General features: G+C 39.2%; 3 protein-coding genes across 3 annotated transcripts in view; 1 reads left to right on the top strand and 2 right to left on the bottom strand.

Annotated features, from left to right (window-relative positions):
- Positions 1–3,535: 3,535 nt before the first annotated feature.
- On the bottom strand, positions 3,536–24,094 carry LOC139732440 (coatomer subunit gamma-2-like). The gene is made up of 21 exons (XM_071643299.1): positions 23,970–24,094; positions 22,944–22,990; positions 22,258–22,338; positions 21,267–21,338; positions 20,589–20,744; positions 19,647–19,739; positions 19,016–19,219; positions 17,715–17,755; positions 16,577–16,631; positions 15,978–16,124; positions 14,621–14,905; positions 14,033–14,276; positions 13,198–13,273; positions 12,093–12,196; positions 10,366–10,494; positions 9,627–9,692; positions 8,412–8,554; positions 7,228–7,396; positions 6,595–6,692; positions 6,046–6,181; positions 3,536–4,490 (listed from the first exon to the last, which is right to left on the bottom strand). The coding sequence occupies exons 1-21, from the start codon at positions 24,001–24,003 to the stop codon at positions 4,261–4,263; spliced, it is 2,610 nt and encodes an 869-aa protein (XP_071499400.1). The 5' UTR covers positions 24,004–24,094; the 3' UTR covers positions 3,536–4,260.
- Positions 24,095–43,611: 19,517 nt separating this feature from the next.
- On the bottom strand, positions 43,612–46,512 carry LOC139732439 (EF-hand calcium-binding domain-containing protein 10-like). Its single transcript, XM_071643298.1, has 4 exons — positions 46,350–46,512; positions 44,922–45,086; positions 44,209–44,299; positions 43,612–43,813 (listed from the first exon to the last, which is right to left on the bottom strand). The coding sequence occupies exons 1-4, from the start codon at positions 46,450–46,452 to the stop codon at positions 43,765–43,767; spliced, it is 408 nt and encodes a 135-aa protein (XP_071499399.1). The 5' UTR covers positions 46,453–46,512; the 3' UTR covers positions 43,612–43,764.
- Positions 46,513–49,324: 2,812 nt separating this feature from the next.
- Positions 49,325–61,555, top strand: part of LOC139732438 (probable imidazolonepropionase) — a 17,554-nt gene continuing 5,323 nt past the window's right edge. The window contains exons 1-4 of the mRNA XM_071643297.1: positions 49,325–49,470; positions 51,412–51,593; positions 52,047–52,153; positions 53,348–53,412. Coding sequence (XP_071499398.1) covers positions 51,445–51,593; positions 52,047–52,153; positions 53,348–53,412 — 321 coding nt within the window. The 5' untranslated portion in view covers positions 49,325–49,470; positions 51,412–51,444. The remainder of the gene's footprint in view (positions 49,471–51,411; positions 51,594–52,046; positions 52,154–53,347; positions 53,413–61,555) is intronic.

The following is a 61,555-nucleotide window of genomic DNA, read 5'->3' as shown; positions in this document are numbered from 1 at the left end:
CGTATTCACTCTCCTTGAGTTCAGCTCAGTGCAGTACCTATATCTATCTTGACAACTATGGCACAAAATGTCCTTTCTGTCCTGTGTCTAGGGACCTTCTCTTTGATTATGTAACCTCTTTTTCTTTCTTTTTTTTTCTTAAACCAGTTCTTGAGGTGATCTTTTGTTTGCAAACGTTCAGACTACGCACAATCCTTATGTTTGAATCACTGGAGAGCGAGGTAATCAGCGAGTTGAACGGAAGCGTGAACTTTCCAAGTAAGTCACTGCAACAGCTACTGTCTAGCGTAACTAACACGTATGGTGCCAAGTCCATTTTATATCTTACTTCAACTGTGAAACGATTACCAGTATTCCTTCGTTGATGATGTCGCCACACTGAGGTGATAAATTTTAACAACTTCCCTGAGCCCTCAGTCAATGCCGGCCTGCAGGGTAAATATTTATTGCTAGGCATCAGAAAAACATCGCCATATGGAGCCATGATGTCTATCAACTGGTATTTCACAGATCACTGCCCCTTACCTTTTCCGATGCAACAGGGTGGGGTCACTGTACTACCCAACTTCAAGTGCGTGTGTGTGTGTGTGTGTGTGTGTGTATGTGTGATGAAAACCTGAAATGGCGTTAACATGCTCCATCCTGTCGGGGAAGTGCATGTTTTAAGAGAGAGAGAAAAAAACAAAAGACGCAACAAACAGGTTAGTCTTCGCATTCTTTATCAGCAACCAGGATGCGGTATTGATGTTTATAATAATACACCTTACATGTAGTATGCATACATCAGTTCCTTTATAAATTTTTGTTTGACGTTCTGCGTAACTTTGAGTTAAAGATTATCAAAGATTGAACATGGAGATTTTGTTTATAAGGTCATGTGATGACATGAATGGTCAATGGTAATTCCAAATCGTGTAATTCTTATAAAAACGTGCAGTTTGTGATCAAATGGGAATATTGATGGAGGGTCTGAAATTTCTACGCACTTACACATTATCCTTGTCATTGTGCCTGTCAAATACAAGAAAGATACATGAACAACGAAATCTAATACAAAGGGAAAATACATTATGATGCTTGTAAAGCAAACAAACTTGTGAGCTGCCTTCATTTGATACTCATCTTGTTGTATCTCTTTCTTTGTTCATTTGTTTCGATCTGAATATGATTCCTCCCACACTTTGTGATTCACACTAAACATCACTCCACTATCCTCCCTTGTCCTGTACACAATTTGTAGGCCCCGCCCTCTTTCCTTGAAAAATCTCACGAGTTCTTGTTAAAGCTAGCGGTAAGATTTGTGAAACTAGAAGTACGATAAATGTGAAGCATACTGCTGATTACCATGCTTGCTGCGGTCTGACTGATAACTGGGGGAGGTGGGTTCTCTAGATCTGCACACAATACCAACATGTTCAGCACCACTGTACACACACAGCCTAAGACACACACTACTTTCATATAGGCGTATCATTTGAACAATGTAATAAATACATTGTATCATTCAAGATGTGAAGAACAATCTTTATCCTTCTTCAGGAAAGTTGAGAATACATGTAGTCTTTCCACACAGCAGGAGTTCAACGATGTTCCACGTATTAGTCAAATAAGGAGTACACGTACCTTGTTAAATCACTTGACACCTTGCATCACACTTTCATTCATTCACAGTTAAGCATGGCTGATACAAGCGATAAAGTAAACTGAAAAAAAAGACACTGAAAAAAACAACTTTGCCAGTCATGAAGCTATGTTTCCATGTAGTTTGTCTTTTAATCAGGCCAAATTCTAAAGCAGGACATTTCACTCTTATTTCAAAGACTAATAATATCCATGTGACCGTCTGTATTCTAAACACCACATAAGATTACCTCCTGTAAGCTAACATTATAAAAATGTCACATGGTGAGTTACATCTTTGGCAACTTCTCACATGGTTCGATCAAAACTTGGGAGGACTGTGAAAACTTGAGCTTTATGGCCATGATCATAATCTGATAAAGTACTACATTTCGTTAACCTAATACAGGCTTACAACACATACTAGCATATCTCTTAGTATTTTGAGGCAGAACATGTGGGGCTTCACATAGCATGTAAAATGTTGAGATTTGCTTCAATTCCAAGCAAAAGTTAAGCCCAAATCACTAAAACACTGTACAGCGAGAACTTCCCCTTTGTGAAATTGAAACTTCGTAACTTTAATGATCTACACACATACCGGGTCAAACGGGCAGGCATTATGAGTTAAGGGCTAAAGATGGATATCCATGCTGCAATGTACAGTCTGGACATTTTGAAACAAGAGAGAGAAATGCACCACTGACTTACATGCTGGATAGTACCAGAAGAATCAAATTTTGTATACATCACATGTTGTCTCAAGTAAATGTATCTACTAGTGTATGTGTATGTGTCGGTCTAGCACTGTGCATACTAAAAAGCCGTGGTCTGTACTTACAAGCTATATTCACATTGTGCGATGGATACATGTAACAAAATGTTTGAAGCCCCTTTACATGAATTTTGTATCAAATGATACACATAAAGGAATTTGTTTAACATAGATGTCGTATCTACAGGGATAGCGCCCACTGGAATAGATATATATAAATACAGAAATTCATTCTAATGTTTCCAACCCAACAGCCTTCAACCAGTCTTCCTGCTGAATGCCATGTCGCCATTTTGCAAAGTACCCTCAAATAAGCTACGAGTGATAAAACAGCTAGTACAGACGACCATGAGCAGTGCAAGCAACTTTCACAAATAACAAAATCTTAGTTTTTTTTTTTTTTTAGGGGGGGGGGGGGCTATTTTATTCATCAAATATAAGATAAGATCATCACATATCGTCACCATTCACAATGTCCCATGAAGGAAATGGTCAAACTTCATAACACATGATCCCACTTCTGCTCTAGTGGATACATTTACTGATGAGACTACTGCTTTATGTATATGAAGCTTTGAATGACACAAGTTCTGTTTTGTTATGCAGGCAAGGCGGGCGACCGTATTGTTACAAGGGTATGAAAAGTGAGCTGTTGACCATCATTGGTTTCCAATCACTATTATTAACATCACTTTCTAAGCAGTAAACAGCTAGCATCCCTTTGGAAACAAGGAAGTTGATGGCATCCCACACCAGGAAAAACCTGGCAAAGTGCCAACATCTCTATGAGAAGGCCGGAAGGAATGTAGAAGATTTTACAAATGAGTACATCACGCTAACTTAGGGTCAGTGTTTGAAAAGTCAAGTGTTTTAAGCTCAGCAGAAACACAAATTTGGTGTACCAACTGACTAACAGAATACCCGCTTTTCACTATTTCACTTACAGCAACATAACATACCAGATACAATTTTGTAGCCTGAAAACTCATTGCAATTGACTCCATTTCCAATTGCCACAACAACAGGCAATTATCTGAATCACATGAACATCTCTCATTCATCAAATCAGCTACCGCTGCCGCTGTATTGTCAAAACAACAAAACAAAATGTAATTGAGATTATAGCTAAAAGCCACTTGACAAAGTGAGCAGACTTGGTAATTCAAGGGCGACAAATTTTGCAGGTGATAGATTGCTATGGTTTCCTTTCCTCTCCTTGATAACAGTCTGGTTTCTCTTGGGTTTTTTGACATGGTTACCTCCAGCTGGCATTTTGCTACCAGACCGTTTATAGACCCAGCCTTTTTTTGGTAAACTTACCAGCATGTCTCCTGTGAGTTTGAGATACTAAGGAACACTGACCTGATTGTGACCCCTTTGGTGGAAGGAGCATGCAGAGTCAATGAAAGAACGGTCACAGCAGCAAAGATATGCCAAGGCTACATGAAAGGTCACATTTCTCTTCCCTCACCACTGTGGTGCATGAATACTGGTTGACCAGATACAAGTCTGTCTTGGGATAATTTACCATGTCTTTCCTAGTAGGTGTTAAAAGGTCACACATGGTTCCTGGCAAAGTCTTTAAAAAAATGCTTCAGCCAGTAAAACAAACTAATATAGCAAATATGAGAATTCCCTTACTTAACATGGTACTGCCAACTGTTTGAAGTCAAACATTTCAAATTACTTACTGTCACTACTAATCAGAGAATCAACATAATGAAACTGATAATAGTCTACATAAATGCAGGTACACAGTCATACCTGGAGGAACAATATGATGTGCAAAATACATTTTGTGTACACAGGTATAGATATTTCTTGCTCTCTAGTAGCTTTTCTTATTAATCTCCACCAGTCTCCACCTAGCCCACCGATGAGGCAATCAGTTCGCTGACACCCGCATCCGCGCTTCGCACAGTGATGTGCATGGTAACGGTATCCTGGAGAGCTAGGCGCGCCCGTACCAGTGTGTCGTGGCCGCCTCGGAACACTCCGGCCAGGTAGAGAGTGTGGGAGCTCTTGTTCTCGTTCACCTTGTCCGAGCGTTCACACGGCTGCATGCCGAGGAAGGAAACGATGTCCTTGACAGCTTCTGTGGGCCAACATGGAGGATTGCGAGGGAAACTGAGTGATGACAATATTCAATACTAGATTTGCTGGAGAAATGCTATCCTTCCCTACATCTAATACGATTTAAAGGACAAGTCCACCTTCATATATACGTGGATTGAGTGAATGCAGCAATATTAGAAAGAACACATCAGTGAGAGTTTGAAGAAAACCTGACAATCCGTTCAAAAGTTATGAATTTTTAAAGTATCTGTGCTGTCACTGCTAGATTAGAGGACTACTACAGTGTATAATGTCACATGCATATAACGATATAAGAAAAATAGAAAGGGAATTTCACAAAACTGTATTTTTTGAAAAAAGTGCACATTTACTTGACTTGTCACTAACGTATATTAAGGGTAATATTATCCCCCCTGCCTTCTGAAAGAGACAAGCTAAGTGTTCTTTTATTATGCAAGAAAAGTGAAAATATGTAGAATTTTCTTCATATTTTCTTTATACTGTTTTACACATGTGACATCACAAGCTGTAGTAGTCTTCTCATCCAGCAGTGTCTGAGCAGAATCTTCAAAAATCATAACTTTTTGAATGGATTGTTCAATTTTTCTCAAACTCTCACTGACGTGTTCTACTCATATTGCTGCAATCACTCAATCCACATGTCTATGAAGGAGAACCTGTCCTTTAACACAAACATTTCATCTCCATCCAACATACTCAGCTTCTATGTTCAGCTAATTTTACCACCCTGCTATTAAAGGGTGTGTACAGTTCTGGTCGAGGTAGAATTTAGGTTTTAACGTTTTGCGAGATATTCAGAAACAACTCTATGAGATGTCAAAGAGCATGCAATTCTAAAGGGTATCAAAAGTTTATTTGATGAAAATCGGTTTTGAAATGGCTGAGATATCCAAAAACAAGGTGAAACAAAGAGATCATAATAAAGTTGTGGCCTGTCGCCTTTTATTATTATCACTGTTTTGGATATCTCAGCCATTTTAAAACCATTTTTCATCAAATAAACGTTGAATCCTTCTTAAAATTACATGCTCTTTCAAATTTCATAAGAGGTTTCTCATTATCTCACTTACAAATGTTCAAAACAGGAATCCCCCATCTCAACCAGTACTGTACAGTCCCTTTAACCTGTTGAGGATGAGTCCTGAGACTGAGTGTACTCGGGCAAGAGTCTGTGGGAAATGCTTGTTGTAGCAAAATCAGCCCATCCTCAATGGGTTAAAATAGTTTTCGTCTGTTCAAATAGGCAATGAGAATCTCCCTGCCGTTAATATCACCTCTATCATTGCCAGGTCTCAATCAGTTACACCACAATCAGGACTGACAATGGAGATAAAACAACTGGTCTAAGGGATGTAAACATGACACAGGAATCCAACTACAGGTCTTGTATGCGCCTAGAATACTCTCCACTAAATCACACCATTCCCATATCACTACTGAAAAATCACATGAATCCATGGTCCAGCTGAATCTTCCTGGCGTACTCGAAAACAAAATCTGTATCTTTTGTGGAAGGAAGGGTTGCCCATGATGACCTAGCGGACACCACCTACCTTCAAGACTCTTGGAGGACAAGCCGTAGGTCTCCTCCATCTCGTTCTCATCTCCTACCTCCTCCCAAGAGGCCAGGAAGTTGGGCTTCAGCACCCTCTGGATGTGGTCAGACAGTGCCACATCTGTGTCCTCAAGCTGCCAAGATAGAATTCACATAAGGGGTCAAAGGTCAACAGAGGTCTCTCACACTTTTCCAGTGCATTAAGTTGTTACATGGTTGCTGTGAGAACACTGCATGCAACACTTTCACTATGTTACTCCGTACAAGTTTACCGAAAAAATATGTGATTTCACTTGACGCTTTCAGAGTGCAAGTCTTATCAAATGCGCAGACTTTCTACTGTTTAGAATTTTCAAATGGCTGGCTCTGCATATTTCATTTCGTCACATGACTCCTGTTTACAAGACCAATCTTTACACACACAAAATGAAACTGTGATTACTATGTTCTCTTTCAACTGCTTGAAAACCATCTGCTGATTTGTATGTGCATAAATTAACATGTCATTGCTATTTATTCTCTGGAAAAGGAAGACACAATTACCCACCACATATTCATCTTCATATCCCTCCTCATCGGGCTCCCCTGTGTTTGGATCACAGTCCTTCACCGTAAACTTGAGGGTGTTGCTGAAAGCTCCAGACACTGTGGCACAAAAAATGAACATAGGAAAGTGCACAATCACTGCAATGGACACCACACAGCAAGAGACAATGAGGAATACACGTTCTGCCCTGCATACTAACAGAAAGGTCCATCATCAGTCATGCCTTTATGATGATCAAAATATACCTGTGAGTGATGACATCTACCTTCATCTAATTTAACATCTCTTCAGAATGTCACTCATCTATCAAAATTATGCCTCTAATCCTATCTCTGAAATATTGTCAAACAATTGTGTACGCATGCCTGTCCCTCTGCAGAGAGGTAAAGAAAATTGTTCCAGGGTAAGGTTACTTCATTGGCATCCATTTTGACAGAAAGTCACATTCCACTCACTCTGAACAACATTTATCACATATCTGTCGTAACTTGTGTTAAGTTCTTGACTGACTAACATGGCAAGGTAAATTTAAGAGAGATTACCAGGCAAGTGAACACTAGGCTGGAAATGCTCAGGCAAATTACAGCTCTGTGCCTGGGCTCACCCTTAAGGGTTACCAGGGCACAAACTCACCATCTGAGGAGTCTTCTGGAAGTTGTACGATGGTGTAGGTGGTGCCAGGTTGGTTGTACTTCAGGATGGGGGCAGGGATGTAGCCAACGACCTCAAAGTCCTCCGACGACTCCATCTGGACCGTCACATTCTCCAGCTGCTGGTCGTTCAAGGTGTTGGTGCAGTCAAACTGAAAAGGAGGGGAGATGAAAAAGTAAAACTTCTATATTAGTTTTGATAAAATTCCAATGATATACAAATTTTATGAAGTTCTTCCGTCGAGATGTTTTCATTGCAACTGATTGACAAATTGCCCTACATCGACATAAATAAGCACTGAATTGATCAGTGTTTTAGTAGTCGCCATGATAAAAAAAGGTCGCCGTGGGTTCGAATCCTGCTCGAGTATGTACGCCCATGATTTTTTATCATGGCGACTACTAAAACACTGATCAATTCAGTGCTTATTTACGTCGATGTAGGGCAATTTGTCAATCAGTTCCAATGATATAGTTTGTTAGTGATCACCTCACATTTAATGTCACTGCTTGTCTGTTTTGCTCTTTTTTTCACTCTCTCTATTTTGTTTAGTTAAGTAAATATATTGTTGATTTCTGTGTTGTAATTGTTTGAGTGCTTTGAATCCATTTTGAAAAGGCACTATATACATACGGATTGTTATTATTATCATCATTATAACTACAGTATCAGATGGAGAGACTGAGTTCTTATCACTTGCAAAACTCTCAAGTCTCTTTCTTTCTTTCTTTTTTCAATTTACTCAAGGACAACAGATACAAGTGCCCAAGATACATTGCATGTAAAATGCATAGGTTTATTCTATTCAGTGTTTGGGATATGAGAGCTTTAGTTTGGGTGGAATATGACAGAAATTTTGTAAGAATAGTCATACGTGCAATGCTTTAACCTGAGATACTTGGTTCAGAGGCACGCACAGTGCTCAAATTACTCTTACTATGTAGAGTTTCACTGACATACATACTGATCAGACCCCTAGGATGGTAGACAGAAACAGAAACCTATAGCATTACCTCAAGATGTAAACAACCAAGAATAGACAAGAGTTTGTGTCATCACAGTCTCGCCAGATTTCCTCGTAATCAATACCTGCCATGGAGACCACACTGACATTTTCAACCAATAAAGGGGGTCGTTGAACACTTAGACATTTCCTGACCACTTACCTGGAACACAATGTGCTCTGGGAATGTGTGTTTGATGCATCTGACCATATACTCTGTCTCTGATTCAGTCAGCTCTGCCGGCTTTGAAGACGACTTGAAGAGCGCCCCCAGAGCTGCTATCTCCGGTATAGCTCGCAGTTGATCTACGAAACACAGCATGCACACACACAGACATACACACACACAAAATGGAGTGATTAGGAAAGACAACATCATGATCATGCCCTTATGGTCTGAGATATTAAAGGTCTTCAAAAGCAAGATGGATGATGGGTGATTACATCTGATTTTCTCTTTCTTGTTGTTTGTTTCACATTTTTTCATAATACCAGAATTTTACTATAGTTTGAAATGTGCAAATGAGGACTTAAACTGTATAATCTAGGTTTGACATTCAAACAGCGTACATGTTATGGTAGTATTAGCCATCTTCTCATAAAAGCATATATCTACTTGAAAAATATAAGTAACCAGAAGCACTCAATTCACTTAAGACGAGGTCAACCTCGACTACAGCTGGTATGAAGAGTATTTGACAGGTAAATACTGAATGGATAACACAACATCGTCATTAATGATTAAAAGATAATCATCTTAATATACAGTGTACTCCCGTGATAACGAACACTATTATAACAAAATTCCGGTTACAATGAAGTAAAAATTTAGGCTCCAACACCATCAGCTCTTAGTTTTCTAATGTTTACTTGTTAGATTATAACAAAATTTTGATATAACGAAGGGAAACTGTCGGTCCCGAACATTTCGTTATAATGGGAATCTACTGTACTATAATGATAATCACACGGATCACGATTGTTTACACCTTGAAGGTATAATTTACCATTTGCAGATGAAACAAAAACCCAGCGTTAGTGCTTCAAAATAGTTCTAAAATGGGAGTTAGGGATAGAAACAACCACTGTAAAAATTTGAATCCAGATAATCAATGTTAAGTATTGTTAAATACAGAAAATGTGAACAACAGCTCTAATAAAAAAATGTTTCCAGACTAAACCGTCTGCAGTTATGGTTTATTGAGAAAAATACTGATATCTCCTTACATTTTAGACTTAAATGCGAAAATCTTATATTGTAGGATGTTTTGTGATACATCGATCAGAACTACACATATGCATCAAATGTGATATCTTGAAAATGTTTTAAATCACAGCTCCCAAAGGTAAACAAGACCTCTAATACCACCCCGCCTACCTGCATAGATATCCTGAGTGGGAGGTGCAAGCTTCTCTTGCTTGGTAGCTGCTGGCGCAATGTCAGCTGCAAGAAACAAAGCCATAGGGATGACAAAAACAGGGTAGAATTCATAAAAATGCAGAAGACCAATATTGAGGCAAATGTAGTGTGTATATCCTTACAATGACTCTACACATGTTTTTCTTATTTTCTTCTAGAGTACATAAAACTACAAAGGTGATCATAGACACTTCAAAGCGTGGAAATGTAATCACCACAAAATATGTAGTGTATAAAATCACAATCTTATCTTCATGAAATAGGCATTCCAAACAATCATCCTTCCTATAAAAAAAGCACAACAAAACAAAGACAAAAAGATAGAAAGTGCTTGTTGGTTTGAGCGTTGCACCTTCTCATGTTTTCTCCTTTGGGTAAGGGAGTACTAATGTGTACGTATCTGTCTTTGTATGGTCCATGTATAATTGATTTTACAGCTTTGTCTATTACATTGAAGTAGATAATGTAATCATTAATTTGTTCCTGTTTCTTTCTTGTGTAAGCTGACATTCAACGAGAGGATTTTGCAACATGCAACATGACAGTGTAAAATGATGTGGTCTCCCATCTGTGACTTTATGTGTGATGACTCATTCATTTATATATAGAGGGTCCTTTTGGGCAAATGGCCCAAGCATGCTACATAGCCCTGTCACACCACGTCATGTGCATTCCCTAGAGCTGGAATGAGACTTACAGACAGCCTTTTGCTCCGTCATTGGTTGGGTCTCAATGGGAACTGTCTTGATGTCAAAGGCCGTCTCTGACGGGGCCAGGGTGTAGTGGTGGAGAGCCTTCTCCAGCCCTGGGATGGACACGCTGAGACCTGGGTGGGAGGGAAACAATGGTCAACAGAATGCTAAGAATGTAAGGAATGCCCGGAATGTCATACACTGTGTATGAAAGACGTACACCCACATACATACATACAGGATAAAGTTTCACACTGTCAAATATATAGTATTTCCAGGAGTTTTGTGAAGGTTTGCTTAGTGAGTGGCTACGGCTCCGTTCGTTTCTGAGCATCCCATACAATATTTCTTGGATCAGTGTTTGACAACTATTCTGGATTTTGTCACGATACGACAAATGGAATAAGTCCTTATCAAGATAGTAAGCCCTAGAAAGTTTTTCTTTCACAGTTCCCATCTATTCTTAAAGTCCCGTAAAGTCTAAGACATTTAAAAAAACAAACAAAACAAAACAAAAAAAAACTTTCTCAATAATTAGTAGTGGAAACATTTAAAATTGAAGGCACAAAGATACCATCAACACTGAATTAATCCATTTGGCTACAATCTCTAACTAAAATTAAATTAATTGTATGAGACAGCTGCAGATATGGGGATGTTTTTAGGGGAATTGCTGGCACATGCATTTATTGTCTTTGCGAAAGCAATGCTATAAAAAGATTTTACTCCTGATATGTTTATTTTAAACTATTTCCAAAACAATTATATGTCTCAGTATATCCAATAATACAAGAAAACCACCTGGTCATATTTTAATCTCGTCCATTGAAGTTACAAGTTTGCATTAGTAATGTCATTGTAGAGATTTATTTAGAAACAACCCAGCCCTCTGCAGCTATCACAACTAATGTATCAGCCCAAATTAATCATATTCACTTGCACGCACACACACACACACTCATATCAACACTCATATCAACAGTCATGAGGCTTCAATGCACTCGACCTATCACATATGGTAAAACTAGACATCTTCTCGTTGCATGAAACTTCTACGAGTTTCACAAGGAGCCACAATTCACAAAAGCAAAATGCATGTGAAAGGTTTTGACTACACAATCCAGTACATATAGTGTACTCGTAATTTTTTTTTCATGCTCGACAATTCACTAAAGTTTAAGGCCACAAAAAAGGCTGATGGCTGCAATTCGCGAAAGTTTCCTGCCACGAATGTTTGTGGTTTTACAGGACACCCTCCACTTATGTTTCTTTAGCTTCATCCCCACTTGACATCACATGACACAGCTTTGCATTTTCCCTTTTTTTCCCCCTCCCCCCTATTGGTCTGCACTATACTGGACATCTACAAAACTCATCCTAGATTATGTAACTATTTGCATAACATAAATATTAAGTGTCAGCCATAATCTTCTTGTTTGCACATAGACCAAATATTTTGTGAGGATTATTCACCACACTAATACCTATTCTTCATAGACTGAATGGGCGTAAGTCCATGCAAAGAAAGCGGTCTCAACGGATCAACTTGTGTGCTGCTCTGTGTTGTGATATAAGTCTATCACAGGACTGAATGAACCCAAGTCCTACATTATCCTTCAAACCAATGCTGGTCTGCATAATAAGGGGAGACACTCGTGCTGTCTCACGGGTACTAGCAATGAGGCGAGTATTAATCCAATGCTGAGGAATCAAAGATGTAATGTGATCTCACCATTCAGGATGTAAGCCGAGTTGAGAGCCTTCTGGCCTTCCTTCAAGACACTCAGGTAGAATGTGGCCCTGTCTCTGACCTCGTCATCGGAGTCAAGCAGGGATCTGAGGAGTCATGGATGAAGTATCAGCTATAAACCTCAACCTAACAGAGCTTTGGAAGGCATTGGATTGGAATTGGTGATACCTGGGATGGTTAAAGGATCTATCCCTAAGTAAATTATTTTACACTCTCATCTACCATAATATAGCCTTAATGTATTGGTGCATGTTGTATACAAGTATCAGATCTTAGTCAAATGCAAAAGTCTTCAGTACAGGTCTGCCAACCTTTGCACAGTCAAATTTACATTTTTGATGCTTTAGAAGATGTCTTGTTTCAAAATTAATGACCTGCAATAGTTGCCGTGCTATATCACACATGGCTGCCAACACTCACACATCAGAGTCAGGGAGATTGTACAGAGCAATCAGGAAGATACTTGTGTATCACATGCAATGCTGTAATAGGCCAAACTTATACCCAAGTCAGTGAGGTTTTTGTATTCTCTTGTGAAGGACATGAGGACAAATTTCACTTTTCAAGGAGCCTCTGGCAGAATCAGGGGGAGATTTGTCAGTACTATAATGTATTTCAGAAAACACATTTTTCTTATTTTGGATAAAGAAAACTATACTAAACATCATTAAAATAATTCCTGTTCACAACTCTGTCAGTAGTTTTAATTATCGGGGATTCCCCACGTTAATGATAAAGGATCATCCTCAGGTGACTCAAGTAAACTACATATTCTTGATTTCACAAAGTATCTTTTGGGTAGTTGCATCCTTCCTTTCGAAGACTGAAAGCAAAAAATAATTCGACTGACAGTGGTATGGAAGCGCACCTGACTTTCAACATCTATTCACTGATGTGTCACAGCACACACGTAAATTCAACATAATTGTAACATTTTTTTTAATGGCCGTGACAGTCAAAATGTGACTTCTCCTAGACAGGAGTTGGGGCAACAGGGGATTGGAGGTAGGGGATACTGTTTTTCAAAAATTAACAATTTAAGGCGGCAAATTCGATCACATCATGATGGCAATATTACAAGGCTCACCTCTCAAGCAGCACTACGATGCTTGGCAGCAGATCCTCACAGTGAGCCCCAAACTTAGCCAGAGAACTCACAGCAGCTGGAGGGAAAATAGAGATTAAAATAATCATCCAATTCACTCTCTACATTACAGGGAACCAATCAGCAGATATAATGATCTCTGATTGAATCAACCTTCATTTGTTGCCTATCATAGTGCTTAAAAAAAAACTGTGACTAGCACAGGCCTGATAAAACAGAATTGCCTATCAGTGAATTATGTGCATCAAAGTTAATTATGGCATGAATCCTACACATAGATTACGAGGATGGCTGAAAGTGTAGCCATCGATATCCTTCTCCGAATGGGGCTGCTCACAAAAGAATGTTGTGTGAGCATTTCCCCGAAGCATTACAGGGATTTCTAAATGTATTCCAACTCAGGCCAACCTTTATGAAGACTCAACCATCCATGTAAATTCAACCATGCAATAATACAAAACAAACAGTCATTGCAAATTTAAAGCATAAGTTTAGTGAAGCAAATGCAGGCAAAATGATATTTGGAGCCAAGACATAGATACATAGCTCCTTTCCCCCATAGTGCCATACTCAGTTTAAAAGCAGAAACACAACTCTCCATGTGAGGATGACGATGTATGGAGTGGTCATATTAGCAAACCCGGGGCACGTTGCATGAGAAAGTTTACAATTAGTGTATGCTGCAATAATTACATCTAGTACTGTATAAGGTACATGATCATAGGTGATTGAGCGTTTCCTAGCAGCTGCTGTAGTAACTGGCACCATTTTCATAAAAACCTGCATGAAATGGGGCCCATAATGGTACACCACTCACCAGCCCTGATGGCAGCATTCTCCAGAATGACTCTGTTGTAGATGAAGCGGATGTACTTGGCGGGTGTGGCAGAGCGGGGCCCCTCCCGTCCCAGCAGGTGGAGGATGCGGGTGGCCAGAGAGGTGTGCTCGCAGTCTTCAATGAACTCACAGAGGTGGGCCAGCCCCGCCTCCTTGCTGTCAGGGTTCTCCTCAATGATGGCGATGAGGCTGTCGACAATGGTTCGCTTGTACTCAAAGCCACCCTGGAATGCACACATGTTAAAAGCAAAAAGTCATAAAATCTGGTATTCGGGGCTTCCTAGCTTTGCAGATTAAACACATATTCACACACATTGTAAGCAGTACTGAATCGCCAAAACAAGTTTACAATACTAGATTAATTGAAAAATAATCCCCAATCAAGTCGCACTTCTCATCTTTTCATCTTTTCTGAGAATATCTTTTATTAATCATTTCATTTCTCACTAGACAGGTATAATACGGAGTTATATTTTCTTTTCCCAAATGTATCACATTTCACTATAAATGCACAGGAATCAACTCTGCCCTAAAAACGCAAAAGTGTAGATTTTTTTTTCTCACACACCTCATCTCGAAGCATCGAGGAGAGGAAGCTCATCATGACGGCATGTTTCCGTGGAAACTTGACGCAGAGTGCGCGGACGGCCGACACCACCACCACCTTGAACTCATCCGAGATGTCGTTCATAAAGGAGCCGATCTGCTTCATGAGGCGGTCCACGCTGCTCTCGCTGCCTGTCTTCAGCAGTGTGGTGATGGCCAGGGTGGCGATGCTGCGGTTCACATCCGTGATCAGGTTCTCCAGGTCCAGGTTGCAGGCAGTGACTGCAGCTGGGTGGGTCATGGCAACCTGTGAAGGGGTGAGGTATTACCATTAACTCTAGTCAGTCCCACAATATAGCAACTTATTTACAGACAATGCAAATGGCTTCTGGAGGTGATGGTCTTGACAGGGTTAAGGGGACTTCAACATCACAACCTCTGCACTCTACATCAACATCTTCTGCATTTGGATATTTCTCCAGCAATCTTTGTAATGTTCTTGATCAATAGGACAGGGCCACATTCATTTCACAAAATCAGAAGGTCAAGTTTCTAGCATGCTGAATACCAGCACGTCAAAACCTCCAAGCTAACAATGAAAAGCCGTAGCTCTCTTCAGACACACTTCTTGATTACATTTACCTGGTAGTCTAAAAAATGGGGGGAAAAAAAAGAGGTTTAACTCATGACTGAATTTATCTGCGTGGTCATTATGAAAATGTAAGTGCTCCCTCAATGTATCACTTTTTCTGCATGATCAAGGTAGTTTTCAAATTGCCTAAATATGACAGAAATTATCAATATATGGCAAATATCAATTAATATTTTAATATGTCCATGACATGAATTGCCATTTACAGCTTTAGAGAGCAAACATCTATGCAAAAAGAAAACAAATACATACAAATGTTTCACAAATGAATGCAAATATGTAGAGGAAATACCAGTATAATGTCAGTACAGCATGCTTTGATGAATAATTCTGATCCACACACAAACATCATCGATGATATGTTTCCAGTCTCCCCTTTTTTTTCTTTTTTTCTTTTCTTTTCTTTGTCTGTTGGGTGTCTGCCTAGACAGATGTTTCCTGAAATTTAACACCAATACCTCTCTATGACCATATGGCAGGTCACACACTCACTAGGGCCACCACTCAATCTCACATCCGTCAACAGACAAGCTCACGACACAGCTCAGGGGGGCATTTCATGAAGGAACTTGTCGGATAAAATATCTGACAAGTCAGTTATATCCGACAAGTTCAGAGAAATCAGCCAATCAGACTAAAGAATTTCTCAAAACTTGTTGGATATAACTGACTTGTCAGATATTTTATCCGACAAGTTCCTTCATGAAATGCCCCCCAGGTTCCATACCTTGTTCAGAGTCTTAGTGGCGGCAAAGCGGAGAGTGGGCTTCGGGGAACTCAAGAAGAGCTGAAGGACCGACACGGCTGGGTTCAGCTCCCTGGATGTGGTGTTTTTCATGTTGACGATAGCATGGGCAGCCTCATAGATCACCATCTGTGTATGAACACCAAGAATGAGTAACTATGATACTTGTACAAAAATAAAGAAAAAAGAACAAAAAAAAAGGAAGAGGACACTCAAATCATTCTTCTAGAGAATAACTAGTACAAAATATAATTGTCAATGGTAATCTGCAGAACAGAGTCTCAACTATACTATTATTCTCTTAACTGAGGTGGCACTTCTTACAACTGTATATCATGTTTATTTGATTCTTGTTAGAGTTTAGCAGTTTCTGTTCACTCTATTGCGTCTATATTCTTTTACGTCAAGATATCTACGCAGCTTGTCAACTCTTTATTGACATGGTTATGTTTATAACCTGATATTTCAAGGGCGATGTGCTGGATCACTTGCTTTAAAATGTCTCAGAAAACACAAATCACATCTCTATGATAAAATACTCCAGATTATATGATACAATAAGTTGAATGGAATTACTGTACCTCACTCTTGTGTCTCAAACAGTTCTCGATGAAGTCAAAGAGTGGACTGTCATGTCTGAAACAAATAGCATACTAGTATTAAAATAAGTGTTTTTGAAAAAAAAAGGTAAGAACCTGATTTTTAAAATCTCTTGCTATTTTTTATTATATTTTGAATAAGCACACTCAACAAATACAATGCAAACATGAAAGGGATGGTACAGTATTGGTGGAGATGAGAATTGGGCTTTGAACTTTGTGCGAGATACCACGAAAACACTTACGAAATAGTACAGAGCATACCAATTTAAGAGGAATTCAAAATTTATATGATGAAAATCGGGTTTGGAATGACTGAAACATCCAAAAACAAAGTAAAACAAAGTGATTGTAATAAAAGGTGGGTCCCACTTTATTAGAATCGCTCTGTTTTGGATATCTCAGCCATTTCAAAACCAATTTTCATCAAATAAATGTTGAATTCCTCATGAAATTACATGCTCTTTCATATTTCATGAGGTTTCTCATTATCTCACCAAAAAATGTTAGAAACCTGAAATTAGGTCTCAACCAAACTATACGATCCCTACATCATAAATAAATCAAATGTTGCCATTGCTTAGGGGCTATATGAGAAACAGTTCTGAAGCATATCAATGTCCATGTTTTAACCAAAAAAAAAAAGTCCCAGAAATCAAATTTCGGTATGTTTGTATTTCACTATGTTTTTCTATCATCATTATCATTAGCATTTCACCAGCATTTACAAGGAAGAATAACAAATAAATAAATACAAACAAACAAACAAACAAACTATTCTTTCATTTGATTCCAATGATCATAAACCATTTCTTGTTTTTGGTTACAGAACGATAAAAAAACACCAAAATGCTAAATCTCTCCCTTATCATTAAACTGGCAATACATTTTAGAGCACAAAAACTAGTGTTTCTGGCCCACAGTTGATATTTTTGAAAGTTTTGTGCCGATGGTTACATTTAACCAGTTTCATTAATCTTTCCTAAATTCAGGATGTGCAGCGAAAATAAGGGAGGCCAAGTTAATGAGGAAAACACAATAATTTCTGCCACAAAACTCTCCCAGAGTTTGATAAGTTGAATAAAGTTACAATACACCCTGAATGGTATATAGTACTTACCCGGAGTCTTCATCCTCGATCAACTTGGCTGCGATGCGAATCTGAAAGGTGACAACAAGTTATTGAATTGCATCAACATGTTATGGGATGACCCACTCATCTTCTTTCTAATCTTCAATTTGACTTGCTATGGTGATTACTCCATTCCCAGTGACAGCAATAACAATACACTCATGTTTAGGAAAGAAATTGTAGCCAAATTACAGTTGCTGTAATGCAGTGTTCTAAAGCAGTAGTTGAGTATAACATTTTCTACATCCATTGATTTGTCTAAAAAAATCCATGCACCTGAGTTTGTGATGGGTACATTTATCAGCTGTTAATGAAAATGCATCTTTATCCCTCACCATTCCTTTGGGTTTGATCCAAGTTCAATACTTCTAAAATCATTGCTCTATGACAATACTGTAAAACGAGGAATGTTCGCACGCATTTTAATTTTGCGAATTTCGCATGCGCCAAAATTCGCGAAATTAAAATGCACGCGAAATTTCTTGTCTACACTATATGCATTGAACGCCAGTGGCAATTCGCGAAAATTTCATGCCACAAAAAAGGCTGTCGGCTCCAATTCACGAAAATTTCGTGCCGCGAATATATCATGTTTTACAGTAACATTTTCATCTTTCAACGTTGGACTTTATATGCATCATACAGAGCTGCCAACAAAATAAAAACATACTAATGGCACTGAAATGTATCCTTGGAAAATAAATTGGTTCACATAATGGGAAATGGTACACACAAAACTATGAAAATTTCAATATTTTTCACTCAAAGAATATGTACAGTCCTTTTCGATGGAGAAAATAAAATAAATCAGACATAACATCCTTGTTGGAAGTTCTAAACATACAACAGAATCAGTTATTTCCTACAAAGTCATAAGGACATATTGTAGTTTCTGTATAATACCTATAAAATGTATCTGTATGGTATTTAGGTATCAAGAAAAAAAAGTACTTCAGAAGGATCTACAGCCAAGAAGTGTAATGTCTTCAGCTTCACAGTTAGACAAAAGACGGAAAACATGACAGCTTTTTTTTTTTTCCAAGATTCTCTATGTAATATGTCACTGTAATTAATGACATATTCCCCTGGACACATCTCAATAATACAGTGCACTTTTCTTCAGTGCATGCCCAAATCACTGACATCAGGAACCAAACATGACTGCACTTAAGCATGCCAATAGACATTTGAATCTTAGAGAAGAGGCCCCTTATATCATGTCAAATCGGAAACCATTTTACTTCTTTCACGTCCTTTGCACACTAAAAGAAGGATGATCTATATCTCACCAGTAGGCAGGTGGCATAGGGGGACTTCAGGCCACCCCGGGTGTACTTGCTGACCATCTTGGAGGCAGCAAGTCGGTCATGCTTGCGCAAGTGGTAGAGGAGGCCCAGGGCATGGTACTGGACCATGATGTTGTCGCTGGACGCAGCCTCCTGAACCTCATTGACCCAGCGCTTGACCACATCTGGACTATGCTTCAGCAAATGCTGCAGGGAAGAAGAGGGTGAATGGTATCTATAATAGCTAGGGGTGAAAGGATGTTTTCCCGATGACTAATAAGTTCAAATGTTATTGAAGCTTGCTATGGCATCAATCTGATTGTAAGTCCATGGTTTTGTCTTAATACTTGCCATCTAACTTTGACAATGACCACAACAACAAAAAAAGAGCATTACTTACTGTAGTCAGACCAAATTGTGTGACAATATAAACAAACACATGCAAAGCATACGATATGAATTATGTACAATTATTATCATCAGCTGCATTAAACCACAAATTACAATTATCTTCTGTACATTTTGTTGACTTTATTACATTCAGTACTTTTCATAAAGAGCAAAATCAAACATTTCATACATGTACTATGCTACCACTACAGTTCACTGGGCAGTGACCAATTGGACCACTTACCAGTGAGGAGCACAGGGCTGCACTGGACACGCTGGACACTTTGTCCACAATGGCCTGCTTCATGTAGCGCTCAATTCCCTGAAGCATGGAGCTCTGTGGAGAGCATACAGATATGGAAAGCATAATCTATAACATCTTTTATGCAAACAAAACAGAGAATAAGAGACTTTGGGATGCTTTTCTTTTCCACTGCATATCTGGCTGACAGCGTGATGGGTAGATGATGTTCATGATGGCAACAATGACTTTGATGACAATGATATAGAGATCATCATCAATGAGAAAAATGGCTACAAGTGATCATGTTGATATCTATGCTTTCCTTGACATTGACAAATTTTGATGGATATTGATATAGATGTTTCTAAAATATTTTAGGAATAGATTGTATAGTATCTATTATTACTAAATAGATGAGTTCAAGAGACAATTATAAATTCCTTTAAGATGGATTTGATGACACTCATGCATGACACAGACTTATCTTGTTATTAGAAAATGATTTCAATTTTATCAAGCACAAGCAAATCAGCCTTTGCACGTGTTAAAAGGGGACAAGCACCCACCATATATAAAACTTTATATAAACCAATTACAATATCATTCATTTTTCACTAAATCTTCAGAATTACACATGGAAGTAATACATCACTCTTCAGCAAAACCTTGCATCTTTGGTCCCACTTCACAGCATGTAGCCAGCTTGTTTGATTACACAACATGAAGCAATGGTCATACTCATGGAAAATAAACTGAATTTTAAGAGAGATACAGAATACATTGATTCACTGAATTCCTCCCTCAATCATGTGACACACAGCTTCCATTATCAATCACTTCACCTCCTATCAAAATACCATTCTCAAAACCTATCTAGCTGCCCTCCCTCTGCCAAGCCAGACAGCACTGAGATGCTGAGAACCGCTAAGAACAAGGACTAACATCGGTTATCTTGCAGAGGGCCCTGATGGCGGCTGCCCTGTAGAGGTCCTCCTTCCCGGTCATGTCCTTGGTCAAGCTGCTGGTCACAATGATGACGTCTTCGGCCAAGTTGGCCATCTCCTTGATGACCAGGTAGACCATACGCCGCAGCATGACCTGTACAGAGAAAACGAAATATCAACAGTGTTTTGAAGATGCCCCTGCCTGAAATGCTGTTTTGTTTCATCTTCAGACAATAAATATCAATATATGAAAGTATGTGAACAATGATGAAATCATTGCTAAAATCAACAAATTAAAACGGGACAAATAAACATTCACGTAGCAGACACAAATCATATTTCCTATAGAGTAAGATAAATCATTCAATTACAATCAAGTGATCAAATACAGGAATTTTCTTTCACTTGTGTTTTCATATTTTTTCTATTTTTATTTTTTATCCCCATCCCCCCCCCCCCCCCCAAAAAAAAGAAAAGAAATTGCTCCACATATTTCTTTTGCACCTTGGTAATAAGACAAGATGCAACATTTATAAAGTTTTCTCCTGTTGAACTTTCAGTGGCAAAATACTCCTGTGTTATGCATCATAAATAAACACAGCTGATCTGAGTGCAGAGTACATGTAAGTACAGTACAGGAATCTTTGGCTAAAAATCACACACAAAGCATACTCACATCATTGGATTGGAATAGCTTTGTCATAGCAAAGAAGGTCTCTGTGGCCTCCATAGTTCCAATAGGCTCTCCCTGAATTGATGGAAAAAACAAACAGACAGTACTCTGATTGAAGGCTCTCACACACACTACTTAGCATGCAAACATGATATGATAAATAGAAGAGATTTGACCTCATATCTGACATCATACATGACAATATCATTATGTGTAAGTAATGAGACATCCAATGCAAAACTGACAGATTTTTTCGCAGAAATGAAAAGAAAGGATGAAGATTGCTGCAAAACAGTCGGTTAACTGTTTGATAAATCTTCATTTTCTGACCTTTAACAGTATTGTAAAGCACTCTGAAGATTTGGAATTCTTTATTGGTCTTTTGCTATTTATATGACATATATATATATATATGGCAATATTGATTTTAGTTTCAAATCCTTGTACATTTTCAAGTGTAAAGGCTTAACTAAAGGACAGACATACATTTATGTGCAAATAAATAAGATTGAGCATCAATAGTATTTATAATTTTTTTTTTCAAGAAACACTGCCGACCATTGCTACATACTTTATGATCTTAGGTTGTGAAGCGTGGTAGAATATAATGTTTGTTTGATTTTTGCTTATTTGACTATACATTGAGTTGATTTACGTACCACATGCTATTGTAATACACTGGCACCCCTCTAGTACCCTTTGTGAATGTACATGTACTTGTAAATACTGTATATATTTCATTTGTTGTTGTTTTTTTGTGTAGGTCACCTATTGTTTGTTTTTATCTGAAAGTTTATGTATGTATTGCATTATTGTATGCAGGGCTTCCTTGAAAAGCAGGTCTGCACGTCTGCTGGCTGTCAGCAGAACTGAATGAAATGTCCCTGTTAAAAAGATGTTGTGAATAAAGAATAAAGAATAAGTAATTTAAAGTTTGGGCATGAATTCTGACCAGTCTCACACTCAGGTATGCATGACTGCAAAGCAAACTTACCTGGATGATGATGTACATGATCTTGGTGAGAATGTGACAGCATTTCCGAGGGTTGATTGGCGTAGCATTGAATGTTCGAGCCTGATAGCAAAGTGATGCGAATTGCATGTGAGTACAATGTAGTTCTTTCTGTGCCGAGATGCTAGCACACTTACATACCTTTATTGCTTCATTAAATGTGTAACGCTTGATATACACACAGAAAAGATTCAACAAAAATAATTCTAACTACAATATCTGTCATTTATATTCAATCACACATATATGGTTTCCAAACAATCCATCAATATGATAAATATGAAATACATGAAAGAATGATGGTCATGGCAGTGCAGTGAGCAATCACTTCACCTTCAAGAAAATTGTCCTGAAAAGTTTTGACCATGGACATGTACACAGTTTTAGTGAATAAAGAAGAGTATTCCCATATCCCTCTCATGCAACTGATGACTACCAGTACCAAAAGTATTCCACCAATTTTGCACAAATCACACAACAAGCAAATTATGCATGTAATAACAATGTCACTGTATGGATACATACAGCCAGCTCCTTTCACAATCATAAGTACATGTTTTAAATATCTTAGTCTGGTGCTACCTGGAACTTCAATATAGACTTGTATAAGCATGACTTTTGGATATTGGTTAAAATCAAAATTATGGATGCATAGTTTTCATACTTACTTCCTGGAGTACCGCACTCCTATCCAAATTTTGGAATGGGTTGGATCCTGTTTGACAAAAACAATAAAGAAATAAAGACATATGAACATGGTCACAGACAGATAATCGTCTCGATTGTGGAACTTAAACATAATTTTGCGTGTTACTAAATCAAATTATCTGACTATCGGCACCCGCACCCGTGCGTGCTCAAGGTCGCTCTGAAAATCTCACAGCTTGTGCGCTGTCCGCGCTGGATGCGGCGGGATGATTGAAGGCAAAGCGCCCAAAGTCTGTGGACATCAGAATTCACAAAGAAGTGAACCTGTATAACACCTAGGTGACCTACAATTAAAGTGATCAGTTTGCTGACAAATTCGAGTACCCACCTTCTCGATCGGTGTGGAATAGTAATTTGAAATACACATGTGCACAAGATCAGGTTAGTTCTGATTTTATTTTTCTCGTTACGAATCTTTGTAATATTATGTCAGACTTCAGCTTCTGTATATGGGACTGATTCATGCATGGAGAGGCGAGAGCCTGAGAAAAAAGCATCGAAAATATTTAGTCGGATCAGGCCACAAGGTGCGGCAGCCTTACATTGAGCGAACCCGCTGGTGCCCGTGTTTCGATGGGTCGCTGTGCATCAGTTGATTAAAAATTGTTTTTTGTAAAAAAGAACAGAGAGATTTTTTCCTTCTTTTCATCATCCATCATGGATAGTGGACATGTGTGTCTGTCTGTGTGTAACAAAAAATCACAGTGCAAAGTTGCGACAATCTATTTGTCAGATGTGAGATGAATGAAAAGTGAACTGGGAGTCTCATGAGTCTCTCTCCCCCGGGCCTCGGGAGCCTCAATGACTGAATGAGGTCATGAGGCCCAGTCGAAGTTACAGTAGCGAAGACGAGAGGATTAATACCACACATTTTTGAATACATGGGACCATTTGTAATACATGCACATACACCTGTCCTTTCGAACAAAAAGACATAATTTCTCATCTATGCACAATTTATGAAAACAAAGTTAATCAACCCTTACCATCTTCTTCGTCTTTTTTGTCGCGTCTCAACATTATTACTGAAGGTGTGGTTGACAATATTAGCTTCTTCGACAGAATTTAAAGCTGTCTTTAGCCTTCCTCCCCTCGGGAAATTCAGTGCAGGAATATGAATCCACGTCACTCCTTTTACGCGACGCTCGTCGCGCGACCCCCCATATGCATAATGACCCATGGCAGGCATAGCGGCTTTACAATGAAGAATCTCTACGTGTCATGTTGCATTGGTTTACACGTACATGATTGTGCATTATACACACGCAACACGCGCACATGTACTAGTACAGTGCAGTATGCTTGATGTATGATGTTTATTTCACTCAACAACCCATACTCTGGGTATCGGAGTCCAATGTAAAAACATTACATTATTAATTCAACGATACCGAATTGCAAATAACTTTGAAAAGTGTACAAAACAACTGTAACAAAGTAAATAAGAATGAAATACGATTGATCAAAATAAATGTACAGAAATATACAATATACTAAGTAAACACGATATATGGTGAAAAAAAAGAAAAAAGTAAGGGAAATATGACGAGAGAGAGAGAGAGAGAGAGAGAGAGAGAGAGAGAGAGGAGATGGGGAGGGAAATGGAGGTGACGAGGGAGAGTGAGAAACACACAAAACTGGTGAATTAACCAAAGAATTAACCAAAGAAATAACCAAAGAGAAGACTTCTGTTTTATTTATGTACAAAGTTATGCACGAACTAACTCCCTCGTATTTACGTAGTGAATTCGATTTTGCTCCCCAACACTACTCTTCCCGACTAGGCGAAAAACTGCTTTTACCGAAACCAAGAACAGAATCCCTAAAGAAGTCTTTCAAATATCGAGGTGCGAAGGCGTACAACGCCTTACCTTCTAATATAAAATCTTCTACTACAATTGATTTTTTCAAATCCAAAATAGCATTAAATCCGTAAGAGTTGAATTTACATTTGTTCATATGTTTGTTTGTTTGTTTGTCATTATCCTTTCAGCCCAAGAGGTAAAATTTTCAAGCTATTCAACTACTGTGCAAATCTTCACTATAACCACTTCATATTTCCTACTAGCTAACAATTATTGTCATTCAACCCTCGTATTTGATTTTCTAATTGCGTTTTTTTTTTCAGATTTATGTCATACTTGTTATTCAAGTTTCAGTCAATTGTTTTCTTGAAGTTATCTTTTGATTTCGATGTGTTTTTACTGTTCTTATATATATTTCGTACTTTTTATTCAGATCTCACTCAATTGTCTTTCATTAAGTTATATATAATGTGATATAATCTGTCTTGGTGTTGTATTTTCTGAACTTGTTTCTTTTCATCGTAATGTTGCGATTGCATGCCCAGTATTAATTTTCAAATGTTTTATCTATTCTTTGGATTTGCTTTTGAAGTTTTGTCATTTACTTATGATTTTAACCCCATGTAAATAAGTACATATGCAATCCGTATCAGTTAATAATATCTTATTATTTTCGTTTTTCTAACAACTCATGACATCTGAAATTTTGAATCAGCTTTCCAACTTATTCCATATTTCAAAATATTTCTTAAAACTTTTGACAAATTGTACCTGTTTTTATCCATTGTATTATTATTATTTGATTTCGATACATCGTTATATACCTCACCTTTAGTTTTCCGTAATTGACATATCACTTGCCACGAATTTTACTTTTCTTAAATTGTCATAGATTCATCTAAGCATGTTACACAAGTCTCCAGTTACTTTTTGCTTCGTTATTACGTATTTTTATCTAAATTTATCAAAGTAATTATTTTACAACAATCTTTTTTTTTTCTTTCACTGCATAGATATGTTTGAGGATTCTATTTTCAAACACTCCATTTTATATCTAAACATATTCTGATTTGGTCATTGTTATATGTGTATGTGTTATATGTGTATGTGTTATGTGTATATGTGTATGTGTTATATGTGTATGTGTTATATGTGTATGTGTGTGTGTGCGCGTGTGTGTGTGCGCGTGTGTGTGTGTGCGCGTGTGTAAGTGAGTGTGCCGTGTGTGAACTGTAGGCTTGACCGAGTGTCTGGTGTTGTATAAATGGGGTTGCTGAAAACTGCGTGTTTCAGTCTTGTGTGTATTGATTCTTTTTGGTGTGAATAGTGGGCAGAATATACTCCAAAACTTAGCATTTTTCATATTTTTTTTTAACGAATTGTGCATTTGTATCCCAGTCCGGCAGTCCTTTTTGTTCTAAATTTGTTGAAAATGATTTTTTTTTTCGCTTTTTGATGGTCTCTCTTTTATAGTATATACATGTATCCCCTGTGCAGGAAAATGCATTGTTTTTACACAGGACTTCGATGTAAAACAGCTTTTAGATGATCGTTTTTATCCTGTATAAATATGTTTCAATAAATAAACAATAAATAAATATCTAATTGCCTTTAAGACTTTTCTATTATCGGTTGTTCTTTTTTCTCTCCCTCATTTTACTGTATGTGTTTCCACCTGCATGTTTGTATAATTCGTTTTGTACGTGTCCATAATTATTGTACTCATTGTATGTGGACCCCATGAAAGAACAGCGTTGCCAGGTTGGCAACGCTGAATATGGGCAATCCACCCGTTATTTATTTTTGTTATACGGAAATAAATACCATACCATACCATACGAGTGACTTTTGGTTCAGGAAAAAGAAAAAGAAAAAATAGAAACAGAAAAAAAACCCCGCAAAGACATACGGAAATGTATTCATACGCTAAGTGAACAAAAGAATGAAGGAAATATGGAGACGAGAACGAGAAGATGAGAGATGGAAGAAAAATGGAGGGGAGAGTGAAAAGACAAATACGTTATAGATTAATTGTAAAGAAGGCACAGCCTGTAAAAAGGCTTATTATGAATAGTATTTACAAAAAGGACAAAAAATACCAGTAATCTAAACATGTGTCATTATATAACTACAAAACTTGGTTAAATTGGAAAGGACTGTTCTCTTTTGACAATTGAATAATTGATCCATCTTCATATTATTTGGCCATGCAGTAAGTGCAAGTTGATGTGTCGATTGGATCTAAGTTGGTGTACGTGTGTTTTGAGAGAGCAACGGTGTCGAGCAAGTTCATGAACATTGGGCCGTGTGAAACGGCCAGCAGATTCCTGTGTTAGATTTTGATCTTTGATGTCATCCCATGGCCACAGAATAAAAATAGAATGTAGTCAAGCCTGCTTGGTGGCCACCCAGCCACTAAAAACTTGCCACCAAGAGAAAAGCCTTTAGACTCTGTCTATAGCGGCCACCTTTTTCGTTTCCCTTGGGTGGCCGCTGTGGACAGGTTCGACTGTATAATTATTTTTCGTTATCTTCTTCCTTACACGGCAGAGTATGAATTCAAGATAGAAGCAAATATGTTTTTTCTGTGTGCTACAGCCTCAACCCTACCCCACCATAATCAGTTTGACACACACAAAAATACACGATACTAATTGGCCTAAAGATGTGAAAAACACACAAAAAAATGGCGAAAGTCTATGATGTATTGGAGGGCCTATCATCAGTGATCATGAATTCTATATCCCATCCAACATTCTATCTCCAAATTCAAGGATTAACAGAGGCCACTCCCATGCGCTGAATGTTCCACGTGCGCGTACCCTCATCTATCTGAGAATATTAATTATACTGGACACTACAAGACTGTGGAACAGCCTACCCAAGTGCTAACGAGACCATTTTAGTGCATCTCTCCTAATGTGCAACATCTTCAACGGCTCCGCTGGAGGGCAACAGTTTTTAGCTGCTCTCTATACATCATGCCCTCCCAGCAAAAGTTAATGTTTTAAAAGTGCACTGTACATGCCTGCACCTACCAGTGCGCTGATACACCACATGGTGGTCTGTACTTTATCGAAAGAAGAAAAACTTGCAAGCCGATCAAACCTATACAAGAGTTCTGCCATAGAACTACCCCTTCTCCCGCGGCTTTGCCCCTGGACTCCATCAGAGCAGTAAGAACCCCCACCCTTGATAATGTCTAACCCTTCTCACTATCAGCAAACTATTTTTGCTTTGTTTTGTTTTTATTTGGCTTTCAAGATTATTTTTGAAACAGTTTCAGAAATAGTATTACGTATACTTGTATACAGTTTATTTTAATCATGCACATGCTGTGATTGTTGATATTGACAATTCATGCAAAAATTTGTAATAGACTGCTTTCGTCACTAAATAAAACGTCATCATTATGTAGATGATTTCGTGATTCTTTATAATCAAAACAGTTGAGATTCATTCAGTTACACTTTCTTTTCATTTACAAAGCAGATTGGACGCATAGTCACTCTAGTTGTAGCTTTTATTGTATCATTTTCATCATAATAGCGATAAACGTTCTCATCATATTGTATATTTTGTATGTATATTGTATTGTTCTTTTACTTTTGTCAGCGAAAACCTTTTTTATTCTTTATTCGAATTTCGTTCAATTTCATATCACAAAATTCACGTTTATAGAAGCATACAAGCAAAATACACACTCACACACACACACACCAAAAAAAAAAAAAATCTGTTTATGATTAGGATTGCAGGTGCACACAAACACCCAATCACACTTATAATCACACATATACAGTGTATATCGTATAGTATGCATAATATAGACAGCTGTCATATCTTAGTTTGATTGCAAAAACGGGCTAACCAAGCGCCATTGCCAATCATTTCAATATCAAAGTATGTCCATCATCAGATAAAACAATATGAAACCTGGGATTATCTTGTTATTTTCTTACTTTTTGCAGTTTTAACAGAAAATATCTCAAATCAATACGCATGGAGTTAACTCGTTTTACGATCAAACTCCTAACATACGATATATATATATATATATATATATATATATATATATATATATATATATATATATAATATATAAATGTATAATAAATTACATGTATATATATATATACATATATATATATATATATGAACCTATTATGTATAAATAATACATAAATAATAGGCGTATACATTTGATAAATCATGTAAACTGGAAAAGTCAATGATGCTGATCAACTAGAGTTTGTCGTGACAATCAATGATAATTTTATTGTTGGTTATTTTTTTTTTTCTTAGTGACAGAACGGTACGACATACCACAAGTAACCCACGTGTAGTCTGCTCTTCATCTACCCTTTGCATGCTAAACAATTTCCTGTTGAGGATAATACATACGTAATTCTATTATTGGTGCGTTAAAGGTATAGTAAATAACCTACAATGACTATACTTGCGAATGACCAATCGATGGCTTATGCAATTATCTTGCTGTTGATTGTCATGCTACATTTGTCATGAAATCTCTCTGCAAAATTTCTTCCCGCTTCATTTTTTTCTTCATAATCATTTTTATCAACTCATCATTTTATATTCATTTATAATGCTTTCTTTAAGAAGCTGGTTTTATTTAAGCTCTGCATCCATGTTATAAAAGAAAGTAAACTACTCTTCTGATTACCCTTATGCATAATATTATTACAGTATATATAAGAAATACACCCAGAAACAAATTCATACAACTTCTAAACCATTTTTTCTTTGAACGTATGTATATGTGTGTGTATGGGGGGGGGGTGGCACCATTTAATGCTGATTTAGGTGAATCTATCATTTGTAAGTTTTTGGAAGTGAAAGAGATAAAAGTTGACAAAATTTCTAATCAAACTAAATTATGAATTCTTCAAAACATAACAATCATGAAACTACAGACATTATGTTATTGTATTCTTTGCATGCCTGTGTAACATTGCACCTGTATCTTTTTGTATGATTAGCTTTTCATCATCTTGTTGATAATGATCGATGAAAGAAAATAAAACTTGTATATCAGCGATAATTAAGACTCATTAAGTTTATCTTACGTAATATCTCACATTAAGATTTATTTTCGGAAATCATCTTATCAGCATTGACTTCAATGAATATACCTCATTATCAAAATAATGACCCCTTTATCATGACTACCATTTCAATAACTATTTTGAGATGCTGTAACTATTATATGGTACCGCTGCCTTATACGTATATCGTGATTATCAAAGTAATTGTTTGCTTTTTGTCACATTTTTTTCTTCGCTGATTTCCTTCGGACAAACTATGCTCCGACGAAGTATGTGGTCGCTGTGATGAAGCACTAGTCGCCAGAATTCCTCATCTTTCGTCCTTGATGACTTACTTACGTCTCTTGTCAGGCTTGACTGAAAAAAAAATGTGAACCATAATAATCATATGCGCCATATTTGCAAAATTTATGGGAAAATGCAGCTTTAAGTCGCACACATCGATTCTGCTCTTACACTTTGAAATCAATGCGATGTGCTACAAAACGTCATGTTCTGCTTAATGAGATACAATTCAAAAATTAAGGGCTACTCTCCATCCACCATAAAAAAAAATGATTTGAAAATACAAAACGGAATAACAAAATCGGGCGGCGGATTTCATTTTAGTTCAGACAACTCAATGACGATAATAAAAAGTTAACCGGCCTTCCCAATCTTATTTAAGTAAGAGAGAATAATCAAGAACAGTTGTGAAATTAGTTCGAAGCAATGAACCAAAGCATTAAAAAAGAAGAAAAAAGAAGAAGATAAGAATCACAGACTGATATATGCGGTGATATCTTAACATATGAAATGATTGTTAGTAAACACAAAAGTCAACTTGACAAAAGAAAGTACATGTATACTGTCGGCTCAAATTCAGGAAATTGCAACTTTCTAAAAAAAAAATTAGAAAGGCCCAGAAGCATTTGCGCATTTAAATGTACGTGTAATTGCTTAATATCTTCCATGTCCACTTGTCAATATAAAACACAAAATAACTATATAAACAAGGCAACATTGCAAAGGACAGCATTCTGGAATAAGGTGCTACATGAACGATTGTTTTTCATACACAAGTTAAATGTTACGAAAACAGAAAAAAAAACTTAAAAAACTGACAAAACATGGCTATAGATTGGTAACTCACATGAACAGCGGGATTTGGTTTTCAGCTTCCCGAAGATCTTGCTCTGACAACATTCGCAGTGTCCAGTAAGCTCCTCATCAATGGCTGTAAAATTGAAAATTCAGTGACCACGTCTTATAAACGCAGTTAAACTCAGAAAAGAAATGGTTCAGTTTTAAAGTCAAACACTGTCACTGTTGCCACATGAAGAACTAGAAATGTCGCTATGGCGACTGATGCCTCCGCCATAATGCATGATTCTCCCAATAGGTGTATAGTACAATGTCTTCACAATGTGTGATGACAGTTTCACATAACTGGCAAAATATTGAAATGACAGGTTTGTCAGAAATATCTTGAATGTTCACTTTCCTTGAACTAGGTTTGCTATAATTGTCTAAGAGTGCAGGTACAAGTATTTGGGGAATTGAGGATTTTTACTTGACTCCTGACCGACCCTTGAGTAATTTTCAGGGTATGAAGAAAGAGTGTAATTACAGTATAAAATAGATTTTTTTTTTGCATTTAAACCTAGCCTTTGACCCTTAATATATGACCTTTGACCTTCTGACTAATAATTTCAAAGAGAATCTCCATTAGGTAATACATGTATATATTAAGTTTTAAAAATAATAATGCAAGCATTGCATCTATATACATTGTACTAGTATTAATGAGGGAAAAAGTAAAATTTTGAGAAGCTGACCTTGACCTTTGACCCCTGACTATTGACCCATGACTCCTAAATTCCCTAGATAATCCCTGCCAGTAAGTACATGTGTATGTACCAAGTTCCATGAAGATACATTGAACCATTTGCGAGAAAAGTGAAATTAACATTTTCACCTGACCTTTGACCTTTTGACCTCTGACCTTATGACATGGAACTCTCTCTGGAGAACCTCTAGGCGGTACATGTCTACACTAAGTTTCAAGAAAATACCTTCTGGCATTGCATGAATATGGGGAAAATAGCAACATTTTTAGCATTTGACCTTGACCTTTGACCTCTTGCCAATGTCACTAAAATCTACTTAACTAATTGCCCCATCATACATCATCCTTGGACCAAGTATGGTGAAAGCTGCTTCATCCAGTTTTGAGTTATCACGTAAACAGATAAATTTTAGGATTTGACCTTGATCTTTGACCTTTGACCCCTGTCCGATTTCACTAAAAAATTAATCAAGTAATTGACCCATCATACATCATTCTCGGACAAAGTTTGGTGAAATTTGATTGATCCAGTCTTGAGTTATCGCGTAAACGGATACAATTTCATGATTTGACCTTGACCTATGACCTTTGACCTTTGGCCGATTTCACCCAAAATCTAATCAACTAATTGCCCCATCATACTTCATACTTGGACCAAGTTTGGTAAAATTCCAATCAATATTACTCAAGTTATCGCGTAAACGAATGCGGACGGACGTACGGACGTACGGACGGACGGAGAACCCGAAAACATAATGCCTCCGGCACCACTTCGTGGCGGAGGCATAAAAATAACACCACGATCATTCATTCTACTTCGTAGATGATAATCGCCACAGTCGATCATTTGCGTAAATCAAACAGCACGTTCCTTGTAACTAGAGAAGTTGCCATCCAACATGTATTTGTTTTGGTACAAATTTATGCTAATGCAAGACGAATCATATAGACAAGAACTAAAAAAAAAAAAACTTGTATGGATGCAAGGGCGTACCGAGGGGGGGTGTTTTGGGTGTTCAAACACCCCCCTTTGCCAAAAGGGGGGTGTTTAAGGTGTTCAAACACCCCCCTTGGGCAAGAGGGAGGTGTTTGAGCTATTCAACACCCCTCTTCAGCAATGCTTAGATGTTGACAAATGAAACAAAAGCTGTCTTTACCGCTTTTATTTCCGTTTTGAATTCCGCATTTCCTTTCTTTTGCGTTCATTTTTTTCTCTCTCTCTTCCTTGTTTTAATGTTTGTGTGGATGATGATACATTATGGAGTTACATAATATCATACGCACTAAAGAACTCGTGTACAGTACGTGTTAATACTACGTTACTGCACCGCGCGCGAAGCTGACGCGCAAACAGAAAACCAAATCAAACAAGATAAAAACAAAACATGAATTCCATGTTTTGTAACGCTGAAATATACAAATTTTCGGCTCGCTCGCTGCGCCCGCTCTCCAAAATTTATCCAAAAAAAAAGAAGAAAAAAACGTAATGATGACGTGGAAATATAAACATTTCGGGTCACTCACTCGTAGTAATTTAGAGTATTTTTCCAAGTCCTTAGTTTGTTGGCATAAATCGTTATCTATGAAGCCGTCACTATCCCATCTTGATTAGAATTGTAAGATTTAATAACCAAAAAATGACAAGAATTCCATGTTTTGTAAGGTGAAATACAAAAATTGTCGGCTCGCTCGCTGCGCTCGCTCGCCAAAATTTATCAAAATTTGTCAGATTTTATATCACCCCCCAAAAAAAAACCTTTTAAGTGCTCGAAAAAGCACATCAAGTGGACTTTTTTAAAGTCCCTACCGGGATGGGATTGGGGTTGAACACTGTTGGTATAAATCGTTATCTATAAGACCGTCACTATATCTTGATTAGAATTGTCATTCGAAGATTTAGTAACCAAAAATGACAAGAATTCCATGTTTTGTAAGCTGAAATACAAAAATTTTCGGCTCGCTCGCTGCACTCGCTCGCCAAAATTCTTCAATACCTATTACATTTAAAACACCCTCAAAAAGACCCCTTCTATAGGTACTTGAAAAAGCTCATCATGTGGACTTTTTTTAAGTCCCTACCGGGATGGGGTTGGACACTGTTGGAACAAATCGTTATCTATAAGGCCGTCACTATGATTAGAATTGTAATTTGAAGATTTAATAACCAAAAATGACAAGAATTCCATGTTATGTATAAAGCTGAAATATAAAAATTTTCGGCTCGCTTGCTGCGCTCGCTCGCCAAAATATATCAAAATTTAGGGTTGCCTATTTATACATTTAAATCACCCTCAAAAGACCCCTCTTAAATTTATCAGATTTTATATCACCCTCAAAAAAAAAACCTTTTAAGTGCTCGAAAAAGCATATCAAGTGGACTTTCGCTCGCATTTAATCGTTATGCCATTCTCCTGATGTTACTGCCAGCAACTGCCAGCAGTTGCACCCGGTGCGCCCCCTCCCCTTAATTTCTAAAGCGAAAAAATATAGCTGCCAACGGCAGTTTGGGGACTTAAAATGTCAAAATTTTCAAGCTCGCTCGCTTCGCTCGCTCGCATTTAATCGTTATGCCATTCTCCTGATGTTACTGCCAGCAACTGCCAGCAGTTGCACCCGGTGCAACCCCCTTAATTTCCAAAGCAAATATATATATATATATATATATATATATATATATATATATACATATATATATATACATATATACATATATTATTATACATAGCTACAAACGGCAGTTTGGGGACTGTAAAATGTCAAAATTTTCAAGCTCGCTGGTCATACCTCCCCCAATCATGAACATAAACCGACACCTTTGACGACCAGTGGTGGATCCAGGGGGCGCACCGGGCGCCCCCTCCCTCCAATGCGAAAAAATATATATATACATGTAGCCACAAACGACAGTTTTTGGACGGTAAAATGTCAAAATTTTAAAGCTCGCTCGCTTCCCTCGCTCGCATTCAACCGTTATATTCCATTCTCCTGATGTTACTGCCAGTAATTGCCAGCAGTTGTGCCCGGTGCGCCCCCCCCCCCCCCCCGAATTTCCAAAGCGAAAAAATATAGCTACAAACGGCAGTTTGGGGACTGTAAAAATGTCAAAATTTTCAAGCTCGCTCGCTTCGCTCGCTCGCATTTAATCGTTATGCAATTCTCCTGATGTTGCTGTCAGTAATTGCCAGCAGTTGCGCCCGGTGCGCCCCCTCCCCTTAATTTCCAAAGCGAAAAAATATAGCTACAAACGGCAGTTTTGGGAATGTAAAATGTCAAAATTTTCAAGCTCGCTCGCTTTGCTCGCTCGCATTTTATCGTTATGCAATTCTCCTGATGTTGCTGTCAAATTGCCAGCAATTGCGCCCGGTGCGCCCCCTCCCCTTAATTTCTAAGGCGAAAAAATATAGCTACAAACGGCAGTTTTGGGACTGTAAAATGTCAAAATTTTCAAGCTCGCTCGCTTCGCTCGCTCGCATTTATTCGTTATGCAATTCTCCTGATGTTGCTGTCAGTAATTACCAGCAGTTGCGCCCGATGCGCCCCCTCCCCTTAATTTCTAAAGCGAAAAAATATAGCTGCCAGCGGCAGTTTGGGGACTTAAAATGTCAAAATTTTCAAGCTCGCTCGCTGGCGCTCGCTCGCATTTAATCGTTATGCCATTCTCCTGATGTTACTGCCAGCAGCTGCCAGCTGTTGCACCCGGTGCAACCCCCCTAATGTCCAAAGCAAATATATATATATATATATATATATATATACATATATTATTATACATAGCTACAAACGGCAGTTTTGGGACTGTAAAATATCAACATTTTCAAGCTCGCTTGCTTCGCTCGGTCGCATTTAATCGTTATGCAATTCTCCTGATGTTGCTGTCAGTAATTGCCAGCAGTTGCGCCCGGTGCGCCCCTCCCATTAATTTCTAAAGCGAAAAAATATAGCTACAAACGGCAGTTTGAGGACTGTAAAATGTCAAAATTTTCAAGCTCGCTCGCTTCGTTCGCTCGCATTTAATCGTTATGCAATTCTCCTGATGTTGCTGTCAGCAATTGCCAGCAGTTGCGCCCGGTGCGCCCCCTCCCCTTCATTTCCAAAGCGAAAAAATATAGCTACAAAGGGCAGTTTTGGGACTGTAAAATGTCAAAATTTTTAAGCTCGCTCGCTTCGCTCGCTCGCATTTTATCGTTATGCAATTCTCCTGATGTTGCTGTCAGTAATTGCCAGCAGTTGCGCCCGGTGCTTCCCCTCCCCTTAATTTCTAAGGCGAAAAAATATAGCTACAAACGGCAGTTTTGGGACTGTAAAATGTCAAAATTTTCAAGCTCGCTCGCTTCGCTCGCTCGCATATGCAATTCTCCTGATGTTGCTGTCAGAAATTACCAGCAGTTGCGCCCAGTGCGCCCCCTCCCCTTAATTTCTAAAGCAAAAAAATATAGCTGCCAACGGCAGTTTGGGGACTTAAAATGTCAAAATTTTCAAGCTCGCTCGCTGGCGCTCGCTCGCATTTAATCGTTATGCCATTCTCCTGATGTTACTGCCAGCAACTGCCAGCAGTTGCACCCGGTGCAACCCCCTTAATTTCCAAAGCAAATATATATATATATATATGTATACATATATTATTATACATAGCTACAAACGGCAGTTTGGGGACTGTAAAATATCAAAATTTTCAAGCTCGCTCGCATTTAATTGTACAATTATGCAATTCTGATGTTGCTTCCGGCCATGAGGTGCGCCCCCCCCCCTCCAATGTCTTGACCCACGGTACGCCACTGAACACCCCCCTCTAAAAAATCCTGGGTACGCCTATGTATGGATGTATGGATGTATGGTTAAGATTGAATCTTTTCCATCAAGAGATTATCTGATTTCGATAACTACATCACAAAATTATGATAGTAATTATGATGGGAAGTGAAACTGATACTGTCATTTTTCTCAAGCGGCCTAGCTGTTGTTGTTCTAAATGACATCATTTGGTAAATGAAAACAGCCAATGATATCACCTCTCTTATGTCTCGGGCAACGTGAATCAGGAGCTTTTTGACATTCCCGATGGTAAATTTTCCGAAAGAATGTCCATTTCGACTCATCGACATCAACGTCATCCGTCAAAGTGTAGGTGTTTTCCTGGTCTGTGTATCAGAAAACAAACAAATAACACCAACAAATTAATGACAGACATGAGAAATAACGTGATATTTGTCCCGTTTTCTCCTATAAAATAGACATGTGTTTTGATTCTGATTAGGTTTACGTGATGAGCTTTGTATCGAGTTTTCTGATTTTGGAGCAACTTGTGTTATACGGATATACGTGAATAACATTGTAGAAACCCGGAATAGAAAACATCAAGGAAGTTTGAGGAAAATCCGTTTTAAGGCGTCTGATTCCTTGATTTTCCTCAAACTTCATTGAGGAAAATTCGTTGAAAAGTTTCGGTGCAGCCATCTCTGGCTGAGAAGACTATTACATTTCGTGACGTCACGTATGTATAGCGATTATTAAAATTATATATATATATATATATATATATATATATATATATATATATAAGGAGAATTCCAAACAATTTCATCTTTTAATGAAAAGAATACCTTCCCCCGACTTATTACCGATATATACCAAGGGTAATATCATTCCCCCTGCTTTCTGAAAGAGGTAAGTGGAGCGCTCTTTCATTATTCTAGAAAAAGTGAAAATATGTTGAATTTTCTGATGGCACTATATGATAAAGAGGAGGTCTTACATGAGTCGTTGTGACTCAGTGGATGAGACTATCACCACTCTAAATCGTGAGGTCCCTGGTTCGAATCCTATAGCAGTTCGAGGCATTCTATCCTCATTATAAATAGTCCTAGTGCGATCTTCCTGATAAGCACAATCAGTGCTTCCTTTACACGGTGACCACAGTCTAAACATAATCACAAACACAAAACGGGGTCTTGAATCATCAAAAAGATCTTATCTAAGATGATCTTTAACCTTTCTTCTTGTGGTTTTTCCCCTGTATGTAAAGCAGGATAACAACACAATAATGTTGTTGAAAACGCGCCGAAAATTTGTCACTTTGGTATCAGTCTGTGTGTGGCAAATGAAAGCGAAATCAACTTTTTAAAATTAATAATGTTCGTGGAAAAAAAAACATACACAGGGCCAATTCAACGGGTGCACGTGACGACGTCGACACCCATGAGTCATACAGCCCACTGGTCATAAATCTCACGAGTTATAAAGCTCACGAGTCATACAGCCCCTGACATTCCTGAGCTCGATATTAAATGAACAAAGACCACGAGCTTGCATGCATATCAACTAAAATAAGCACACGAGCTATACGGTCTATGATCTAGACACTAAATAGGCAAATACGGCCCAGAAGCTCGACACTCATAGGCAAAAAGACCCACAAGCTCGACATTATACATTACGAGGCTTAAAGTATGTAGTGTCGAGCTCGTGGGCCTTATATTTGCCTATAGTGTCGAGTTCACAGATCATATTTCCTATGCAGTGTCTAGTAATAGATCTGTTTTACGACTTAGTATCTAGCTAGTGGGTCTGTTTCATTTGATGTCTAGCACGTAGGGTGTGCTCGTGAGCTGTATGACTTATAAGCTTCCATGTATGACTCGCGGGTATATATGACTCATGGACTTTTTTATGTCTATAGCTCGTGGACCGTATGACTCGTGGGTGTCGGGCTCGTGGGATGACCCCAAGTTAACGCCCCTAGACTTTAATATCTATCACTCAGAATGTCATAAGTTCTACTTCAAATTGTCAACCTCTAGATCATAGTTTTAATGATAGATTAAACATGGATATGATGAATATTGAAATTTCAGCTGTAAGTGCATGATGAGCATTAATATGTATCACAACAAAGCAAATTTTCGCAGTGTAATCAAGAAGGTGTGTAAAACATTGACTTTGCGAATGTACTTTTAAATATCTTTTAAATAACAGTTGAAGTTTCTCGGGTAGGTGTCTCAATTTATGATCATTTAACTGCATGGATCAGAGTGTAAAACCAAGACGGAAACTTACAATTTCTGCGCAGTCTCCCTTTGGATTCCTCCATAGCAGCACAGTATGCCGTAATCAGCAACATCGACAGCAGAAGCAACTTGGTAGACATACTAGTACTTGATTAGCAGTGCACACACTCGGGAGCAATCGTCAAAGTCGATGGAACTATGGCCACTCTGCATAATAAATGGAAGACACAAAATACAGAAATACTCAAAAATGAAAAGGTCTGCCCCAAAGAGGTCTCCCCCATCCCAGAACTTATTCAAACATCCATATCAAAATGCTTGTTCAGAGCGGTGAGAAAATTCTGTCCTTGCTTTCGATGATAAAAAGCAGGCAACGTTTTCATACATTTCCAATATACAGATTTTCGCAATCTGATGAAAACATCACCTATAGGCCAATAAATAATTATACAACATCGAACACATAATGTGTCGTGATACTGAACTTATCACCTATACGCGTTTGATACATCAGACTTTAGTCCGAATCAATAGATTGCATCAATATTGGCCTAAATGGAAAAGGAAATAAATAAATAAATAAAGAATTACCATGGCCATGAGGTGTACAAGAAGTTGCAAAGTTGTGATAAGATTGTAACGACATCTAAAGAATGTTTTCAGACCAAATAGTAATTACTATGAATTTTCCTAACAGATCAAAGACTGAATTATTATTGTATATTACTATCATGATATGATGAGAGAGGATAAGAAGAATGCGTATATGAAAGACATGCATGCCTACCTTATACTTTATGACAGATTCCCTCTGGCAAGGCTAACGCAGCTTATGGAATGGCTCTTTGATCACTGTTGATGGCACGAATGTTTGAAGCTCAAATGATATACAGACATGCACATCTTTATATGAGGAAAGAAAGAAAAGGAAGTATTGGGAAGGCAAGGCATTGTTTGTTTGTTTGTTTGTTTGTTTGTTTACTTGTTTTTGTGGTGGAGGTAACAAAAGAAAAGATATAATGTCTTTCTGTGCAATCAGAAACTTCCGCTTGTCGGGTCACATCTCGTCCGTTTGATAGAAGAGGCCTTGGAAGTGTCCCAGATGGTTGGACCTATCAATTCCACCAGGTTCGACGATCCATCTCGTTTCACCCATTTTGGTTTTTTTTTTATTATTCCAGTACGTCTAAATGCATCGCTGAAATAAAATATTTAATTGTTTATTTTAGCGACGCATTCCTTTTATCTATACTCACGCAGCAACTTGTGACTAGTCCTCTGGCAGCACTATACCCATCGTTTTTATCAAGTAAACAGTCTCAATATACGATTTGTTTATCACGGAAATTTTCATGTTTTCTGATGGGGATCATCCAGGGATGCATCAATTTCCTAACTGCGCTGTACATCTATCAGATGTTCAACATTTGATTTATATTTACCTTCATTCCATGAATTTATCATGTCGTATTTGTTTTCTAAAACTAAGTCTTTAGAAGTGAGTTTCACATCTTTCTTTGTATTTCTAAAGACAAAGTTTACCCAAACTTGTCATGCACAGTTCAACTTTAAAAGTGGCAACTTTAAAAGTGGCAACTTTTATGGTGACAATAACAGTGATTAGGACGAAGTGAACTCATTGTTATAGATGTGATGAAGAAAACAACGATATAAGCGAGCTATTGTGTGTTGGTGTGTATATATATATATATATGTGAGAATATTCACTCTTGAAGGATTGAATGCATAAAAGAGTGAATTTAGAGTGATATTGGAGTGAATTGCGAGTGAAAATGTTCATTTTCACTCATTGGGGTGACCTCAGGGATCACTCCAAAATCTTCGAGTAATCCCTGAGGTCACTCTAAAATGGATGAAAATGAACATTTTCACTCGCAATTCACTCCAATTTCACTCTAAATTCACTCGTTTTTGTATTCACTCCTTCAAGAGAGAATATTTTCACTCGATTTTTTAGAGAGTATATACATACATACATACATACATACTCATGTGCGTGTGTGTGGGTGTGTGTGTGTGTGTGTGTGTGTGTGTGTGTGTGTGTGTGTGTGTGTGTGTGTGTGTGTTGCTTTCCATAAAACCGTGAAGACAACAATGAAAAATTTTACCCGTACCATTATTTATTTGTCCCTCCGCGAAACCCCTGGTTTTGATTACTGGTGGCCGTATGGCAGTCAATATACCAGCAAACATGGTATGATACAATGTTTGGGCTGCGACTCTAAGAAAAGTAGTACGCACTCACTTCAGGCAATATCTCCCTCCCTCTCTCCCTCTCTCTCTCTCTCCCTCTAATACCTATGTCTCTCCCTCTACTCTCTCTCTCTCTCTCCCTCTCTCTCGTAGCTCCATGTTTGTAAATGAACATGTTGTGTCTGAGAGATAACAAGCTGAGTGTAGGTGTAGCACCTTCCAGTTCTTAGAAACTTCAGATGTTATTGTTAAACTGTTGTTACATAGTGTATATTGTCTGGAACGAGTAGATGTGCTAGGTTAAATTACAAATGGAACGAATTGTGTTGATAAACTCTGTTCCAATATCGGGTTGTAATCACTAGCTCTATGAGATTAGAATCCTTGGTTAAAGCGGGATACATATTATACACTTTGTACTGTGGACGAATTGAATATGTCACAGATATAATCAGAATACGCATAATAATAATAATAATAGCAAGGTGTATTCAGTTATATCGTGTAAAGAAGAATGAGTAGAAAAACACATCATGCAATATGGCTGTGATAAATAGAGCAAGTTTCTCGGTATTGGTATAATTAGGAGCATGGATAGTTATACATGGTTTAAAGGTAACATTTAGTGATTTTTAGTATGTGTTAATCCCTGTATTTAATTCTCATGTTAAGTATCACAGCACAGTAACGGATTGAGGTTATTAAATATTTCTGTTGTCAATTAGAAATATATGTACGTTGTAACGTAATTGTGAGATATCGTAGCAGAAGGCTATGTGTCATCAATGAAGACATATATGATAGATATAGATCATAGACGTTAGTAAGTATGTAGTTGTTTTTGTAAAGAGGATTTAGTCAAGTATAATTCAGATGCCTTATCATGTTATGAGTAGAAAAACGATCAGAGTCACACATACAATTTTGTATGATTGTTATTGAACATAAGGCTAGGTTGTGATGACTCCTGATTGGGTGTTATAATTGGTAAAGCCAAAGAAATGAAGAGATATGATCTAAAATTGATGATGGATTCACATGTTTGAACAAATGTTCAGTGAATCTTTGAAATAAACTTTGATCATTATGCTTGATGAGACTTTCACCAACAGTAACCTGACTGCCTCCTCTCCTTTATTTCAGACTTTTCCTATTTTCCCCTTACCCTCGCTGGGACGGGTAACATTCACACCATGAATAAAACTGTATGTCTATTCATCTCCCTAAAGACATTATTCATCAGCAAAATATGCAGTCAACTTGGTCATACAGATATAATCATTTCACATAGTAATATGCAGCCAACTTGGTCATACAGATATAATCATTTCACATAGTTTATCGATGAATTAATTTTCAGATTCAAAGCAAAGACACATAACAACAGAGTGTCATGTCAAGTATTTATTGTACACATAATGCTAACTTCTTCATATGTACACATTAAGATTTTACCTGTACAAGTATACACAAAGCAGTGCAAGTTTGCATTTCCCACTGCTATATAGGGGCGGATCCAGGAATTCCGTAAAGGGGGAGCGCCTTAACAAAATTAAAGGGGGAGCATGCCCCACCCCCTATTTTTTTCTTTCTATTTCTTTTTTTAACCAAAAATTAAAGGGGGGTGCTCGCTGGGTGTGCCCCCGCCTGGATCCACCACTGCTATATTATTGACATATAAAGACTGACAATATTATGAATTCAATCCTCTTTACTCTAGTAATAAGTACAACCGTTGGAAAGCCTCCCTATACATTTTATATTTTGAAATTAGCCTTGAGGCTTCATGGATATTTTGGAGGGGCAGATCCTGTAGCATATTCATTCTGTGAAGTATTCTCACGCACATCTGATATTGGATACACACTGTATTATCATCTCAAGCTTACACCAACAAATACATTTATTTTATCAATGCAGATTTAAAGGTAGAACTCTGGATCATACAAAGGACATCACTACAGACATATTCTATCAGATAATTGTTGCTGTCCACTGTTCTGGATGGAGAAGTGACTGCTTGCCATGGATTGACACATCTGTATTATACACATCGCAAAAACACTGAATAGCTTTCAGCGCTGTCATGAATGGTCTCTTCTGGAATGTAGGACATTGTATGCGGGACTTTCTTGTCCGTTACTGTGATAATTGACAAATATTGAATGAAAATGTAACATATGGAGAATGCACCATATGCAAACTGGCAATGCATTTTTATTTCTTTTTTGAAGTTGTAAAAAAATAAGAAATTCCTCTGCATAACTAAACAATGTTTAGAACGTTAAGCTTTTGACAGTCATTATAATTTTCACAAATCAGAACAAAAAAAAAAAATTATGTCATTACATATATATGTACATGAATCAAACCACGCCAAACTGGAGAAAGTTTGGTAAACAAATTAAAGAAAAGGGTAATGGGAATGGAAAAAAAAAAACCACAAATGCAAACTGGTGAATGCTATGGAGCACTGGAGCTGGAATCTGTATGGTATGCCAATCTGGATCCACTTTGGTAGAGTATTACAATAGAAAATGCAGTTTCTGTCAGAGCACAGAAATAAAATTGACAAATGCATTTGCACCGGCTTGTGGAAGGATAACATTCACAGAGCCTGTACATTCAATTCTTCACCTACCGATCGAAAATGGCTGTATACACACTTTGCAATGTATGAAATAAGGGGAAAATGTTGGAGACTCCATCCGTGCTATTCAAGTGTCCAGCGTGTAATAGATAAGGTCCAGTACTGTCTTCATCACCGTCATGGAAATGATACAGCAAACAAACGATAACAAGGACCTGCCAGCAGGGTTCCTGGTTTCTTTGCGATCCGATGTACAGAAATCAGGGCCATTCTACATCGTCGGTTTGAATGTTGCTGAGGCTTTCTTCAATCCCATCTTCCTGCAGAAATGGAAAAAAAAAAGAAATAAAGAGGAAAATCAGTCATATACCTAATGAATTACACAAACAGTGAGTTGGTTGTATAGGTCACTGAAAATGTGAGTGGTGGTCAAATCCCTGCAAGTGAACTTTGTGGGCATGCTATCATACTGTATCACCTAATTTCATTTGCAGACAGTATTTTGACGAGAACAGTTTGCAGCACATTGATTTCCAAATACTAGCAGCATAAGTAATAAGAAATAAATTATCTATTTGAGTTGTCTCCATACAGCTTTGTATAAAAGCAATTGAAAGCAATACTGTTCTTGCTATGTAGGTATGTAAGAAGCTAATCATTGATAGCAGAGTGGCATGGCAATGGAAAAATAAGCCAATCCAGCATTTTCACTTACACTTCTCTGGCAAAGATGTCTGCTGTCACTCGACCACTTTCTGCTCCTGTTGGATTTTCAGCAATGTTTTCACAGCCTAGAGTTGCCATTGCTGCAAGAAACATGTTGACAAATAATTAATAATGATAATAATAATAATAACAAGAGTATTAATTGCATTCTTATGACACTTTATACGGGTGTTTCCAAGTGCATGGGTGCTATTCATGCAAAAGGACTTACAATGCAAAACCAAAATAACAGTCACAAAAGAACAAGAAGAAAAAACAATACAGATGATTCAGTGATACAATAATTAATAAGTGACTGTGTGATCCTCAAGAAAAAAAAGAATATAACTGATTTGAGGTGTTTTGGGGGCAGGTTTGGCAATACAACTTAAACTATTGAAAATAACAAAGAAAGGCAAAAGTACACTAAATACCAGCGACATTGATAAGGTTTCTCCAAGTTTACACTTGTTTATGAAAGCAGTATATTTCAACATTTCCAGAAAAAGATTTGAGGACCTACTCAAGTACAGTTGTGCACTGCTCAAAAGTCTAGTTGGATTAAGAAAAACCTTGTTCACAGTGGTTTCTTTTGAGGACACAAGTGTCAACAAAATACATTTCTACCTGTGACATTTTGCAACAACTGGATGGACATGTAGTTAAAATGCATCAGATAATAGGAGAGGTTCATACATTGTGTATATTCATAATCAAACTTGCCTTCTCTGTATTGTTCAAGTGTGATGTGGCCTTTCTTAGTAGGATCCAGCATACCAAAGACTGACTCGATGTTTGTGTCATCAAATAGACATGGGTAGTTCATCTGAGTGGTTCGCCCCTCCTTCAACTTTTCAATGTAGTCAATCATGAATGCCTTGGGATTGTCTGTTAAACGAAAAACACACATATATGTAAACATACAACATATAGAGTCTACTACCATTGCATTACTTAGTGCACAGAGTATTACATCTATTATATACTTTCATGGAAGAACAAGTAGGTAGATCTCAAAGACTATAACAGCTAACTGTGTAAACCACTAAAAATAGGCGCCTAAACGAGGACCTACATTGTACCACCACTCCACATCTTTAGAATTAAATATTGGGCGAGAAATTTCATGCAATATTCAAACGGTATATTGGAGACCTCAGGGAGACTTCTACAAGTTCGAAAAGCACCTGTCATGTCAAACCTTTGACAATTGGGTAATGTGCCAGATACTATTGCTATTGTCAGTACTTGTAGGAGAGTTGATCGTATCACCGGAAGCTTTTTTTTTTCATGGCTCTGAATTCCGTACTCAGAGGATGAAATTTCAGTCAAAAATAGCACCAGTTATTCACATAGTCCTGAAAATTACGAATGCGGCAAAGTTAAGAAAATTATTCATTCCAATTTTGGGAAAATAGACCTCAAATACACCCCTCTCCAAAAAGTTGTCTTTATGCGCGGCCCGTGGTGTAAGGTCGCATTATAATTCCGGACACGATTTTCGTAATGGAACAGGTCTAATCGACGTTTTTTGCACCTTATCCTTGCACCAGAATCACAATTCATAGTATACCCATGAATCACCCTACACATTCTGACCGAGCGGACGACAAAGAAAAAATAGGCAAATGAGGCTCAAATTTCGTATTTTACGGTAAAATGTGTAACTTGAACATTTCGAACAGTTCACGCTATAGTTTAAAACCTTGTGAAAAATCGACAACTTCATCTAAATCTGCGGCAAAATGTGAATTTCTTCACGTTTTTACATTTTCATGTCATGTTTTTTGCGATTTCGGTCCATAACGACGATGTTCTGACTTCTGTGTGTGAGGCTAAATCTACGATTTTACTTTTTAGTACGAAGTCTCACGCGTATTGAATGTCATGTCATTAGTATGCAAAAAAAATGTGCGTGTCCGGAATTACCATGCTGTCCGGTAATACCATATCTAGTGTCATAGGCCTCGATTTCTAACGTTAGACCTCACGTTAGGTCTATTTCTACATGTAAATTCATTAATGACATTATACATTAGCGATGCAATTCAGTAACACAACGCTTCTGTGATAGTCCAACATGCACAGTAGCATATGGGACTAAACAAAGCCCAGAATTCTGCAACTTTGCATACATAGCTAATATAGTACCTGGTCTGTGGAAGACAAGCTGCCCCGTGATATTATGAAAAAGCTCCATAATCTTGTGATTTTGTAGGTATTCATTTGCTTCGATCTCTCGCGGTGCCGCCATACTTCTGGATAACGTCTTCTGATACAAGCACTTTCCTCGGTATTTTCCGGATCGTTGACACAGAAATAATTGTTTGTGTGAAAGACACCCGTCGTCAAGAGTAAAATGCGTCACATGAGGGCGTTCTACAATTTGCACTGTGGCCTCGCCTCCCCACCTACCTTTCGGTGGGCCTCCCCCACAGAAAGTTTCCACCTCCTGGGCTCCTCCTGAATCCTTTGCAGCGCTAAACTTGGGTGAGAAAATCTCTTTGATGAGCCTCAAAGCAAAGAGATTTTCTCACTATTCATTCTAATTTTACAAGCTCTTTGGGAAATGTGGGCCTCCTCGTGCTTTATAGTCTTTTATATCGATATCATTCTGATATACAGATACAAATGTAAAAGTTTTGATAGAAACTAACACTATACTAGTTAACTTACTTTTCACTAATGAGTGAAAAGAGACATGCGAGTCCTTGCAACAGAATCGGTTGCTCCTTTTAACTAATATTCGGCACTTATTTTTATGCAGTAATCAAATTGTTCTATTCAGAGACTGTGATTGTTCACGTATGATAGACAAGCTTGTCATTTGGATTTTTATGGGGATTGAAAATGTGGAAGTTAAGACAGGAGTTTTTCGGGGGGGGGGGGTATGTTTAATCTGTAGGGTAAACGCGCGAAAGCGAACGAAAGAGAGAGGAGAGACAGAGCAACACCTGCCTTGTGAAGGGGATGGGGAGGGGGCGGGGTGAGGGTAGTTAATAGGATCTTCCACGAGGAAGATTTTGCATTTATTGCTCATTTTGGGTAGCATATTTTGGACAAATAAAAAAGTTAAAAAAGTTTGTTAGTCAGTTGCAAAAAAGAAATGAAACAAAACTATTAAAACCAAACCACATTGTAGATTCAAATTTGTTCAAGTGCAACCTGCTCGCAAGCGGGGGATGGGATGGGGTGGGATAGGGCGGGATGGGGGTTCGGTTGCACCCCTTGGATGATACCCCTGCCCCCCCCCCCCCATCATAAAAAAAAAGTTGGAAACCTGAAGCCCCATCTCAACCGAAACTCTCCAACCCCGAATGACGATATATCTTGAACACTTTAGTATTTGGTCCTCTGCCTATAACTACTTCTCTACTCTTTCCATGACTGACAGAAGACTGGTGATTCGCGGTAAGGAATACCAGTTGGGTGGAGTCGAGAAGGGGGTGTGGTGCGAAGCCACCTATATAGAGATGAAAATTCTTTTTCACTGTATAATCTACCTATTGACCATTACTAGTACTGTGTCACATAATCATCTGGATCTAGGTAGATTGAATGCTAATATCTCTTGCCTCGAATGTGGTATACACTCAGTAAAAAACCAAAAAAGAAAAAGAAAAAAGAAAGTGAACACTTGAAGGGTTTGTTTGCAAAAACCGATAAGTCCATTTTTGAAGATTTTGAAGTACGGGCTCTTTAATAAGCACAAAATAATACCTTTTAAATGATACATTGGTCACTACATATAAACTAGATATTTGAAGCTATGGTCAAAAGAAGCAACAATTTTCTTATTATTCTCTTTATTTTTCCTGACCTTTAATCCCAAATATCTCCATTTGGCAAATATGGACTTATCGGTTTTTGCAAACAAACTCTTCACTTTTTCAAGTTTTCTCTTAGAATTTTCGGCTAAATGTTATGTATTGAATATACCATAATTATTATGAAAGGTAATTTGATTAGCTTTAAACTTGGTAAGTCAATAAAAAGGGAAACTTTACGCATGAGTGAAAATCTTTGTTTTTCTCTTCTAAGGCTCAAAAGTAAAAATTGCAAAAATGAACAAGTTATCATTAATTCATGCGTAGGCCTAAATGCTCTTCTATGTAACAATAAGAACAAAAGACAGATTTAACACACACACACACAAAAAAAAACATGAATTCAGTTGCAAAAATATACCTATGATCTCTATGATATCTTTAAAGATCAATAAAGGTTAAAAATAAAGGAGGAAAATGAAGAATTTTTTTGTCAAATCCAAATTCAAATGAAACGAGAGAAGAAGCAGTATTAACAAAAATGGTAGGATTGTCACGAATTGGTTTCTCAATTAGGAAAATTGTAAATCATATTTGGTTCTTGGATTTGTCTCATGATGGATTCTTGAATTACTAAATTGAAAGAATGAAAGAAAAATATTCTGTTCATTTAATCATCTTTGTGCCCCTACTCCCTACACTGTATGTCATTTAAAGTTTGAGTTGACAGATCCCCCCATAAGTTTCCCACTTTGATTTTGATTTTGTTTAAGGTAATAAAGAGATAAAGATAACAAAAAACTAATTTTTGCTATTTCTTTCATATCTCTCATTATGTTAACTGGTCTTTTGTTATCATTGTTATCAAGGGAATTTGCAAATGAAAGACAATAGGCCTATATGTCAATTTTTGCGATTTTTACTTTTGTGCCCTGAAGGACAAAAACAAATGTGTTCACTTATGCGTAAATTTTCCCTTTATACTGACCTATAGGTTGATAGGCTTTAATATGGTATAACTATAATACATTGATTTTCATTATTTAAAAAAAAAAAATCTTCTATGAAAATTATGAACTCGAAAAAGTGTTTTTTTTCTTTTTTTCGTGAGTGTACAGTGTACCGGTATTACCCTTGGTGGATGGAACCACCGAACTCGAAACTCGAAACTCGAGTTCGGTGCGGTGGGTGGAACGTGGGTGTGGAAGCCACTGAGGTCAGTGAGTGGTGGAAGCTCGACCACGTGCTACGTGCGATACTGTGCAATGCAGATGGTGTTTACGTACACAAAAACCTACCACCATTCCACGGCCACTGCATGCACTGCACTGCTAGGGGCTGGAAGCCTGGAAAGCGCCTGCCTGTACCACCAAGGTATCAGAAAACACTGCCACAGAGAGCTCCAGGAACAGGGATCATCACTGCTGCTATACTGTCAACAGTGCCCTTCTTTCTTGCTAGCCCAAGCAAGAACTTGACTTTCCTGAGTTTTAGAGCGAGGTCAGGTAGATTACCCTTCATTCTGCATCTTCCTAAGGGGCTGGTTGAGAGTTAACCGCCGCAGCAGCGACCCCAAATAGTACGTACAGCACCCCGCGCCGCGCCGGGGTTAGTTAACCGACCAGCAGCCCCATAATAGGATATACGCATAGCGTATTTGCGTATGGGGCTGCTGGTCGCAGTTAGTTGAGAGTGTAAAGTTTACTGTAGAATGTGTAGATAAATCTTTGACTATCAAATACTAGACTCTTAACTGTAAACTGCGACCAGCCCCGACGCGAAGTATTTAAACTGTATAAGGAGCGCTCCGGGGTTAAACTATCGTATCACAAAGTGTAATTAATGGAGTCATAGACAATACCCTGGTACTGTGGTAGATTCTACATTGACATTGGATTTATATTCTACTCTTTTTCTAGTATAAAATAAGTAGTACTACTAGTACTAGTAGGCACCTAGATCTAACGGTAGACCTCTAACTTAGTACTAGATCTAGTAGTTCTATTGTATTGTCTAGTATTATTAATGACCTATATAATGACTTATATTTCGGATTGGATATATATCACACACTTGACCACGTTGACTTGGGTTTGTTAATTGTAGGTCTAGTAGAGTCGAGAACGAGTAGTAGTTGTAGTGTAGGCGACAGTCAGACAATTGTAACATTTAGATGTAAGAAAGATAGAGTTTAAATGTGTGGACAAATGCAAAAGCTCTTATTCGGGCCTCGGGCGGGGTGCAGGGAGTAGAAAAAACTGCAAGATACGGTTGGCTTGGCCTTGGCTGTCCAGGACATGGCTCCCATGCCATGGGCCATGGCCCAGACCAGGGCAGGGCAGGGCCCTGGGGTTCACCAGCAGGGCTATGCACGCTGTATCCTAGGAGCTTATGTGAGTTTACCCGTACTAATATGTCTGTGATTGCATAAGCTTTGAGTTTTGGGATAAAACTGGCAGAGAAGATCATTTTTAATTTTACCAATGGCCAACCTACCTAGACCTAGTAGTAGTAACCTACCTACATGTATCGATACCTAGCTGAGACCAGCCCGAACGCGAAGTGTTCAGGCTGAGGGATGTGGGATTCGGGATCTTGTACGAGGTATTATCGCCCCTAAATTCCAATTTAAGCACTACAATTGGTTCAATTTGAATACATACCGATGTAGTTCAATTGTTGACAACACTCACCTGGGATCATTTGGTTCGAGGACCCTAGTAGACCCTTTCTGTCCAAATTGATGACTTTAAATGATTCGGTCAAGAGGAATCTGTGAGAACGAAAACTGCTCCGTTCAACAGATTTGAAACCTGTGCACATGTACTAGACGGAGTGCAGTATGGCCTTTTGACAAGGCCTTAATTCTCGCTGTTGACAAGGCCCATTATTCAAGCATTCAAAATCACAGCTACAGTGGCTTTTGCCTTTGTTGGTCCCATCCCTTGGCCCGGAATCTACATGTACAGTATGTTGTACATGTACCAAAATGTAACAAGCTTTGTACAGAGTCCATGCTTTACATAAGCTATCATGGTGGTTTACAGTCCAGTGTTCATCTCACAGAACTCGTCTCTACACACAGAGAGTAGTGTAGAGTTCTGTGGTTCATCTCGTCCTGTGTAGTGCTGGTGTAGCTGGGTTGAATGGAAGATTAACAGAATTTATCACACTTCCTCTATAATGTCAATGACATCAGTGTGTTTTTATGTCAGTGTGGTATGTCTACAGTACAGGGGCTGTGAAATGTTTTTGCTTTTTTTTAAATTTTTTTTTTAGTGTGTGTGCAAGGGGGGGGGGGGGGGCGGGGTGTGTCAATGTTGTGCTAGTAGTTGGGGCAAGGATCAATGCCCCCTCCCCTCGGTTCCACAGCCCCCTGCAGTAGGATACAACTTGCATACAAGTAGATAACTGAAATTAGAACTGATCTCTCGCTCTTTCATCAGGTCGTACTGTGAGGCAGAGGAAAGGAAGAGAGCATGGCCAGCTTCAAACTGTGTCTGAGAAATGCGAGGCAGGTAGTGCAGGTGTGCAGTGAAGGTGAATCCTGCCTGGTTGGGGAAGCCATGAAGAAGGTGGCAGTCATTCAGCAGGATGGAGATGATGGTGTGGATGTCATCGTGGACAGGTAGAGTTTGTTAATAGATTCGTTATTAACTTTGCTGTCACACTGCAATCTTTTATTTGTGTACATATGAAGAGATCATTTGCAAAACGGGTTAAAGTGCCATTTGATTTAGGAAGTCCCTCATTACATTGTGCAACATAAAACCTTTCCAGTGATACCTTGTTGCATAACAAGGAATATTCTTGTTGTTATGATGAGAAATATCTTTCCCCTTCCTCCACTTAAAGACATTGTTCATGTTTCAATGTTGGCTCATATGATTATTTACCAGCATGAACTAGAGTAGGAAGGGAGAACCAGTGTCATAGAGAATTGAAAGCATGGAATATGATCAGTATTCATCTGAAGAGCTCGACAAAAATAAACAGCACAAAATTATTGTCATCACAACTCTTCTATGCAAAATTTGAACATAATTTAACATTTCACATTTTGACCATTTTTCTTTTCAAGGGAGGGTCAAATTGCTGCTCTGGGCCACAGCAGTGTTATTCAGTCCAAATATGGAGACTGCCAGTTTGACCAGACTGTTGATTGTTCTAACATGTGTGTTATCCCTGGTAAGTTATGTGACTTTTGAACTTCAGAACTTGATAGTTATGTTTTCTGTCTTTTCAGAGTAGTCGATTGCCAATCCTAAATTATGATGATATTCATGACCATGTAGGTAATTATCATTAGTTGCAGTAATGATAGTAACTGTCTCATTATCATTATTACCATCATCAATGTAAACTGTACTTGTGTGCTGCTCTATTACTCTTTCGGCTGATGGAGATGTTGCAAAAGATCAGAGAAAGTGAATGTTCAAGTTTAAGTAGTTTTATTTCATCTCCAGCAAATTGAGGATGCAATGAAATATTTGAGTATACATATTACATTTAATGACATGAGATCAGTACAACAATGTTACAAAGTAACATGTAATAAAGAAACAGGGGATTGTTAAACAGAGTTACAAGTAAATGCTATATGTGACCTGCTACAACAAAAGGATCCGAAAGTCGGGGGAGAGCAATTTTCTGAAAATGACATGACATTATTCCCTTACTCTTCTACTTTAATTTCATATACAGCACAACTCATAAAAGTACTCGGTTATGGAGATATCGATTATTTTATTAGCGCATGTCAAGTGGGTGAGGAAATCAGAGTTTCGAGAAAAACGCCACGAAAGTTTTCCTTCCGACGCTAACATGATCAAGGGGAGGCGAGACAGTTTTCACCGCTTGACAATAGAAGGTATGCTCCTAGCGATATGGACCGTGATGTTCATTCAAGCTTAGTGCCGGCGGTCTACGCACAACCAATCTGTAATCAGGATGCCATGCACTGACCAATAAGATCACTCCCTCGTTGCTAGGGGCGGAGTCTAGTTGCAGCGCTAAATCCAAATCTTCGGACACGTTTCTGTCACGTTGAAAGTAAAAAAATCATGGCCCAGAAAGATGCCAATTTCTTGCCTTTCGTTTGATCATTTAGCTTCGCAATTTCGGCAGATGATAGACAAAATATTAGACTACAAAATTATGCCAAAAACAGAAATCCGATTGTTTTGACCAATTTTGATGAGGTGACTTCAAACTCGATTTTCTCGGCTCCGTCGTCAGCGACTTTAGGATCCTTTTGTTGTAGCGGGTCACATATCTTTATGGTAAACTCCGAAACAAAGTTGTTGGAAATGTTATCATGGGAAATATAATCTGTGAATGTTTGTGGAATAAAGTCATCAAGGTTTCTTGTCTCATCTGCAGGACTGATTGATGGTCACACTCATCCTGTGTGGGCAGGAGACAGAGTTCATGAGTTTGCCATGAAGGTAAAATTTCATACCTAAAGCACTAGCCGCTCAATTGATGAGGAGAACGTTTTTAGGATTAAGTGTGATTGTCCCTCTGACAAACACTAAATACACTAACAACAACAACAACCTCCCCCACCCCCTCCAATGACTAGTCGTATTATGATGCTCTATACAAGCAATGTCTGCACAGATGATCAACATTATATAGTTGTTGTTTGAATGTATTGTTGTATGACTGGCATTATTATCAGTATTATTGTTGCGGCATGAATGAGATGGGTCTGTAATGAAAAGACTAAAACTATGAGTCTATGCAAATCTATGCAAAGAAGACCCATTTTTCTCCCCTGGTAACAGTCCCCTCAAAGTGAAATAGGCCTACAGTTGGTCAAGCCCAATCCTAGCAAGGCCAAGTCCACATAGCAACAGTTTGCTCATTGGATAACACTTTAGGCAAACATGCAAATTAGCCCAAGGCTGGTAGGAGATGCCAACTCCTCACCATAGCCACATCACTAAGACAAAGGAAAGTCCAACGGCCAACATCATCTTTCATGTTTAGGAACTTTTACACCAAGAATTTGTGGAAACCAAGAGGCCAAACAATTGGTGAGTCAAACACTGAATTTAATATATGTCATCTTCATTATTGATGTTAATTGTAGCATTATGTTGAGTGTAATTAATGAGAATTAGTCCCCAAAAGGTTGGTAAGATTTCATCGGAACATAAGAAAGTTTGCATTAGTTATGTGTGCACGGACGGTCAGTGCACTCTGTGTGTGTAAATATTATGCCTGCACTGTGTTGGTATATACTCTCCAGTGTGGAGAGAGAGAGAGAGAGAGAGACGGAAGGAGAATAGGCCAGTGCAGGGCTTTGTTTGTTGCTTAAGTTAGGGTTAATACTGCATAATTGTACATGTTAATAGTAGAATACACTATTATGTTCATTGTAGATATATTCCAATCTATATCCCATGTTTATGAGAGTTTGAAGTAGTTTTAAGAAGTTTCAAAGTTTGTCTGTAGCTTTCTATGAACCTAACTGTGTATGTCAGTGTATATGTATGCGTAGTGAAATTAGGTACATGTATTCAGGAAGGAGTATACACACACAGGGGTTCGTTGTTCGGTGCACTGCGTTGTGGTAGAAAGTCCAAGAAAGATACTGTTGCCATAGGAACAGTTCTCCTCCGCAGTGAGGGTTGTTCGCACAGTAGCTTAATCAGGATTAAAGTTAGTTTCGTTTTAGGTGCGTGTTAATTGCAGGATTAAGCACTTGATTGCAAGGTGCGTAGCTAATTATAAGCAACATTGTATATATTAGTGTTATATACCTCAGACATGTATCAATGCTGTGATACTTTTTCATTTATTAGTTAAAATCAGTAACTTTATGGTTAATATGTACGTTACATATTAAGCGATTGTAAACATCAACTTATGTTGGTACAAAATGTTGTATATAGTGTATATTACACGCTGAACTTGCATTTATTATGTTTAACTTCTTATTGCATTTCAGCGAACCACTCCACGCCAATACATTACGCTTCAATACACTCCACTCCGCTACATTCCACTCCGTGTTTACACTTCAAGTTTACAATCCACGCTTCATTCCATGTATGACACCCAACAAGCACGTGTATATTCCATGTTTTATACGATGTTCTACGTTTACGTTCAACGACGATTAAACGGATTGGAACTGCACTTATTGTTGTGACTGTTTGTTCATTGAAGGAGTGCGTTCGAATCAACCTCCCTGTAGCTTATTTACGTTGGAGAAGCTACATTAGTTCGCAATTGGGGACTCTAGTTTGTGATTTCTTGTTCTAAAGCTCGCGAATTGTGTTTACTTCGCGTGAAGAGAGAACTGAATTCGCAATATGACAACCAATACAGAGCGACTTCCACAAACTGACGACCAAGGTGATGATGATGTCACGACCCTCAAGCAGTCGTGCCGTGCTTATGCTGGCAGCCTTACAAGAAAGTTCAAGGAACTGGAAAGCTGTATGTTAAGCACGGACAATTATGAGGCCGTTGTAAATAAGGCTGGCCAGTTAGATGACACTTTCAAATCGTATAAAGAACGCTTTGGGGAGTATCATGCACGGCTAACTGGCCAGGAAGCAGAATCTGCGCTGGAGGAATTCCAATCCAGGCAGAGGAACAAGGAAGAGTTTGACGTCAGGCTGGCGAGCTGGATGGCGAAGGCCAAGGAGAGCGTGCGGGAGACGACGCACCTGGACAAAGGCGGGGATGACGATGACGACAACGCGTCGCTGCAGTCTTCCGCGACCAGGAGCAGTAGGTCATCACGGCGCTCGACAAGCACCACATCCAGTGCCAGACTGAGGGATGCTAAGATCAAGGCTGAAGTCGCGAAACTTAAGCTCGAACAAATGAAAAGGACACAAGAACTCAAGATTGCTCAAATGAAGCTTGAGCAAGAACTTGCTGCTGTAGAGGTGGCAAATGAAATGCAACAGGCGCAAGTAGAGGCTCAGTTACTTCAAGAAGAAATTGAAGGTAATTGTGCCAGTGAGGTGAGTGCCTCCATAGTACGTAGTGTACGTAACGTAGATGTAAAGAAGAAATTAAATCCTAATGCCCCTGTTTGGAATGCGAATGATCAATCAAATGCCCGTGTAAATGTTGATGTGAGCCCAACCCCTGTAAACGCTAACGTGAATAATTCTACATTGCCTGATATTTTCTCAGCTGTTGATCTGGCCATGAACATGCCCAAGTCTGACCTGACACAATTTGATGGTAATCCATTAGAATATTGTAGTTTCATTAACAAGTTCGAGGCTACTATTGAGTGCAAACCAGTTGATGATAAAGTGAAGTTGATGTACCTAATACAGTTCTGTGCAGGGAAGGCCAGAGATAGCATTGAGAATTGCACATTTCTAGGTCCAGAGGGGTACAGAAAGGCCAGAGAAATCCTTCATGACCAGTTCGGGCAGCCCTTCCTGGTGACCACTGCCCACATGAGGAAAGTGCTGAGTCGTCAGCAAATAAGACCCAACGATGGAGCTGCTCTGTGGGACCTTACCAGGGCCATGCGGCGATGTGAGATGGTCTTGTCGCGTATGGGATTTCGGGCTGATATGGACAGCTCGGATAACCTGCTGCGGATCCAACAGCTCCTTCCTATGCACATGCAGGCAGAGTGGGCAAAACGAGCACACACCATGATGAAGCAGCGGGTGTCACCGACCTTCTCGATGATGGCTGATTACATCGAAGAGTGTGCCCAGCTCTCCTCAAACATGTTTGGTCAGAACATAGGCAAGGGCAAGACGACTACCCCCAAGGATGGCAAGAAGTTCGCGAGTAGTGTCAAACGAACAACGCTAACCACGCAAGGGCAATCACCAAAACAAACATCCCAGTGGAGGTGCACATGCTGTTCTCAGTCACACAGCTTGACATCATGCCAGCGCTTCAAGCAAATGTCCCGCAATGAAAGGTTGAAGGTGATACGACAGGCAAGGCTGTGTGACAACTGCTTCAAGCCAGGCCACCTGGCCAGGGAGTGCAGGCAGGACAGCAACTGTAAGGTCGAAGGCTGTAAGTGGAAGCACCACACCCTCCTTCATTTCCACGCCTCAAGGAGCAGTCATGAAGGGCCACAAGGGCAGAAATCGAGCACAGTGACAAATCAAGGTGCCAAATCATCGGAGGAGCGTGTGATAACTGGGGCCGGTGACCAACCAAAGCAAGCTGATGAATCAAAGGGTAACAATTACTCAAACAGCGGCAAGTCCACACATCTCAAAGTGTGCTTACGGGTTGTGCCAGTCAGAATCCATGCCGGTGTCAAGATGGTGGAGACATGGGCACTGCTTGATGAGGGAAGCGACGTGTCCCTATGCGATGCAAGCCTGGTTGACGAGCTTGGACTCAAGGGGAAAAGGAGAAAGTTTGAGTTGATGACAGTCAACGGAGCTCACACCCAGAAGGACGGCCTGGAAGTGGGCTTCACCGTCCAAGGTCTTGATGGCAAAGAAGAAATTGATCTCCCACGTGTCTGGACAGTGGATACGTTACCCATCTCAAACAGCCTTATCCCCAACAAAGAAAGTATCAGGAGATGGGATCATCTGAGGGGAATAACCTTCCCTTCCATTGACCAAAGAGAGATCAAGCTCCTAATCGGTGGGGACACCCCAGAAGCATTCTGGGTTATGGAGCAAAGAAGGGGTAAGAGGAAGGAACCCTACGCCATACGGTGCCCCCTAGGATGGACGCTGATGGGACCAACATCAACAGGGGAACGATCTTCAGCAAGCGTCAACTTCACCTCTCTTGAAGATCCTCTCCAGAATCAACTCAAGCGGTTCTGGGAGTCAGATTATGGAGGATACTTGGTTGACGAGAAGACAGCCGACTCTGTTGAAGACCGACGCGCACTGCAGATCATGAAGGAAAGTGCTACTATCGTTGACGGTCATCACGAGGTTGGTCTGCCATGGCGCCACTATCCCCCAAGTTTGCCAAATAACCGACATCTGGCACAAGCGAGACTTCGGTACCTAAAGAAAAAACTTGAAAAGGACGACATGCTCCACTCGAAGTATACAGCAACCGTCGAAGACTACGTTACGAAGGGGTACGCAGAAAAGGTGCCGACTCAGAAACAAGAAAACCAGCAGTCAGGGAAGAACACTGAGGAACGTACATCGGGTATATGGTACCTCCCACATCATGCAGTGGTTCATCCACAGAAGCCTGAAAAGGTCAGGGTTGTCTTTGACTGTGCAGCAAAATGCCAGGGTACCTCTCTCAATGACGAACTCTTACAAGGACCGGACCTCACGAACAACCTGGTGGGAGTACTGCTGCGATTCAGACAAGAACCGATTGCAGTGGTGAGCGACGTGGAAGCCATGTTCCACCAAGTGAAGGTCCCAAAACGAGACTGTGACGCGTTACGTTTCCTCTGGTGGGAAAATGGAGATCTTTCATCAGAACCAGAGGAGTACAGGATGAAGGTGCACCTGTTTGGTGCAACGTCCTCACCCAGCTGTGCTGGATTTGCACTTCAAAAGACTGCTGAAGACCACCAGGGAGAGTACGACCAGACTGTAGTCGACACAGTACGGAAAAACTTCTACGTCGACGACTGTTTGAAGTCGGTGAAGGACAAAGAGGCAGCCATGAAACTGGTGGAAGATCTGAAGAAGCTGCTACAAGAGGGTGGTTTCCGGCTCACAAAGTGGCTGAGCAACGACCGTGACGTTCTGGCGGCGATACCCGAATCCGACAGGGCAGCATCGGTGACAAGTCTTGAACTTGATGAGTTGCCTGAAGAGCGCACGCTGGGCATCCTGTGGAGTGTTGAAATAGATGCCTTTGGATTCAAGGTCAGCATGAAGGAGAAGCCTGCAACAAGACGTGGCATCCTTTCCATTACGAGCTCCCTCTACGACCCGCTAGGATTCGTAGCACCCTTTGTCCTCACAGCTAAAGTGCTGATTCAGCGACTATGTAGACGAGGCCTATCATGGGATGAACCAATCTCTGAAGAGGAACAGAGGGAATGGAGAAACTGGATGCAGGATCTCCCCAAACTGACTGGCCTCAAGATACCAAGATGTGTCAAGCCGGGAGATTTCCAGGAAATCGCATCAGCACAGCTTCATCACTTCTGCGATGCATCAGAACTAGGCTATGCATCGGTAGCTTACCTACGTCTGACAGACATCACAGGGAAGGTGCACTGTTCTTTCCTCATGGGGAAATCCAGACTGGCACCTTCGAAGTCTGTTTCCATCCCAAGACTAGAGTTGATGGCGGCTGTCCTGGCAGTGACCGTGGATCGATTCATCAAGGACGAATTGGAAATTGAGGTCACGGACACAACATACTGGACTGACTCGACGTCGGTGTTACAGTACATCCGGAATGAGAGCAGACGATTTAAAACCTTCGTGGCAAATCGTGTTGCTAAAATTCACAACGCGTCCACACCATCACAATGGCGTCACGTGGACACAGCATCCAATCCAGCTGATGATGGATCCCGTGGCATGACAGCAACGGAGATGGTGAAAAATCCACGTTGGCTGAAGGGTCCGAACTTCCTGTGGCAAGAGGAAGAAAATTGGCCAACCCCTCCAGAGGTTCTGCAGGACATCCCACAAGATGATGTGGAGGTGAAGAAGGCTAACGTGAATGCAGTGACGTCAACTGACAGCCTAGAGGAGCTGTTAACCAGGTTCTCTTCATGGAACAAACTCAAGAGGGCTTTCGCGTGGATACTGCGCTACAAGGCATTTCTGCGACACAAGGGTGATGCAGGAAGTGTGAGAACGGGACACTTCACAGCAAAGGAGCTAGAAGACGCAGAGCTGGAAATAATCAAGCGAGTGCAGAGAAAAGCCTTTCCAGCAGAAATGACAAGTGAAGGAAAGAAAGGAACACCTCCAAAGTCAAGCACACTAGACAAATTAAACCCCATCAACGTTGAAGGAGTGCTGAGAGTTGGAGGAAGACTAGGAAAATCCCCGCTCTCAGATGATCTGAAACACCCACTGATTCTCCCTCATGATCACCACGTGACTACCTTGCTCGTCTCCCACTACCACCACGATGTTGGACACTCAGGCGCCGGCATGACGTGGACTGCACTCAGAGAAAAGTACTGGGTAATCCGAGGTGGTGCTACCGTTCGCAAGGTATTGGGAAATTGTCTGCAGTGCAAGAAGAGAAGCTCACAGCGAGGTCAACAACTCATGGCTGACCTTCCTACTGAACGGGTCACTCCAGATAAACCTCCTTTCACCTACACAGGGGTTGACTTCTTCGGGCCATTCCGAGTAAAGAGAGGTCGCAGTGAGGTGAAAAGATACGGATGTGTGTTCACCTGCCTTGCTTCAAGAGCAGTGCATCTGGAGGTAGCACACTCCTTGGATACCGATTCCTTTGTGTTCGCTCTGAGACGATTCATCAGCCGTAGGGGTTACCCCGCAAAGATATTCAGTGACAACGGAACAAACTTCAGAAGCGGACACAAGGAATTGAAAGAAAGTCTTGCATCGCTGAACAGCAGTAAGATTGGAAGATTCCTAAGCCAAAGGGGAATGGAATGGCAATTCAACCCTCCAGGAGCAAGCCATATGGGGGGAGTTTGGGAGCGTGTAATACGTTCGGTCCGTAAGATTCTTGAAGGCCTCCTGAACCAGCAGCTCATCACAGACGAGGCGTTGATGACGTTCATGACTGAGGTAGAGGCCATTCTAAATGCCAGACCCTTGACGCAACTGAATACCGACCCACATGACGACGAACCTCTTACACCCAATCACCTACTCCTGCTGAGGAAGAGTCCATCCCTGCCCCCTGGAATATTTACCAAGGATGACTGTTACACCCGACGAAGATGGCGTCAGGTTCAGTACCTCGCAGACCAGTTTTGGAAACGTTGGGTCAAAGAATATCTACCTCTCCTCCAACAGAGGCAGAAATGGACAAAATCCAAACGAAACTTCATGCAAGATGATCTAGTCCTGATCGCAGATGACTGTGCGCCTCGTGGGCAGTGGCCTCTAGGTAGGATTGTGGCCACGTACCCTGATAAGCTTGGTAGGGTCAGGCAAGTTGATGTACGGGTGGGTCTGAAAAGCTTCAGGAGACCCATCTCAAAGTTGTGCCTTTTGGAGGCACGAGGAGATTCGTAAATTGACATAAGCATCAGTAAACATACGGTACATCTGTTATGTTTATCAAGTTGTTCATGTAACATTGTGTGATGTACAGTTTGTAAAATAATGTTGAAGCATGTGTTAAGTAGTGATAGGACAATTACGTCCTTCGTTGTGTAATTAAGATGACTTGGTCTTGGTCGTGGCCGACAACCTTCCACATGGACAGTGGTCATTGGGGAGGGTTGTTGAGATTTTCCCAGGAAGGGATGGTGGAGTGAGACAGGTGGAGGTGAGAGTTGGCCACAAGCACTTTAAGACCTGTAGTAAAACTCTGCCTGCTAGACGAAGGACAAAAGAATAATTGACCGCTTACAGTAATTGATCTAGTGAATGGAAGTGTCCTTACGTTATGAATTATAGTATTTGAGATTGTTATATTTCTGTATGCTACAAGGTTAATTGAGTTTCATTCACGCTGTGAACGAGGTAT

This window comes from Diadema antillarum, unplaced genomic scaffold (assembly GCF_040938485.1).
Source record: "Diadema antillarum isolate AM-2024a unplaced genomic scaffold, OU_Dant_1.0 seq00000423_RagTag, whole genome shotgun sequence".
NCBI lineage: Eukaryota > Metazoa > Echinodermata > Echinoidea > Diadematoida > Diadematidae > Diadema > Diadema antillarum.
This window is presented reverse-complemented; position numbering and strand designations above follow the sequence as displayed.

Coding starts and splice junctions, on each gene's coding strand:
- LOC139732440 (XM_071643299.1), bottom strand. CDS start 24,003: ATGTTGAGACGCGACAAAAAAGACGAAGAAGATG. Junction 16,125..16,576: donor GTTTGAGACACAAGAGTGAG/GTACAGTAATTC, acceptor GTTCATACACAG/ATGGTGATCTATGAGGCTGC. Junction 4,491..6,045: donor GTCCTCCAAGAGTCTTGAAG/GTAGGTGGTGTC, acceptor GTTGGCCCACAG/AAGCTGTCAAGGACATCGTT.
- LOC139732439 (XM_071643298.1), bottom strand. CDS start 46,452: ATGGCGGCACCGCGAGAGATCGAAGCAAATGAATACCTACAAAATCAC. Junction 45,087..46,349: donor GCTTGTCTTCCACAGACCAG/GTACTATATTAG, acceptor TTCGTTTAACAG/ACAATCCCAAGGCATTCATG. Junction 44,300..44,921: donor ACTTGAACAATACAGAGAAG/GCAAGTTTGATT, acceptor TGTTTCTTGCAG/CAATGGCAACTCTAGGCTGT.